Source organism: Lichenostomus cassidix, chromosome 2 (genome assembly GCF_008360975.1).
Source record: "Lichenostomus cassidix isolate B80296 chromosome 2, HeHo_3.0, whole genome shotgun sequence".
NCBI lineage: Eukaryota > Metazoa > Chordata > Aves > Passeriformes > Meliphagidae > Lichenostomus > Lichenostomus cassidix.
Genome location: NC_139482.1, coordinates 80,388,555 through 80,443,461, shown reverse-complemented (window position 1 = coordinate 80,443,461; position 54,907 = coordinate 80,388,555). Strand labels below are relative to the sequence as shown.

General features: G+C 38.4%; 2 protein-coding genes across 5 annotated transcripts; one reads left to right on the top strand and one right to left on the bottom strand.

Moving 5' to 3' along the window:
* Positions 1-33,800: 33,800 nt before the first annotated feature.
* On the bottom strand, positions 33,801-46,320 carry ATPSCKMT (ATP synthase c subunit lysine N-methyltransferase). 4 transcript variants are annotated; one of them, XM_085052156.1, is made up of 5 exons: positions 46,035-46,314; positions 45,346-45,617; positions 43,272-43,409; positions 42,486-42,536; positions 33,801-37,636 (listed from the first exon to the last, which is right to left on the bottom strand). In XM_085052156.1, the coding sequence occupies exons 2-5, from the start codon at positions 45,610-45,612 to the stop codon at positions 37,439-37,441; spliced, it is 654 nt and encodes a 217-aa protein (XP_084908282.1). In that variant the 5' UTR covers positions 45,613-45,617; positions 46,035-46,314; the 3' UTR covers positions 33,801-37,438. The 4 variants fall into 4 exon arrangements, with proteins under 4 accessions (XP_084908282.1, XP_084908281.1, XP_084908283.1 ...); XM_085052155.1 differs by having other exon boundaries at positions 46,067-46,312; XM_085052157.1 differs by lacking the exon at positions 46,035-46,314 and adding an exon at positions 45,700-45,996.
* A 69-nt stretch (positions 46,321-46,389) lies between these two features.
* CCT5 (chaperonin containing TCP1 subunit 5) lies at positions 46,390-54,380 on the top strand. Its single transcript, XM_085052154.1, has 11 exons — positions 46,390-46,547; positions 47,523-47,583; positions 47,677-47,841; positions 48,344-48,542; positions 49,298-49,490; positions 50,290-50,439; positions 50,762-50,881; positions 51,279-51,464; positions 52,465-52,602; positions 52,984-53,164; positions 54,096-54,380. Exons 1-11 carry the CDS (start codon positions 46,443-46,445, stop codon positions 54,221-54,223), a joined length of 1,626 nt encoding a protein of 541 aa, XP_084908280.1. The 5' UTR covers positions 46,390-46,442; the 3' UTR covers positions 54,224-54,380.
* The last annotated feature ends 527 nt before the right edge of the window (positions 54,381-54,907 follow it).

Below are 54,907 nucleotides of genomic sequence, written 5' to 3'. Positions count from 1 at the left end.
AGGCAGGTGCAACATTCTCCCGTCTACCCCACCAAAAGGACTTTCTCCAGTGATGTTGGGCAGAGGAGAACTAGTTTTAACCATGTGGCTATGCAATCATACAACTTCAGCAGGAAAATCATTGCACGTCCTCCCAAAGCAGAACATCCAGAACAACATGGTGTCCCTTAAAAAGAGTGCAGTACCCCTACCTAAAATCAATATGCCTGAGCAGGTTTGAGAAGAAATAAAGGAAAATTGTTTCCATGAGACTGCTATGAAGAATCCGCTTCCTGATAATATTTCTATAATCATAACAGAAAGGGACTTCATGCTGTATAATCCCACTACACCAGTGAAATTCAGTCAGCAGTACACAACTCGGTTTAACTGCCTCAAAAAAAAAAAAAATCCAACCCTGTTAAGCATTTTAACTTCTGGTCTTTAACACTCTGAAGAGCTTTCAGGGTGATGCCTTCAATAAGTCATCTCCTGAAGTTCTGATAATAAACTTTTTATTACTTTCCTGTAAGTAGATTATAACAAGTTATGCCTCTGAGTTAGGAACAACAAAAGTGCTTGATTTTTTTCATTTTCCTTCTAATAAAATTAAAGAGCAGCTATTCTATGCAAAAATGGGGGAAAAATGCAAGACAACTCAAACTGCAGTTGGCATAACAGAGGTTACTCAAGCATTTTGCTCATAATACTAAGAAAAAAAAAAAAGAAAAGCTGCATTTCACTCAGTGGAGATTGGTACTCCCTTTGTAAAAAGAAAGCCCTCTTATTTAAGGTGACATGAAACTATTTTGTTAAGTCTTAAAGAGCTGCCTTAGTGAAACATTACTTTCTCAAATGGATCAAACTAATGTGACTTAAAATAAGTGGGAGGAATAGTTTAATTAGCATTATTGAACATACTCTGCACCAGACTAGATTTTCTTCTCAGCATCAGGCAGAACTCATTAAAAAAGAGAACTCAACCTTTTGCTCATAATTACCTTTGGTAGCCCAGCACTTGAGACAATTTTCTAATTGCAGAAGAGGAACTACACAAAGCTACCATTCAAATGCAGATATTAATTTAGTTTTATTTTCTGCTCAGCCTTCCAAAACTAATTATTTAACACTGAGGTTAGGAAATTGAGGCGTGAACCTCAAGAGTGACGGGGAAGAAGGTCTCTTAAAAAAATTGCACTTGAACCTTGAGGGGGAAGGACAAGTCTAAAAAACAACTTGCAAGTTTGCATAAGAAAAACATGTCCCCCAAACAAAGCCTGCAAGGGGCATGCGGTTCAGCATTGTTTTTGTCTTCACACAGCTGTCTTATGAGATTGGAGAGTTCCATAGCAACCATCATTCACTTCTAAAAATAAAAGTACAGTTAGGATAAAAGTAAAGTTTTATATATGGAAAAAATAGAGATTTGACACAGAGTGACAGATTTTGAGCTGACCATGACCACCTAGAAAATACAACTCAGATTTGCTCTGTGGGAGCCAATAGAAGCCATGAAAGCAATCACTGAGATCACCTCTGATGAAGAGAACAACACACACAGAGAGAAGCATAAAAAGAGGGTTTCCTGCTCTGCATTTATTACCCAGAAGGCACACTCTGACCTCACAGTACACATACTGCAATGTGCACACAAGAAACTGTACAGAGCCAATGTTTTAAATTAAATCTTAATATAGACTTTGTGATTGTCAGGAAAATACTTCCACCAAACATCATTCATCATCAACTAAATGGCCGGGACAAAGTTAATATATCAATATTCCTGCTGGGCACCCATAATCTGGATGGTACCGAGAGGAAAGGACAGTAGGCTTACTAAAGTAACCATGTCAACCAAATATTTCCTATTGCACAAAGAAGTGTTTACATCAAGTTTAAGACTTGTTTTGACTGTGCTTAGAGCACAGCCAGAGATCAAACCAAGGAGTGTTAATAGGACAGAAAGGAGCTTGGCAGCACTACTGAGAGAATCCTCAACATCTTCCAAGATACACCTCTACGTCTGCAGGTTTGCTGAGAGTAATATCCATGTTGTCTTGCATACAGGAATGCTTTCCTTTAGCTAATCCAGCAAGTCTCTGTTCTACTGTCATTCCACTGTGTAGATCTTAATAAACCCCACTTACCGTTACCACAGCTGCATCATAGATGGGAAGCTGCTATTAAGAAAAATTATAAACACTTTCTAAAAGGCCACTTTCCCTCTGCTAAATTATTTTTGATAGCATCTTGACTTATAAATTTATTGACAATAAATTCTTGTTCCACTGCATAACTTTTAGAATTGTTTTCTTTATAGTAGAAAGAAACAAGTTAATACATAACCTTGCTCATTACCAGGTGCAGAAGAATCCTGCAAACAGTAACAAGGAGTACAAAGACTGATGGGAGAGTCGGCACTGTGGCTGGATGATTCCACTGGAAATCCTCAGATATGGTCTCATCAGAGCCCTGCACAGGAATCCTGTTGCTCCACAAAGCACTGCCAAAAAGCCACACAAATTGTATCTTGCACCTTAACTGCCACAAATCAGCACAAGACAACAGTAATGTCTAAAAATATGCTAGTTAAATTTTCTGTATGCCTTCAACAATCAAAATCTTTTTCATTTCACTCATTAATTCTAGTTTTTCTTTACCACATCTTTCATACAACCCCCAATCAATCCATTCATAAAATAAGAATAATTACACTGTCCCATGACAAAAACCTGGTAAAAATAACTACTAGACAAGAAATCTATAGCTTGCAAGTATTTTCATTTAGTTTAGCCTATCCTTCTTTTAGTTGCATCCCTGACTGGGCTGAAAGAGATCCTTGTTTAGACCAACATGACCAACGTCAGAAGACTTCTTTCTCCTCAGAAACAGACTTGGAATCGGTTAAGCCAGGCCTAAGCTTTTGATAGTCTTCTCAAAGAAGAGACTGATTTAAGAATTCACAGCACAGAAAAATACAAGACTAGATTGTACTACTGAGGAGACTATGATTTCTTCTTAAATATAATACGGAGAAAACGCAGTTTAAGGGAATTCTAACCGTATAAAAAGGTAATGTGTTATGACAAAAGTACAGGAATTGTATTTAGCAAAATGCACTTTTAATAGCTGCAATTAAATTATTATGAAGTATCTTAAGGTGACATTTGAATATAAATGGAAAGAAAGAAGATTAAAATCTAAATCACAAAAATTACTCTTTTTTATGGTGTTTCACCAGAATTACATCTAGGAAAATAGTGAATTACATAATATTAGCATAATTCAAGTGAAGATTTTCTCTACAAATGTAACCACAAAAGAACCTTATGGTAGACACTAAATAATTTTCTCTATTTTAAATACAAGTTTATCTGTAGCACCCAAGTGATTAAAATTAAAATGATTCAGAATTGTTAAAGGAAGACGTCTAAGCAGGATTAATACAAGGCACACACATATTTAATACAAGGCACACAGAAGTCAAAATCCATCATCAATGAGTTAGGTCAATGTTGTGCTTAAAAGCAGCATACACATAAAAAATATTCCCTATGAACAGAAATGTTTTTATGTGGGTATCACTGTTAGGGGAAAAATATAGGGGTTTTCTGTAAATGTGTCTCTCCTTTGCCCCTACAAATGAGTAAAGACACAAAGAAAAACATGTTTGGAAAAAAACACCCCAGCTGCATATAAAAATAATTATGTTATGAATCTTCTCGCATGTAAAGACCCAAAGGATTTCTTAGCTCTGAGAAAGTTCAGAAAAAATCCTTCAGTCTATTAACCTCTTGCAGAGTAAAGAACACTAAATGTCTGAGAAGCAATCAACACAATTTATTTGGGCAGCACTTTCTGCAGTCCTAAAGAACATTTCTACTCAATCCACAGAAGTATCTGTTAAATAATGGAATCTCCAAACCTTGTTATTCCTCCTTTTATTTATTTATTTTTTAAATAATTTCATTTCTCCCAGTAGTTTTCCCCCACTACCTGATGTAGAGACATTTGTTCACTTCATGGGCATTGTAAAGTATGGATGACAAACTTCTCTGAGGGTTTTGAACCCTGACTTTAACCCCTCAGTTTTGACTAAACCTCAATCTGAATGCTTCTCCAAGGACTCTTCACTGTGCTCTCTCAGGTCACAGAAGGCTGTGTTGGTTTTACCTAGCCCAGAACATCAGCAAGGTATCTTTAGCATCTAAGAGAAATTTAAACCCTTCAAAAGCTGTTGTTGTAGGCCTAAAGAAGTGGCAAAAGGGTTGGGAGAAAACACACCCCTGTGTTCATGTGTAGGTTTTGCTTAGTCCAGTTTTTGCTAGTGGGTGGAGGGGGCACAAAAATAGCTCCTGTGTGTCCTGAGTGAAAGTTCTGGAAGTTTTACATCAAGTCCAGCAGAGACAATCTCTGATGGCTCTGAAGGTGATGGACATGCTGCCGGCCAAGTTTGGGCCAGTTGGAGTTGCTGGTTACGCCTCTGTGAAAACATATTTAAGAAGAAATCAAAACAAAGTAGTCACACGTTTCCTTTTAGCTAGAGGAGGAGGAGGAGGTGAGAATATGTGAGGGGAAAACAACATGGAGACACCAAGGTCAGTGGAGAAGGTGGGGGAGGAGGTGCTCCAGGCGCCAGAGCTGAAAACCCTCTGCTAGCTGTGGTGAAGGCCATGGGGGGAGCAGGAGGTTCCCCCTGCAGCCCATGGAGTCCATAAGGATGCAGAAATTGACCCACAGCCCACACCAGAGGAGCAGGTGGAAGCCTGGAAGAAGCTGTGATCCAGTGGGAGTCTCATCAAAAGAGTTAAAACTGCAAAGGCCTTTCAAGGGAGAGCGAGGCCTTGCTCCTGGGATGGAAGCAGCCTGGCCTCGGCTCGGGAGAGTCTGCACAGCACCTTATGGACAAAATAACTCATGTTGCAGCAGAATTTGGGCGGGATGTTGCTCGTGAGATTGGGCCCATGCCAAAGAAGTTCCCAGAGGACTGTCTCTTGTGGGAGGGACCCCGTGGCTAAGTAGAGAACCCCTCTCCCTGATGGACTGACCAGAGAACAAACCCCTCACCCTGCCCCCTGTCTGTGTTGCTGGTTTGGAAAGAGGGAAGGGGGGTGAGCAGAGAAACAGTGTCTTAAGAGGGAGGGGGACGAGTGAAGAAACGGTGTCTGAAGAGCTTATTTTTACTTCTCATTTATCCTCCGACTCTGTTAGGTTAATAAATTACTTTGCAATTTTAAGTTTTCAGTCTGTTTGTCCCTTTCTCAGTGCATCCTCCCACATTTTCCTTATCTCAACTCATGAGTCCGGGGTGTGTATGTGTGTGTGTGTGTTAGTTTTTTCCTCTTTTCTGCACAGCTGCAGCAGGAGAGAGAGCAGAGAGAGCAGATGTAGGTGCTTTGCATTTGGCCAGGGTCAAACCACAACACAGGCCTTAGAAGAGCCTCCAGTTCCCTGTCTTCACTAAATGTTGAAGAAAAAGAAATTGTTACTCGCCAGCTATGTGGGGTCCCAAGACTGCTCAGCTCTTTATACTTTTTGTCTGTGCTCCAGATAAGAGCACAGGACAGGGGAGGAAGGAAGACAGATGAGTTCAGCATGCCTCAGTTGCACACTTCATTTGATGCTATTGCCTCCAAAAGTTAGCAAGCAAGGCAGCAGAAGGCACTTTAATTAAAAAAATTTAAACTAGACTGGACCCAAGAATTGAGAGACAAACTGAAAGTCTTAGTTCTGATTAGCATCCCATACACTTTAAAAAATTCAAACCACTGACAAGCTACCCACCTCAACCAGATATTCAGGAAGCAAGTGTCAAATTTAGGTCTACTCATGAGAAGCAAGCAGGCTCATGGCAGGACACAAAAACATAGCCAGAAGCAATACTTCATGAAGCACGTTCCACACAGATCTGCTTTCATCCACAGAGCAGTGCTGTTCAGTGGCCCCACTGCCTCTGGCAGAAAAGGATGATAAAAAAATAGCATAACGTTCAAAAAAACAGCAGGAGAAAACCCCAAACCACTTAACAGAGCAAAACTAAGATACCTGGAGAGAAATGCTGTAGAAGCAGTGCCCTGAAAATTGGTTAAGAAAATTTCTTCCACTGTGTGTTGAACGGTAGTTATCTGCCATCTTCAACAAGGTGCATAGTATGGCTGCTGCAGATACCACTTTTCAACAGCAAGGTATGACTAAGCCAGTTGTGGCATTAAAAAAAAAAGGTAAGGGGGAAGGAGGGTGGAGTTCCATCATATCAAATCTGTCCCATTGATTTTGTGAAGACAGTACGTACATTAAATTTCCATATGGCACCTAAAATTTGGGGAAGGAATAACTGAGGAAAGAGAAATTTTAAAAGGACAAAGAACAAAAGAGTTAAATTTTTGTACAAAAACTGAGCTTGCTAATGCCTGTGTAGAAAAAAAAAATCTTTTGTCAATGATAGCAACAATGCAGTCCAATAAATCAATGAAAAGGGCAACTGGTGGAGAGTTTACAGAATTTAAAATAAAAAGAAAACCCACATGGGGAATGACTCAACTTTCCTTGCAAAATGTTCACCATTTAATACCATGTTATGTATAAAATATGCCATTAAAACTTTTCTAAACTATCTTTGATTCAATATTTGTATCATGTAGCTCTGCATTTGTGTATATCTTTATGAACTTTATTTTGGAATTTCTGAGATACTTGTTTCTAGTGTTTTAATTAAACTTCAGTCAAGTAACAGAACTAATCTCACTTTTCTAAAACACAGTGCACATCTATATGCTATATACATCATTCCTTTCAGTTAGTCAATCAGAACATTGGGCTTCTGAAATGTGAAGTAAACATACATTTGAGATAAAAGGAGAATTGCTAGATTTACATTTTAGTCACAATGCTGCACCTCTGTACTGTGATCTTTTGCTAATATATACTATTATTCTGCCCGTTTTCAACAGTATGTGCTTCATTTCACTTTTAAATTTACTGGTGTTTACTTTTGTAATTCAGAAATAAAGAATATAGAATTGCACAGGAGCACTCTGAATAAATTCAAGATAATTTCTTGGTAGAAACACAGAGAGAAATACAATTGTTGGCTTCTAAGGATGGTAAGCACCTCCCTATTTTTGGTGGGCTGACCTTGACTGGATGATGGTTATTCACCAAAAGCTGCTCTGTCACTCCTCTCCTCAGCTGGGGATGGGAGAGAAAATACAACAAAAGGCTTGTAGGTTGAGATAAAGGCAGGGAGAGATCATGCACCAGATACAACCACACACAAAACAGATTCAGCTTGGGAAAACTGATTTAATTTATCGCCGATCAAATCAGAGTAAGATAATATGAATAAACCCCAAATCTTAAAAACACCTTTCTACCACCCACTCTTCCCTTCTTCCCACTCTCAATGGCACTGACTGCAGTGTGTTAAACTAGAATGGAATTCTTAATCAGTTGTTATAAAAATTAGTTCTCAGCAACATTCTGAGTAAAGTATGACATTGTTTCCCCACCCCTAAAACACAACTGCTTCTGATGCTCAAGTGATCTTGGTGTTCAGGATGCTCTGTCGTTGCACTCCTTTAGATTTAATCACTGTATGCACGTACACTAATTGTTCTGAGACTAAAAGCCCTGCAGCTAAATGCTGAACCATTCCAATACTCCTTGATAAATGAAAGACAGACACACTACAACAGATGTATTACAATTGGGTGGCCAGTAAAATTCATTCCTTTGCTGAAACCACAATCGGAAAGATCGCATTTTCTATGAGAATGGCTCCTGTGTCATTATACAAGTAGTATAAGTACTTCTGGAAAATAAGAGTTTTTCAGGAAGGAATGACACCACAATATATTAATGAGAAGAATGAAAATAGCAAAAGGATTTCACATTATGTTATGAACATTGTAATCTTAATCTTTAATCTGTCCTGCTAACAGACAAGTGTGCAAATGGGGGACAGAGGGATGAGTGTTTAGCTTTGATTAAAGAAACAGAACAAACTGAACTTTAAAACTGTTTGTGAAACAGCATTAATTTTAAAAATAGATATATGACTATTTAAGACACAAAATTCAATTTATCATGCTATCTGAAGAATCAACAGTGTAGCAGCTGTTGCACAGTAGTTATTTCAAAAAGCTGTAAATTAAAACGGCAAGAAATAATCTCTGCCACAAATATAGAGGACTTGCAAGGAGCTATTTCAAGTAGAACAAGAAATTACATTTTGTTAACAGGAAAGGGATCTCATATAACAGTTACTGAAAATTAAAACAAACTGTGGCCAAGGGTATTTAATTTGTCTATTAAAATAAACAAAATGGATTAATAACTATTCTATTTAGCTTTTGAAACTGCAATTTTAATATTGCTATGATCTCTTTCATAACCTAAAAGGAATGCAAACTTAATAGTGCTCCTCTGATCAAGTTATCTTCAATTACACATGCATGATAGACCTATTCACAGTTAATACAGAGGAATAGAATAAATTTTGCCTAAATTACAAATTGAAAGCTACTGTTTCTGCATGTTATGGATCTTCATTTTAAAATAGCCCTCTTGATATTAAAAGTGAGAAGAGTAGCCAGCTAAACAAGAGCAGATAAAAGAAATTTAGGAAGGAAATAAAGAAGGCAGGAGGAAGGTAGAAGGAGGCAATCTATTAAAATACTACACTAAATCAGTATGCAAGTAATTTTCCCTGTGGGAAGATCCAAGAAAGAACAACTGGGACTGGAATTAAAAGTGATCATGTAGTGCTCTGTGATAAATCTTCTATTAGCTTTGTAAGCTTTAGAGCAATATTAAGGGCTGCAGAATAGTGGAAAGGTAAGAATCCTCTAACCCAAAAACAAAACCGAAAGATCTTGCAGAGGAAAGTGCTGGTGAAAATATAATTGCAAAAGGTGGCATATTTTTACACTTTCAGCAACACTCTTTTGCTGAAATAAGTTCTTGTCATACATTTGAATTTTACACAGAAACGAAGAAATTTTCACTGTGGCACAATGAAAGGCTCTGGTGTTTCCAACAAGAGAGCTCAAGAAATTTATGGAGTTCCTGCATATGAGGAACACCTAGACTTGCAGAGAAAATTGACACCAATATTTCTGTTGCTTTGAATTATTTATTAATGAACAGAAAAAATAATAATTAAAAAAACCCGGGCCATTTGTAACTATCAGTTTTATATGAGTACATACTTGCTTACCCTCTTGCACAAGAATCTCCTTGTACAAAAAAGCAAATAAACAGAGCCTGGAAATGGATGAAGGATCAAGCCTTTCCACACCTTATGAGAGGGCAGCCCTCAGGACTGGGACAGGTGGCAGCTCAGCAGAAGCAGCTGGTCCAGGACAGGTAGCCAAGCCAGGCTGACATCCTGCAGAGGACACTTCAGAGCAGACCTGTGGCAGACTCTTCTGCAGCCACCCCAGATATTCAGGCTGCCAGGTGCTGCTTCCCTCAGACATCCAGAGCAGGAATCTAGTCTTTTTGGTCTCTGTTCTCAAAGAGATCTGGGATGAAGACTCCAAGCAGCAGTACTAAGGTGCTGTTTGAGGCTATTCCCTGAGAATAAGGTCTCGCAGGAAGGCTTCTGGCAGCACCTCTGCTGCATACCCTTGTAGAAGGGCACATCAGGCATTGTAAACCCTTGTTCCAAACCTGATGCCTGGGCAGCTGAAAATTTCTTGGTTGCATCAGGATTGACAGCAATTAAGTCCAATGAATCTGGTGTAGAAGGTGTAAAACAAAACACTGCAATCAGACACGTTCTTTCATTTTTCCTCCTAGGATAGCTGGAAGGAGGAGGATAGCTCAGCTGGCTGGAGCTACCCACAGAGCATCCCACATGAGCCATTTTAAACAGATGGGCTATTCTGGTTATTGTTACTTCATATAGATAGTAAAGGTCCCAGGGAGGTCAAGATTATGCTCTCAAAGACTTGGTAAAGGAGAGTTCAGGCATTATTTTAAAGGTTATTTACGTAGGTGGTACATGTGGTATTAAGTACATTGAAAATGCAGAATGAAAGAGAGCTGTTTTTTTCCAGACAGATATATTGCAAACTCAAAGCATACCATGGCACTTATATAGAGTTGGCTGACAGGATATTTTCCCTAATGTGCACTTCAATAAATTCATGTACACATCAGAAAAGACTGACAGTGTTTTCTTTAGAGGAGCACTTTAGTAAACTGCACTTAAACAGAAACACAATATACCAATTACTGGGGAAATTCTTGCTGAAATGTTTTAGCATTCATTTCGAAAAGCCTGGCAATAAGAAGAAACAATGAACTCATACCAATTTCTAACATTTGAATTACACTGCAGAATTTCTTGGGTATCAGAGCATTGCAGTATAACTGCATAAAGTCAGACACTGCAAAGCCAGCGACTACAACGCACTATTCTCTTTGCATCATCTTATTTATTGCATTTCAGTGTTGAAATTCAAACAAATGGGAACGCTAATCCATGAGGTGGCAATGCTAATCTATCTCTTCATCTGAGTTTTGAACAGTGTGTACATCTTTAATGATTGCAAGCTCTCAACTTTACTGTTACTCAGAAAGCATGTATGAGACTGTACATTAATTGTGATCTGGAACTGTCCCTGTACACCAAATAAGTGTCTGTTTTATAATTCACTCTGAATTAACTAACAGAGAAAGTAAAGTGTATTATGCAGCAAAATCTCTGATTTTTTAGAAGTTTACACTCATTTACCAGCATTATGTCAGATTGATAATTAAGCCTGGAATAACAGCGCAGCATTACTGGGCTGCCAGCCCAAGTACTGTTCAGTAGATAGGCAACTAATCTTCTGTATGTGGCTCCCAACTGTGCTTCGTCAGGCAGAATTCTGGAAGAAAACTCAGGACACTTGGGTTCACCTTCTGACCTCTGGCAGTGCACTTCATGTTAACGTAGAAAAATACTAAAAATTATCTACTTTTGAGAGATAAGGTTAGAAGAAGACAGGCTAAACAGCAAGTAGGCTGCAACACTTTATTTGCTGAAACACTCCTTTTCACCTCAATATAAAATATTACCAAACTTCAGACTATTTCCATGCTGCATTTCTTCAATTCCATGCTTCAATTTCTTACACCTTCTCCTCTTCCCACTCTTGCATTCAGCTCTAACGAGGTATCATCCAATTTTTCTGCACCTCTCCCTGCTTCCAGAGGAAGCCTGACTTCTTCCACATACAAGTTGTAAAGATTTGTCTCCTGGGAGTCACCTACTGCAGTAGGCTTCTGTCTGTAGGGTAACGACACCCTTGGTTACAGGACTTAGGAATGTTTGCACCAAATGAGTCCCAGGACCGCAGGAGACAGAGGGATGGTTGTATGGCTAAGGCAGTTCAGTGCCTTCCTCAAGGACCTGACTGATTTGGTCTTCACCTCCTCAGTCCTGGAGCTCTCAGTCTGCAGCAAACTGAACTTCTTACAGCTGATCACTGACCATTCTGTGCATCCATTTGCTGAGATCCAGATTTACAGAATGCTGATCATGCAAAAAGGTACATCCAAAAACACTAGGAAGTACATTTTCATAAGAAAGAAAAATTAAATAATTAAAAATACTCTGGGCATTTAAAAGAACATGCAGAATTAGAAAATGTGACAATTTTAGGTTTAAGTCTCTTTTTACCTTTCTTCATGCTCTACAAAATGGTGACAGATTATTTCCTTTCTCAGCATATTCTTTTCACTACATCTCTATGATACTTATGAAACTCATTCTGCAGTAGGAAACCTAGTTTTAGAAATTGTCTCTTCAGCAGAATATTTAAATTATTCATTAAATAAAGCACCAGATGAGGTATAGAGGGTTTGCTACATATATTAAATATATATATATTTATTATTATTATTATTATTATGGCCATCCAAATGTAACTATCAGTGCAGAAAGTGCACTTCTGTTTGCTGAACATTTTAATATTTGTACTTCAACATTATCCTAATGCTGAACTGATTTCCATTTTTATATTTCCTAGTTTTTTAGTATTTACACTGCCCCTCTACTGTCCTAGAGCTCAGCAAGCGTTATATCACAGGAAAAAAGGATAACAAAGGGTGTAGAAAAGAGAAATACTTTTTTTAATATTAGAAACTACTAAGTTCAGTTTTAAGTTCAGCTGGAGCTTTCACAGTAACTCACATTTTATGTGTTCCTACTCATCCCATCTCAATTAAAACTTGTGCATTTGCCAATAAAAGTTTCGATATCAACAGTTCATATATCACATTTGATTGAGTTATCATTTCTAAATCATATGCCCATTCCAGCTACTAAGCACACAGCAGTGTTGGAAGGACTGATTAAAGACCATAGTTTCTGTTGCCAGTGACAACTATGATAAAAGCACTTAAAAGAAGGAAGAATTGGATCTAATGCCATGAAAATAATGTGCTGAAATATAGCAAAGTCTTTAAATCTCAAGATGAAAGTATTACCCAACATGACAGATGCACTTGCTCTGATGAAAATGAAATTATTAAAATGAAAGCCTGGCTTGCTAAACACAAGTCCTGTGAGTTAAGAAAAGACAACCAGCAGTGTACCTGTTTAAAATTAAAAATGTTAAATATTATAGTAGCCAAGTACTAAAAAGAATATTCCATTTGTTTATAGTCTTCTAAAGAAATGTTATCTTCATGTTCAGAGTTGGCACAAAAAGTAATTACAGAAACCCATGGCAGGGAGCAAGGAATTAATATGCAAAGGGAAAAAAAACCATGTGCTGCAGGGATAAGCATTCCTGCAATTATACTGATAAAGTAGTCCAAACCTGCTTGCTTGCTTGCTTCAGAAAACTCAGTGCTCAGCTGTGAACTACTCTTCCTTCTTGCTTGCAAAATTAAAATGTTTGAAATCTAGCTCTTTTTTTTTTTTTTTTAAGTTGGTCATGCCTTAAGCAGCTGCACAGCACATCTTTAACATATTAACCTTTCATCTACTTTGGCAAAAGCTCAAACTGTAATGACTGAACAGTTAAGCAAAGAGGAGAAATCAAAGAATTACATCTGACTCTCTAAGAAAGTTTCCAAGACAAAATGAAGTCCTACACGATTAGGAGCATTCCGCAACCTGTTCAGGAAAAATTCTCAAGGTATTTGTAAATTAATGTCCTGAATTAACAATACTTTATTTTGTTTTTCTTTCTTTCACTGGAGAGGAATCTGGAGGGAATAAAATACATTCGCCCAAGTCAGTGCACATCTCAGGCATATTTTTATTATTCAAATAGACACTTTCTGACCTACACCCTTAGTCTCCAATACTTAGCAAAGTTGCTCATGGCCTCACTAAAGTTTCTGCCTGCATAAGTAAGCATGTGGAAACAGCACACTAGGAAAGTTATGTGTCAATAATAGCTATGGAAGATAGCTGAAAACCATCCAGTTAAAAATTCCTGATTTTAAATGAAGCGCATGGCATCTTGGTAATCAGGTCACAATCACAGACTGTTTAAAGAAAGGTGTGCCCATATGCAAGTTTTTCTGTGTGGTTGGCTGGCTGTCTTGCCTTTTCCCACAACAACAAAAAACCCCCTATCTTAGATCCCACAATTGGTTAAGAAAATGCATATTTAAATAGTTGCTCTTAGTTACTGTCTATGTTAATGTATGGACAAAAATATGGTTCTGACTGAGGAACAAACTCAGAAAAGCAAGTGCTCATTTATCAAGTTTTTGGGATTTATTTCTGGTGAGAGGATTTATTGTTTGTCAAATAACATATGGCAGCGTTAGATTATTTAGTCATTGGTCCAAATATACTTTTCTAACATTGCTCTTTTTTCATCTGCCAATAAGGCATTAGTTATCCACCTCCATGCTCAGGATTTAAAACTATGTTTACTTTACTGGTGAAAGTTTTTGGCATAACATCAGTGTGAAAGTACTCAAACATTTATATGCTGAAGTCCTGAAGGCAAATGCAGACTATGACTTATGCTGTGGGTGCAATCACCATGTCCTTGATTCCATGTCAAGCTGAAACCCTAGTACAATTATCTGGCCCTTCTTTCCTTTCCCCTCCAAATTATAAATGAAGAAAACCAAGTACCTGGATCCAAAGAAGTTGGAAAGTGAGAGCAGCACCCCAAAACCCCACTGCTTTTCAGTCCAGACAGACAATGTTTAATAATGTATTTAGACAAGTAACTGAGCTATTTGAGCAATGTGGGAAAATAATCTCTTGGCAAGGATGAACTGCATCTACAGCCAGTAGACTTTGCTAGCAAAGTCAGTATAGACTAGATCTACATATCTCTTTCTTTACTAGTCCTGTCTTTATTCTGCAGTCTCCATCCAGCAGATTCTTATACTTTATTCAGATGTAAAATCACCTCTTCAAAGTTAGATTGAGCAGCCTGATAGAAAAGATGCATGCTTAGCTTGGATCTCCTTTTTGCAAAGGAAGTGTCTGGGACTACCTGCAGCCTCAGAGGAGTTTGGTCAGCTTTTAAAAACTTAATGCAAAACCAGAAGAGAGGAAGGAGGAGGGAAAATGCTTTTTTTCCCATGTGGTTTGACTAATACATCACAACCCAAACTTCCATCTTGGCAATTCACAAATTAACCAAACTTTAGCATATTTGATCAAAGCAGAAATTGGGAATCATAGGAAAAGATAAATAGCAGTTAGAAATTGTAACTAGAACTGGGACCCCAAGAGAAACTGAGATGTCCAAAGAAAATTCCTACAGAGTGAATTGTTCCTTCCCTAAATATCCAATTCAGCAAGCAAATAAAAATTTGACATAACACTTTAAATCTTTTCCCTGTGAGAAGTTTCTTCGAGACTTTGATGTTGGCTTTGGAGAGAAAGAGGTTTTTCCTATCTCATTTTCCTTCTTCAGATTATATGAGATTTGTCTGTTTCCCAGTCAACAAAAGGATCTTTCTTGTAACATGAAACCCACTGGTAGCATGCAACAAGCAAATGAATCACATTCATATGAGTGTGGTTTGATTCAGGCTTTTGAACTCAGATAATAAGACCTTAATCCTAAAGCAACAAAAACCCAAGGGTTTTACTATTTGGAGAGTGGAGGTTTCAGCCGAGGATAAATGAATCAATGCCATTTCCAGGTTCTCTGCAGAAAAAATGAATCATCAGCTCTTTAAGTCAGTCAAGCCTTTAAAAGACCATATGGGACCTCCTAGAATAGAAAACAAACAAACAAAAAAACCAAAGCAAACAAACAAAAAAAAACCCAACAAACCAAACAACAAAAACAACAAAAAAAAAACACACAAAAAACCCACAAAAAAACAAACAAACAAACAAAAAAAACCAAAAAAAAAAACCCCGCCCCTCTTGTTAATTCTAGAAGTTCATGAACTACAGATAGATGAACAAATCCCTTGTAACCTATTCACTGGCAACAGTGTCTCTGGATATTTAAAAACATGGAAAAGCTGCATTTATATAAATAATACTCTAAATTATTTTTATTATTATATCCTACATATTTTGAAGAAATTCATTTCATCAAAGTAAATCTGATGTTTTGTCCTGCAGAATTAATGTTCCAGGAAAGGTCAAAATGTGCAGTTGTCTTAAAATAAAGTTAAATTCATTTTCCCAAGTCTTCAAGGAAACATGTATGTATCATAAAATATATGCTTATTGTTCTGTTTTAAAAACAAATAAATCTCAAATTTATTTGACATGTTATCCAAATAAAAGATTAGACTTTTGCAAACAGGCAAAAAAAGAGATTTCCCACAATATGAGTGTGTAAAATTTCAAAATAGTTTTCCTCATTACTATCATTTGCATTTTAGCATTTTCCAAATATCTTTCCTTGGATCTCTATGTTTTTACTGATAAATGTGGATATGGAAATGCATGGGTAATGACATAACAACAAGAAGACCATCAGTAGAAGTCAGACATGTAATAGGACTTGGATTTCAGTGCCTTACATGTCTAGCTCCTGCTGAAAACAATGTCAGGCATGGAAATATAAGAACATGTGACAGGGTTCTTAATATAGAACCTAGACCAATATAAGCCATATACAATATCATAGCCTTTTAAAATACCTGATTAAATGAATATTCTTAGTCAACTTCAACACAGAAAGACAAAGAATTAAACTTTACCTTATGTAAATTTTCTACTCATATCTCAAGAGAAAGAATTAATTATGCATTTGAAAAATACTTTGATATAGAACTGCTGCCTTTTACGTACATGAAAGGAAAAGGGGAAATTTTGAAAGAAAAAGGAATGAAGGAAATTTTTAGTGCATCTCCTATTATACAAGCAACCAATGATCAAGCACAAATAAACTGCTTGGCTCCAGCGTGTCCAACCCTACCATTACAGTGGAGTGGGGGACTGGAGAAATCATTCCTATTCCCTGCCCACAAACCATGTGCTAAGTCCTGTTTAGCTTTCTCAGGGACCCATAGACTTTGTTTTACAGTGCACAGACTCGGGAAAATTGGTCATATCTGCCTTAATGCACAGGTTAGTATTCCACCTTCAGCATGGAATTGTATTTATCTCCCCATAGCTGGAAGATAAGGTTAATGTTGCAATAAAACATATCCAGATGCAAGCTGGGGTTTTTTTGTTTGTTTGTTTTTCTCTACTAGAAAAAAAATTGAAGCAGTTCATTAGGTAAAATTAGGGGGGCTTACATACACCTTGGTCTTCCCTTTCTACCACATTCTCCACTTTTCTTATCAGCACGTTAATAAGTGCCCTGGATTGCTCATCAGAGTCATGGTCTCTCCAGATAGCTCAGAAGAAGCTTCACATAACTCAAAAGCAAAGGAAGCATTTTACTGAATAAACAGTGTCCAAGAACTCCACTTTACGGGAAATATTGGGCCATGTAAAGGTTCACATCTAACATCATCAGGCTTTCTGTTCCCTTAATTCGTAAGTAGTACATCTTCCTAATATTTATATTCAAGACAATAATTAGAGTGGAATATTATTTCAGCCATGAGAATATTTATCTGTGCATCAGATTTTTTTAAAATTCAACACAGTTGAATAGTAATCAACAATAATAATGTATATTGGCCACTATGAAGGTATGCAACAGCTTTCTGAAAGTAAATCAGCAGACATATAGACTCACCCTCAGTGACAATCAGTAGCAGTCTGGCCATGTGTTTGCTATAAGTGGTGCTCTAAAGGATGCTGAACTTAATGGTTGCACACAAAACCTTGCAAATGTAGCACAGAACATTTAAAGCAAAATGATAACTACTTCAGCTTGAAAAGATATTGGGGAATGAGGGCAATGCAAGGTTTACATAGCCATGATCTGCTCAGCACAGAATTTAATGTTAACTTTGTATTCCACTGTTAATTTTACAGCACCAGCAGTGCTATTCAGTGCTGTTAAATTTATGGCTGATAATTCAGCACAAACAACTAACACATCCATTTGTTATGTTAGCCAATAGAAGAACAGGCAAGTGGGTGCACTTAAAACTTTACAGAATAGGAAACTGAGTTCAGAGTACCCTGATGTCATAAAACACCTTTATGTTCTTTTCCAAGAGAAAAGGAAAAGTATGTCAAGAGCCTTAACTGACCTTGTGAATGCAAGATCCCATACTGGGAATTAAGAAGCCTACATTTTTTTCCCCCACACTTACTAAAATGTAATTATGGGCTTTAAACACAAATATCCATGACAAGTTGAAAGCTGAACTTTTTAGACAAATAGGCAAAAAGCCCATAATACAAAGCTATATAAATGCCACTAATATTGGTTCTAGTTGCATTGCTTATGTTTAACGATTAACTAAAGGTTTGAATTGTAATTTAGCTTTAATTGACACAAGCTTTAGACTGGAAAAATACTACTGAAATAAAGAAGGTTGGGGTTTGTTTTTTGTGGTTTTTTTACTTGTTTTTTTTAAATAAAGCTTTGCTTATGCTGTCGTATTTATTGCAGAAAGCACTTTACCCATTTCAGGGCTGTTGGTGAATTTCAATGGCTGGGACAACAGAGGTTTCTAAGGAATTTAAGGTGGAATACTCTAAGTTATGATCCCATGCATCACACTTTCCTCACAGGGACGTTATCAAAAGTTCAGTATTTGCCCATGGGGTTTAACTGTGATTTGGAAAATGTTCATGGGATTTTTTAGAAATTACATTTTCTTCAGTCTTCACCACTTTCAGACTCTTTTATACAACAACTTTATTTTTATGAAGTTAACTACAGTAGTGAACTACAAGCCAATCTATTCTACTACTACTACAAGCTAAATTAATCAGCAAATGCCAGAAAGCTCACTCATCACAGTTACTGGCTTGTATTCTGATACCTGCATGATAGTTTGATATTTATTCTTCTGATCCATCAGCTGGCACAACATGCTGCACAACACAAAGGCTACATTCTGCATCTGGACTGTTGTGGCAAACATAATTAAGTATATGTCTTGTTTGGCTTAACCCTCAACACACTAAATTCAATCTAATATAGAGACATACAACAGAAAGATGGTTCAAAGAACCATCTTATTGGAGCAGGCAGAGCAATTATTCAGCACACAATCAGCTTGATAAATTTATATGACCTGTCAGAGCTGTCCCTTCAGAAATGGAAGAATTATGGGAAATCTGGAAGGTAGCGTAACGTTCGTATCATTTTTTTTTTAATGCAAAAATATTCTGGGTTTCTATGCATTAATGTAATTGGAAATCTATGCAGGCTTCCTTTCTTTTATGCCAAAAATATATTATTTCATAAGAGTGATTAGCCATTACCAAAAGACATTGTTTTCATAAAATACAATGTGATGATATAATGACCCAATCTTCCTGTGCTCAAATCATAAACCTTTTAATCTTTCTAAACAATTTCTTTTTTTAATTCCCTGAGCATAAAAAATTGAGATATGTCTTCTCTACCTCTTCCCATAAATCCATATTCATGCAATTATTTAGAGAGAAGAAAGATGAACCAATTTGGGGGAAATTTTAAAAGAAACATGACACTAGTCTAAAACTACATGAGATGAATCTCAGAGCAAACACAACCTTTTGTGGAATTTAGACATTTCTCAGTTATAAAAGATATTCTCTTCACCTAACATTATCACCAATACCAGCAATGCTAAAATGTTATGCTCCTCAGAAATCAGTTTGTGGTGCATGACAATGGCAACTATTGATTTGGCTTGCAATTGTGGGTGTCACAAACATGATTTTTGAAATGCAGAGAAACTTAGGAGACAAATTTCCACCAGTGTCATAATTTTCCTTGAAGCAAACAACGATGATGAAGAAATGAGCTCTACAAACACCTGAGGGAAGGATTTAATGGTTTCCACAGACACATAGTAGGTGTAAGAGAAAGCAGAAGACTGGAAAGTATTTAAGAAAGATTTTTAGATAAAAATGTAAATGTTTTAGAGAAACCAAGGCATCTTGGAAGACCAAGTTTCAGAATCTAAGCAAAGAACACAGAAACAAGTTGGAACAGAAATATTCTGTAAAAAGCCAGGAGTAAAAAGGGTTGTAAGAAAGGCAAAGTACAAAGAGACAAGTTGCTTTACTTTCCAGCTGAATGCTGGTTGCAAGCAAAATAAGAATAGGGGAAACAAAGAAGCTAAATCAGGAAAATTAGTTTGCTTTACAACTATAAATTTACGCATTCTCACCAGCTCAAGAATACGGAGGTTTCTGCAATCTCATTCCTGTCCCACAAACAGTGATCAGAAAAATCCAGCAAGAAAGCTGTGGGCTGGGCTGCAGCTGCTCTCAACACTAAGCAGCAAGGCAAATTAAGCCTCAGGCAATAGCACTGCACTGACAGAAAACTAAATGGAAAGTGTTGTATTAATTACCATGAAATAGATATGCTTTGGGAGTCAATGATGCCAGCAAGATCCTGTCATTCTCTGGTCCTAAGCAGTGAACTGTGGTTCAAAGAGCTGAGTGCATCTGCTCTGTCTCATGCTAACCACCACTAGTAAATCTTCCTGCAGACCTTTAAAAAGAAAACTCAGTTAGAACATTCTAGGTTCAAAAGGAAAATCTCATTTAACATTTCAACAGCACAACTTTCAGCTGCCAAGAATTTCAAGAACCTTTCCCACCCCATGGCAATCTTCGGAAAAAAAACAATAGCTGAGCTGGGCTAAAGCTCCTGCTAAAATCGGAACCATTTCTCATAATAGAACACTACATATAATGGAGTAATGTAATGACCAAAAAAAAAAAAAAATATATATACATGTATATATATAAATGCATTTGGCAATCTTTGGTATTGGCTCACTCAAATTCATTGCTGGACATAGCACACAGTCTTACCAGTGACTTCAAGACCTGGCAAATGGCCACTGCTCTCAAACTCTGCCTGGCCTGGTTGTAGCTGTTCCATTGTCTCAAGATGCACAGCAATACCACAAGACACTTGGTCACTGACTAGAGGAGCTAGAGGCTCCTTAATTAAAGGCAAACCCAATTAAGGAGGAAAAGCAACTGTCCTGGTTCCACAAAGCAGTGAAGAAACATGTAAGACTAGGAGGGCAGAAACTTTGTAGTTAAATTCCTATTACCTGCAATTTAATAAAACATCAGTGAAATAGTGTTAGAAAATCCATTTTAAGAAAAAAAATCAAAGTAATTGAACAGAAACTGTACATGCATGAACAACATAAAGATGTCTATCATTAGATTTTGCTGGTAATAGATCAGAATTTATCTTCTGTACATTTAAGGAAATAATCTTATATTGAGACAATGGGTTTTGCTTTCCCAAATGACTTTTTTCACAAGACCATTCAGTTCTACACCCAAACCAAGCTTGCCAAAGTTTTCCTCTTTTCAAATCTGTGTGCCATAGGCCTCATGCTCCCCACATACTTCATGGTAACTCAACAGTATTAAAGAGTGGGCAGCAGAAACTTCAGAGCAGATTTTTAAATGACCAAAGCAAGAGGCTTCAATGGAGGAGACTGACAGAACCCACACCAAAGCCAATGGTTCCGAGAGAAATACCTGTCATTCACGTTGGATATGCGCTATCCAGATTTTTTTACAGCAGTTAGAAGGTACCGTGGAGGGTTTAACAGCTACTGTAACATCTTGTTTGATGCTTATGGCTCCTGAAGAGGATGCTTAACCTTCAATAAGCCTTGTGTTCTCCACTGTTTTCTGCAAGTACCATTAGAGTTCACAAAGTCCAAAGAACTGCCAACTGTCCTGACAGAGGTCCAAGCAGAAAAAATTCATGAGTGCATAAGAAAAACATTGGACTTCCATAGAACTATTTCAAAGTTTTTTAAAAATGAAAGACAAAAACATATGCAAGTAGTTAAGTATTTGCTGTTCTGCTTTTTGCAGTTATTTGCCCACAGCTGAAATTTCAGTCTTTAAAAAATAATCAGCTTAAGAACTTCAGTATAATTTTATCCATACTTGCATAATGAAATTCAAGACACATGAATAGTAATTATATTTTTTAATTAATAACTAATTACTCTCTTTTCAGACTACAAATTGCCAGACATAGCACTATCTCAGTAATCATCTGAATATTTTTAATGGTTTATTTGAAGTGCTTTCACCTGTCTGTAGTAACACAATCTTCTATCTTCAACTTTTAAAATAAACTAAACTAATGAAATAAAATAAACACAAACTCAATATTCATACACATTATTGGCAGTTTACTGAGTTCAGATGATGATCTCTATTCCCTTTTCCAATAACTTCACGGAGTTATTTCTTTATTTACTTATATAAATTTTTCCACTCAAAGACAAAATATGCTTCAAATGTTCTGACCATTGCATGAAAGTATAGAACATTTACACAGAGACAGCTGTCTTCTGACATCCATTTTGCTAAAAACAGATGACATCTCTCACTGGATAAGCTCATATCCCCAAAATACTACTAAAAATTTTAATTTCTGGTTATAACAAAGATTATCCTCAAGTGTACTAAGAAAACAACAGCTGCTGTTATAAAACTTCCATTATTTAGAAGATATTGTGATAAGCTTCCATCATGCAAGGGAAAAAGCCTTAAAGTTCTTCTTTTTCTCCTTATAACAATGTCATCCTTATTTTTTTATGGTTATTGTCCATTCACTTTTTTTAGAACTGAACACACTTTTTGAAAAAGTACAAAAAGTACCTTGACAAAAATTTAAAGACATCTCATGTGGAAGCTGATATTTAAACATCACCTTTTTTTAAGTTGCATCCATTGATTTTTCTGCAGAAAGAAATCAACTACTGTCTCCAATTGTTGTACTTACAGGAAAACTTTATATTAGGCAGCAAAATCACCTTGCTGAAATTGCTCTTCAGAAAAACAATCCTTTCTTTCCCTGTACCAGCATCACAACAGAGACTTTTCTTATGTATCAGATTTGAATGTAATAAATTGTTTGATGTCAATGTGGTTTCACAGTTTCATGGAAAATAAACTACTAAAAATGCAACTGAGTAGGCAGTGGTTGAAATCAACTTTTTGCAAGTACATGTATACATAACCTCAGATCATTTCTGTTACGGCAAAGGTCTCCTCAACACTTCATTTTGGAAAAAGCTATTTACCAGAAGACTAAAACATGAGGTGATAGACTCCATGAATACTTCTATTTTAGAAATACATTCACACTTACTGACTTTCCATTTGAAGAAAAACAATCCAAAAAGTGTAACTGCTTGAAAACCTTGCAACTACAAACTTTTATCAATAATTACAGGAAAAACGTGACTCTGTAAACAAATCCTCATTGCTTTTTCATGATGTGCAAATGCTCAACAAGAAAGCCTTTGTCAGTGTGAGTGAATTAAGTGAAGATAGTTATGCTACAAATGGATTTATATAGGAACACTTCATAAGAAAAAAGCAAGTACTATGGCACACAGGAACTGAGCAGCAAAATTTATTTTCAAATTATAATCTTCTTGGTATCATTCCAGTTTTGTTTTCTTATCATTTAGATTGATGCGACTAGCACACTTATTGCACTCTGAAATCCTGTTTGCTTCACAGAGTCACTTCATTGCTACAATAACTGCAATTTGAAATCTTAAAATACTTCTCATTCTTTCAATTTTTACCTCAAACTCTCTTCTCTTTAGCATCAGGGTTTATTAATTTTCAAATGACATCCACCTTCATGAAACAACGTCATGGTTTTGAGTGTCACTCAATCACAGATTTTGCATATAGTTTGTGGAAAGGAATTGATGACTGACTGTTGAAAGTTTTAAAGTAAATTACATGAAATATGAAATACCTCATTCACCTCCTTGGTATGAATGTAAGTTGCAAACTTGTGTAAATAACAAACAGGCACCCTAGTTCCATCCACTGATCAAGCATACTCAAATAAAATTTGTCACTCTCTTGCCTTAAAAAGTATAATTAGATACTTGATAATATCACAAATAATTTTGAAGATGAACTAACAAAGACTTTTCAATTAATTACCACAAATTACAATGTTTTCAGCTGTAATGCTTTAGTAGTTAAAGTTTTGTCAGATTTTAGTCTTTGTCATCCCAAAGCACATTAAAAAAATAAAGTATTTCAAATGGGAAAGAAAAAACTCCACATATTTAAAATATAGTGGACTAAAATAAGTATAAGAACATAGTATTGCAAGTTTTCATTGTGCTACAACAGAATGCATTACTGAGCTATGCACTGCAAGAGACTATAAAATAAAACACATCATAAAGGACTGCATATTAAGAAGCTTTTAATAACGCTCCATATTTAAGTCTTTATAGCAATTATTTTACACATACCATAAGATCAGGAGATTGAGATAACTTTTCCAGTTTAAACATACCACATAATTGGTAGTCAGAGCTGCATGGATTTAGGGCATGATCCAAAGTGACACTTTACTGGACAGCAACACGTTTATCTATCTCATTTTTCACTTAAATACAAAAAAAACATACTTACTATGACAGAAAACAAACTCTTAGTGTTGCCTGAAGTGTTTACAGGCAGAAAATGAATAGGTTTGGTTAGAGCATGGTACCAATAATGGTTGTGGGTTTGATCCTTGTATGGACCATTCAGATGGGAGCTGAACTTGATAATCCTTGTGGGTCCCTTCCAGCTCTGGATATTTTGTGATTCTGTGAATCTCCTCAGACAGCCTGAACAAGCAGCTTGTGCAGCTCTGTAAATAGCCTCGGGAAGAGGTTTGTCCTCATCACCAACACCATCATTAAAACCTGGAGGCTGGATGAGGCAAGGAGAACCATGCCCAATGTTGGCAGTGCCATTTTCCTGCATTCCTCACCCACCATATGAGTGAAGTTTTGAGGAATGAGTGCAGTGCAGGTAGCTCTGCATTCTGGGTTCCTCCTCAGATTAAACTATTTGAAGGATCTGGATGTCTGAGATCTGCTGAGAGAAAGCTGGGGTCAAGCTGACAAGGAAACCTGGCATGACTGTGAGTGTGGAGTGTGTAGCTGAGCAGAGGCCTCGGTCCCAGTCAGATGGTGTGAGAGTTACTGACAGCATGACTCCTGCATGATCAGACAGGGAAGTTTCCTTAATGTGATGGAGGACGGTGAGCAGACAGCAGTTCCTCAGCTGGGAAATGCTGGAGCAAAGGCTCTCTAGGATGGAGAAGTTTCCATATCCCTTCTATACCACGATAATGCACAGACAGCCCAGAGTTGCTGAAAATATGGGGAACACAGGGGACTCGAGGGGTGAGAGAAATTTTCTCCTCTGGTGGCAGAGAAATTGCTTCATCGTTGGTTAGGGTCTTTCTGCCAAAGCTGTCCTTCAGTACCGGTTACTGAGATGTGGGATTCCCAGTTTGTTACAGTTTCATTGAATCCTGACAGAGTAATTTGAGGACTTCACTGTAGATCAGTAGGATTGAGCATAGCTGCATGTGATCATGAAGAAGTTGTCTGCAACCTTGGTATTGAGATCAGCTTCAATTTCAATAGGCCAAAGGACAAGGAACTGTTCAATCAGCTAAAAGCCAGCAAATATGAAAGAGTAGTAGGTCCAGACCAATGACACTTCAGAGGGATTTATCACTAGGAAAGGCTAATTAATACCTTGACTCTCTCCACCTAGATTTATTTCAGGAGATAGAAAGCTAATTCTACTTTGTAAGTCACAAAAACACTGCCAAGTGTCTTGCCAATAGCAAGAAAAAGGCTCTGAACACAGTGTGACATTGCTAGCCAATTCTGCATCATGCACTTGAGAGAAGGATGAGCTTTCTCATCATCTCTTGTAGTATTTGTAACCACATCTCATGTTGAGATTTGGCCTGCTGACACACACACAGTTTGTTTCAGAAAATACCAGGAGGCAGCAATTAAAAGAACTTGATCCTTCCAGAAGAGGCAGATGCCCATGTGAAAACTCCTTTGTGAGCAAATGGGTTCTCCTCAATTGTTGGATATACCCTGAATTGAAGCTTTCAGCTGCTCTAGCATTCTTTTTTGATACAAACTGTAGAACTTTTTTTTTTTCAAATAGTTTTTATCAGCATAATCAATTACTGTTAAAGAAGTCTTCAAAAAAGACACTCCCTAATGCATATAGACATAATAGATTGTGTAACAAATCTGTAATAAGGAAAACAACTTAATTAAAGAGATAGAGAATAAATGTGTATCATTTTTCAGTAAACATTTTGAAAGCAGCCACCATGGAAGCTTCTTGCTCTTCAGGGAAGATTTAACGTTTCTCAGTTCTGCTGGCCTTTTTGCATTGGCCATTCTACTCTTGGCCCTGGCTGGAAAAGTGTATTGATTTTTACTCAATTTTAGGGCTCTTGCTGTACCAATGTGGCATGACAGAAGTACAGTCTGAACACTTGAATGTTACAATGGCTGGATAACACTACCTAATTGCCAGTAACTACTGCTCTCCCCAGCACCTTTACCTATTCCATGCAATTCTAGTGACACTAATTACATTTACTAACATATTGAACAAAAGTAGCATTCTGCATAAGGTGATGCAGAGGAAAGTCCTTCAGTCTCGGGGCTAGGGAAGAGTTGTCAATAATCCTTCAATTAGGGGGGAAAAAACCCCAACCAAATAATTCATGTTACTGTGTAGAAAACAAAGAGTCTTAAGCAGCCTTTTCTGTATATCCATTCTGAATTGCATTTTTATTTGACAAGACTGATCTGATTTTGTGATTTAGTGGTCAGATGCAGAAACCAGCAATGCTGTTCACTGCATTGTTTCTGCACTAACAGACTTTGACTATGTTTACTTAATTAATAGATAAAGCATTTGATTGCCATGGTGGAGGTAGTGTATTTTTCATGCATTGCTCACTATGCATGTTCCTGCATACGGTAAAGAATGTATTTTGCTTTGAGTTTGTTCATATTTAGAAATTGTGTCAAACTGTTGTCTTATTTTAGAAAAATTCTAGCAAGATTCCATGCATGATTTCAGCAGCTTTTTTTTCCAAGTGCTGGTTTTGAGCTGGTTAAGATGATCACTTCTGAACCAGAAGATCAAGATAATAACTGTACTATAAAATTATGCTTATGTCAGGTAAAAATGAGTTTGGGATTGTCACGACTGAAAGTTATAGCAGCAAGAGCTGTCGATGAGTCACACCAACAGAAAACCTTTTCATTCTATTTTACATGACACTTTGACAAAGGATAAAATTATTAAAGCCTAAGAAAAATAGGTCTCTCAGATCATCTCACTTGTACCCATGAACAAACATAGAAATAAAAATGAGTAGTAATATGTAGGCATACTAACACAGGCCATGACAGACTTAATGACTTCATATAAATCAAGTTTCATTTGTGTATAGTAAAGTGTCCTCAGGGAATTAAGATACACCTCATGCACAAAGGCTAAAAAAAAATATAAGTCGAGTAAACCAGTAAGACACAAAAGTCCCAACACCTATGCTGGATTGGAGATAATTTATGTTTAATGCTTTCATTAACAACAGATTTAAGTCTGGAACTTTTCTGTCACAAAATATTGAAATCATCAAAACAGAGATCAACTCTCACAAAAAACCAGACCAGGATGCAGTACAAAATACAAAGTTATACAGTTCAAGAAAAATAATAAGTTTAGCTATGAAGTAGTGTGTCCAAACAATCACAGAAGGATCCAAATACAATTAATGCAGTAACTAGGAGACATCAAATCTAGTAAGAACTAATAAAAAGATAAGAACAAAGAAACAAAACCAAAATCACGAATCTGACAGACACAACCACCGTAGGTGCTATGTCTTATAGCTGTAAGCAGTAAGCAAGCACAGTGAGCATATTCCCTTTCCATCTCCAGCTCCATCAGTTGTGAAAGCGCACAGGTACTGCCACCCTCAGGAGCAGCAATTAAAAAATACATTCTTCCAGCTGCAGACACAGGCATGCAGTTGCAGGCTTCATTTCAATCACAGCATTGCCACCAATTACTTTTGTGGTCCTGAACAAATTACCTCTTTGCTACAATTTTTGCAGCTGTAAAGGGTGAAGATAATACAAGCCAATCCTAAAAAAGTGTTTCTAGATTTATTATTCTGTAGCAGTTTAAAAATGAATACTGCTGCATAAGCATTGCATTTTACTTCAAGGCTGAATGCAAATAACTAACATTCCAACTGCTATCTTCTATATCTACTTTTATTTCTTTTTAATACACGCAAACAAATTCCCTAAAGTTAATAGGCTCAACACATACTTACCAAGGGAAACCTAGAAACTTCCTTCCCCGACCTAAAAATATCCATTCAGTAGCATTTAGCTTAGTCTATTCCCAGAGTATTAATATCAGAAGATTATTCATATATTTTCATTGAATCATTACATGATGATATTTTCTCTAACATATAGAAAGAATTATACTATTGTAAGGACCAAAACTTGGTCTTCAACATTCCTGAAAAAGCAAATAGATAGTCCTGCTACTTCAAGCCTCCATATGAGACCCAGTATCAATTCCCTCGGAATAATCTTAAGCCATAGGTAATTACATGCAGTCTTGGTGAAAAAGCAAGATGTGCCTAATTGTGGTTCTGACAAATAGTATCCACAGCTGCAGCAGGAGAAGAGAAAGCCTTCCCATCTTGCTTGGTACAGGATCTTTGTGCTGCTGAGAGACTTTCCAAAGAGGAAAGGAAGCTCCTCCGTTCAAGAGCCTTGCTCTTAAGTCTGTGCTGGTGAGGAAGGATTCCAAGGTCTTTCCTTCCAGTGAAGGGAAGTTTATGAATAGACGATACCAAAATCAAACAGCAGTGTAAAATTAAAGAACAACATTCTACTACTATTAGTCAGAGAAAATAGTGGAGAGAATTTATCCTTTGCTTAGCAGAGTCCCTAAACTGGGAATGAGTGAAAATTCAGCAGCGCTAAAGCAGTCTTTATAAAAGCCTATGAAGAACATTGATGCTGTGTTCCATCATGCTAAGACAGCCAGCTTCAGAAGTCTTCAGCACCCTCAGCCTGCTCGTTTCAGTGTCTTCAAAGACTTTGAGGATTTCTTAGGCAGACCCTAGACTGAGAAAACTGAAGGTAAAACTGAAGGTAAAACTGAGCCCACTTCCATCAAAACATAAACTGAGTAGGTCTCAGTAGGCCCATGGCCTAGACAAAGCTGGAGAATGCTGTTGTCATTTCCACCAGTAGCTGAACAGTGAATAAATACATCCTGATGGATGGGGTTGGGGTGGAGGGATATTTATTGGGGGAGGGGGGAGGGGGGAAGTGGGATGGGCTGTAGTGCTCAGGGAGGACCTAACAACAATAAATGCAAAGCAAAGTTCAATACTTTTATTTTATTATCTGCTGCAGAGTTTCAGTTCCAGTATCATGGATTCAGCACTGCTTGGAGCATTCCAATGAGTAAGCAGCAGCATTCATAACACTGGAACTTACAAGTTCAGACAGTGAATTACCTGCATATCCAACACCAGGAGGAAACACTATCCCACCACAGCAATAAAGGTGCTCAAGAACAATAAAACATTTCCTGTGTTCCTGTGTATTTTGCACAGAAATGGAAATAGACTTGTATTGCCAACATAGATTCTTCAGGCATACAACAGAATAGAAAGATGAATGATAAGCAACATCTTGTTTTATGCCTGCGGAAATGAAAATTTTACCAGTCAGACTAAAACAACACTAGAAAAAGGATCACTATTGATCACATATCCTGAAAGGGATCAAAGACATGCTTCAACATCTAATTTGTCCTTACATATGCAAGGGTCACCCAAGTGGAAAAATGTCCCCACTCCAACCATCTGACGTTCACAATCTCCCAAAGTATAGACAAGCATGAGAAAAACATCTATTGACAAAACTTCATGACAGATCTGGCATCCAGGTTTCCTGTGCACGGAAAGTGCTTAGACTACTTAATTTTCCTGCAGTAGACAAATAACCCTGAGAAGAGTGTTATTTGATCAGTGTTCTTATTAGAATAAGCAAACAACCTAATTCAGAGTGTATTTCCAGAAGACTCACAAGAAGCAGCAACTTTTTCTAAGTAACTTAAACCATTTGTTGAGTCATTCTGGATCTGACCTATGTTACATTTAATGCCGTCTGGTAAATAAGAGCCACCTGAAGCTGACAACTTTTTTCATATCAGAAGCTGTTTCCTAATATTTAATTTCTAAGGGTGATAAAGATAGTTTCCATTTTAATTCTGCAAAGTTGTCACTCTAAAGGGCTGTTCTTTTTTGTGGGGTTTTTTTTCATTTGTGGGGTGAAGGAAAGGGTAAAAAATATTATCTGAATTATCTATTTACTTATGGAATAAACACTTCAAGATGCTCACTAGTTGTATAAGCTCAGCCAATAACACTGTCCTACCAACATACTCTCTCAAAACAACAAATGTACTTAACAATTTAGATGAAACCAGAAGGCAGCCTCTGAAGACAGCATTAAAAAAATAATTTCTTTTAAAGAACCACACACCATGCTGTTTTGCTACTAGTCTTTCATTTCCTGACTTTGCTTGACACATCAGACTGCCCACTGAAATTGAAAGTACCTCAATGGCATAAGACTCTGCCATCACTGTCTCTAAGTAACATTGGTGTTTTCCCATGATGACCACTACCTTTCCCATTCCTGCCCAAACTCTTTTCAGAGTTGCTTCAATGTGAGACCTGTGCTTGCAAATAAACTTAATTGGTATTGATCCCACCCACAGAGCTTATTTACGTATTGATATAAAGGTATTCAGAGTATAAGTATGGTTTCTGTGTAGTGAACAGAAGGAAGCAGCAATAAAATATACATGAACACAGATGATGAGGGTTCCTGTACACAATTTAGAGAATGGCACATTTGGACATATAAATTACTTTGATTTGTGTCCACTCAAAAAAACTTGGGAAAAAAAAAAGGAAAGAAAGAAAAATAAGTATACTTTCAAAAAGAGCTACACAGTCTTAAGGGGAAATAAAAAAATTTAAAAAAATAAAAAACTAAAACAAAAAAAAGACAGCATTAAACCTTAAGGGCTAGAGGGACAGAGAAGGCTCACATTTTGCCTCTATCACTCACCACTCATTTTTGTCTCACAGAGCTTGCACTGTTCCTCCTTCTAGTAACTCCTTTTGTGTCTGCTCCTCACACTTCCATTTTCAATCAAAAAATCAAGAATCAAGAGAGCACATACAAGAGAGACACACATTTCTGGCTCTCTGAACCAAAGCTTTGGCATGGACAGCTGCAGGCATTACAGGATTAAGGAGTTTCACAGGCTCTATTGGCTTTTTAGACAGGCTTCATGGGCAGTTCATCAGGTGTTTTGAAGATGTAATTTTAATGTTTAAGCAGATTCTTAAAAAAGAAAAAAAAAACCATCATTAGATCCTTATAGCAGATTTATCATAGATTACCTGAAAAGCCATAATTATTAGAATGCAATGGGAATGTGCAAAACCATGAGAGTGCTCTCACATAGCAGAATAGGAAGTTATTGGAAGAGACAGAGAAGCCTGTACAGCTTTGTGAGCTTTGAACCACTTCAGAGATTCAAAGCTCAACAATCAGGCAAGCAACAACAGAAAGAAGAAAAAAAAAATGTTCTTCACTTTGATAAGCTCATTTCTATTTAGCTAATATCTTACATAAATCCATATTTTTAGTTCAGGCATTCTCAGATGATCATTTCAGACACATTAAAATTTTCCAATGGAAGAACACAACCACAGATAGCAAATATAAACCTACTGATAGTAGATCTACTTTTTAAATTACTTTTTGTGGATTCTTCAGAAGGTAGCCACAAACCTCAGGTTGAAAGCCAGTAATTTACTGCTTCTGACCTTGCAAAGACCTCTTTATGCCACAAGTTTTACATGGTCTTCAAAAACCTCCTTTACTTTTAAAAACCACAACATACACAGTAAGCTGAAAAATATCCCTGTGCATTTACTGGTAAGCAGATTTCACATAATTTTACTAATGCCAGCAGTTCACAGGAGTATATCACAGTGGTTGTTCCAGGTCTACACACCAAGTTGCAGAAAAAAAACACCCATCTGACATTTCAACCAAAGTCTCAAATACCAACATTATACTAAGAAAAAGAAATCAGCAAAAATCCCACCTGAACAAACAACCCAAATCCAAAGAACTACCGAAGGGATAAAAGGCCTGCATTCATTTGCCATGTGATGAAATATAATAAAAATGTGAAATTAGGTACTTTAAACTACTAAATAGCCAGGATTGTTGTAGACCAAGTCTATTTTTCAGTCTAAATACCATTGGTGTGGATGTGTTTTTCTTTCATATAGTGGAAACAAAAGTCATGCTATGTCAGCACACAGACTGCTAAATAAATCAAGGTTAGTTAAATATATGTTAAAATGTTAGAGAGAAAAAGAACATTCCTTAACATATTTAGTCTTCCTGCAAAGTAGCTGGGGAAAAAAAAAGGGAAACTGATTTATAGGAAAAAAAATGTAAAGGAAACTTGGAGACTGATTAATTTATAAAGTCAGTCAAATTGTAAAGACAATATGAAAAATCAAAGCAAACTCAAGAGGGAGAATTCAGAAAAAGAATGGGGGAAAATGGTAGTTATCCACGTATAAGTCTCCCTCTGTAAAACATACAAGGATGAAAAGAAGTATTATCATGCAAAGAAAAAAGATGAATACTTTCAGTAATCTCATTCAAGGGTGATTTTTAAGTTAAACACATATGCCACACTGCCATGTCAAGAATTCAAGAAATCTTCTAGAAGAAACATATATTATTTCTGAAAAGCAAGTCAGGGCTACATTTTAAAACTACAGAACTCAATCTTGACAAATGTAAAAGAAAAATAATTCACTCTCAGCAGAATTTACTGGCATTAAATCTGATGTTAGGCTACCTTCGTCAACCACAGAATCATTGAACATCCCAAACTGGAAGAAACCCACAAGGATCATTGAAGTCCAACCCCTGGTCCTACACATGACAATCCAAAATTCAACTATGAATTTGAAAGACTCATGTTCTTTTTTGAATAAATGCTTCGGTATTTGTAAACTACGGAAAAGGAAACTGTAGAAGCATGAGGCAATCTCTCAGTAATTAGTGTTCATCCATGGGCAATAGTATCAAGCATGAACCCATTTCCAAGAGAGTGCTCATCACAGCACATTTGTGGCATGGATTCCCCTATGCAGTGAAAAGTACACACAGAGGATGCACGTCTGTCAAACTGCTTCTGAAACAGACCAAACTGCCATACTTGGGCTGTAAGATCCCCTTTCTCCTTTCCTCCATTAGCTCCAAATATAAATGATAACCAAAACGCTGCCTTTGTTTACTTCTCCTACAGATATTTAAAATGGTAATGCAGTGGTCAAACTTTTTGAAGAACGCACACATGAGAAAAGCAAAGCTCTAGTCAATGTGAAGTTATGCAGAATTCAGGAGATCTCTGCTGCCCTCTGAGCTGTTCTTCACAAAAGGTGGAAGACTTCCCCAAAGCCTGGACTTCGGAACTCTTTTTCCACAGACCATATTCACTGAACTGGCTTGTGTGGTGCTTAATTTGAAACTGGATTCTGTACCTTCTTACCTGGCTACAATTCGTGAATCACAAATAAACAGCAGCTCAGAGGCAGAGGATTAACTTCCTTGGAGCAGCACTAGATTAAATAGCATCATATAACCAGACCAGAGGATAAGACAAAAACTTCAATATGCCCAGTAATACAGAAATGCCTAAAACCCACAAAGTATGTGTACATTTCCCAAACAAATGTGGACAAGTTTGGTTGACATTGCTGTGTGGCTGTAGTGACTGTGCAGTTTACCGAGCAAGCTGCCTATCACATGGCTGTCTTGATGCCATACCTGCCTCCTTCTCTCTACAAAGACAAACTCTGCAAAACGGAAATGGAAAGCTACAAAATTAGAATTGCAGCACTAAGATGCTGCATTGGCATAATTCATATTGCATCACAAAACCTGTACAGATATAATGTGCCTCAACACCAAAAAAAAGCGGAGGAAAAGAACAAAAAAACATTTTTAAGTCTGACCCTTAACTTTACAATTTACAAACAAATCAAATTCTACAGTATTTCAGGTAAGCATTGATCATTCAGTAATATAACACCTTTTTTGCTAAAATCTGGCAGGGCAAGGAAAGAATAACACAAGTAACTCCCAAAAGGCATGTGATTCTACTAGAAAACACAAACAATGATAAACTATTGGTTCTTTTGTGTATCTGAATTACTTTGGTATTGAACAGCACGCGTAGCTTAAATATTTCCTCCGTTTGGCTTCAGACCTACACTATAATTTAATTAAGGTAATTCTCTTTCTTGGTTTTCAGAAGAAGCAAGTTTTTATTCTGAAGTATCATATCAACAAAATCATAATACATTACCTTAGCAATTGGAAGTGTAGCAACATAATAACCCACACAGTGATAACTGAAGTCACAGTTAAATATTTAATCTTGAAAACTATCAAATGAACATAGCAAGTGATAGAAAAGGACAATATGTTAAGAAAATGATTTCTTAGTCCTCCTGTGTAAATTAGAACACTTTGCTTTCCATTTCACACTTTAGCCACAGAAACAGGAAATACAGCACATCTCCTTAAGTCATAAGGGATCCCAATCCATCAGACCACTACCTAATTCAATGGAGGCCCCCAAAAGTAAATAGGCAGAGCACAAAACAGCCCTCTGCTTTCCTTTAAAACATTCATAGATACCTCCTTGCCTTGAAGACAGCTCTTAGTACTCCTAAAGCTCAGACCATCACATCATTAATTCTATTATATTCTCTTCAACAAGTGTTTCTGGAGCAATAGGTGCTAACTAGGAAGTGCACATCCCAAAACCCTTACCACAGGCAAAAAAAGAAATTCAGTTTTACCTTTTAACAGGCAAAGGTTAATGCAATAGAAAAATATATAGTCAAACACAGGAGAAACATAAATAACTTCTTCATTCCCTACAAACTAAATTTAGTGAAAGCAAGCTGTAGAAATTTGGATCAAGGCACTGCACTGCAGATGAGTCACACACAATTCAATGGATCAAAATCTTTTGTCTCCTCTTTTCCTTTATGATCATTCATGGAAAAACTTTGCTTAATTATCTAATTTCCCCTTCGTTAGTCTCTTTTCATTAGAAATAATTTCAGATTTGCTTTGTCTGAGGTTCCAGTTTTATGGCCTGGGGATATTAAATTCAGGCATTTTAGATAAGCCACTCTATCCCTGTCCTGTCACTGTGTAATTATCATAACACTTAAATCATTATAGAAAGAATTTAGTGTAGTTTTACAAATGCTTTGTGCATTCTTGCAGTGAAAGGCTGTAAGACTGCTTACCAGACACTGGTGTGCTTCAGTACAAGCAGTGTCCACGTTCACAGTTGTGCCTTGCCATGCAAGGGTGAAATCAACTCTCCTTTGCACACTCCAGACACATTTGCCCTTTTCTCCTGCTTAGTATATAATTTCAGGACAAAACTATGCTCCATTTCAAATGAGCAGTGCAGATTTGTATTTTAACTTCTCCTGCTTGTGCCCTCACATTAAAAAAAAAAGCCTGGGTACAGGCATCATCATAGACTACACATCCCAAATAACACCCAACTTCTCTTCAAATCAGATTCTATAGACCACCCAAAATTGCTTTCCCAACACCTGATAAAATGTCAGACTTTGCATTTACCTGAAATTGTAGAGTCTCAGCACTTCTCTTGGACCGAGCTAATAGTTTGAGTTGTGGTAATGACTGCCTTGAAGGCAGGTGATAATTGCCCAGCTGGTTTTAGCTTCATTCTGTGAGTAACATATATGCAAGTATCTGACAAAGTCCCCTAATTACTGCTTAACAAACAGGCTGTACAATAACTGGGGACAGGGGAGCCTGACTATGAACTTTGACTGATTGATAATGCGTGAAAACAGTAAAACTTTACCTGGGAACCAGAAAAAGAACAAGTAAGCAGACCATTATACAACAGAAAGGTGGTGTCACCATGGCAGGAAAGGAAAATATCAGTGCAATCATAGTACCCCACTGCAAACCTCTGTCAGCAAAAGGACAGGGAGAACTGGTTTCACTTACAAGGAAAAGCCACACAGCAATACCATGAGTTTCTGAGATGTTATCAGATGGTATGGAAAAATAGAAGGGAAAACAAGTCTGATTGAAAACCTTTCTTCTCATCTCACTAGAAATTATAGGAAGTTTAATCAGAATTAGCCAAGCTAGACAGAAAAACTAGCTCTGGAATCAGACACAGCGTTCAAGTATTCAAGTAAGCAACTCTTATCTGTATTGTTACCCAAAGTTTGAGCCCACAGATATGGTGACACTTCACTGAAAAGTGACTTTTGAAACCCTTCCTAAATCAGAAAGGTTAGGAAAAATCATGCATCTGCAACAGCTTATACCAATAAGAGCTCAGTAAGAGTATCCTTCTACAGTTTTTTGTTGAGGTAACAAGTTGTCCTGGTTGCAGGGAGGGGTCAGAGCTTAGTGCTGCGGCTGTAGCCAGATTGGTATTCTATGCCTCCCAAACCCTTGGTAAACACCTCTTTTGTCAGTCAAGTACCATCTCTTTTTGTATCCTTTTGCTGTTAATATTGCTGTTGACTCTGCATGTCTTATTCTTGCTTTGTGCTTTCAGTAAATTGTCACCTCAACCTATAATTTCTGCTTTTGCCCCTCCCTTACTGAAAGAGGTGAAGGAGAAGGGAAGTGGCTCACTTGGGAGTTTATTTCCCAGCTGACGTTAAAACAGCACCCAAGTTAAATAAAAATACGTTAGTATAATCAGAGGCTGCACTTGCATTAATGAAAAAACAACTTGTATTTGCCTGTTTTGTCATACTTAACTTTTAAAAGTACACATTCAAGGCTGCAGTGTGAAACATCAGGCTGCAGTGTGAAACATCATCATACTCCATCTGGATCAGTTTTGTGTATGCAGTTTTATGCTACTTGGCATACATAATTCAGACATTTGGGAAACAGCCCATTTACGGAGCCACTTGCACACCACTTCCAATACCAATAACAAATGCCCTGCAGGGTCAAAAAGAATGTAATATATAAGTTCACCAATTTCAGCATTTTAACTTATATATATATTCCCCTTAACTGTAGGCAATGGTGTTCTAAACCATTTTCCGTATTAAAATTTTCCGCTTCTGTAAAAGCTTTTTCTTAATTTTGACTAACTACATGTCCTGGTTTCAGCTGGGAGTTAATTTTCTCCCTAGTAGCTGGTAGAGTGCTGTGTTTTTTATTTAGAATAAGACTAATGCTGATAACACACTGATGTTTTAGTTGATGCTGAGCCAAGGACTTTTCAGTTTCCCATGCTCTGCCAACAAGGACGTGCAAAAGGCCAGGATGAAACACAGCCAGGACAGCTGACCCAAACTGGCCAAAGGGATATTCTTTCTACACCATGAAACACCATGCCCAGTATATAAACTGGGGAGAGATGGCAAGGTGGGACCAATTGCTACTCTGGGATGGGATGGGATGGGCACCCATCAGTGAGTGGTGAGCAAGGGTACCGTGCATCACTCATCTTTATTGGGTTTTACTCCTCTCTTTTTTCCTGTCATTATTATTATTAAATTTGTTTCAGTTATTAAACTATTCGTATCTCAATCCATGATCATGGGTATGACCTTTTTTCCACGCTTCCTCCCCGTCCTACTGGGAGAGTGTGGGGGCTGGGGTGAGTGAACATCAGTGTGGTACTTCACTGACAGATGGGGTTAAACCAGGACACTGTATTAAGCCATTGAACTACACTTTTCAGTAACCTTTGTGTGCTTTCACACAACCACTGCACTTCAGTTCCTTTAGTGAATATATATCTTCAAAGGCACAGCTCCATCCACGTTAATTTTATCTTCAACAGGTCCAGTCAAAGCTAAAACTTTCAGTAAAAAAACAAATTAGATGCTTAGGGTTCTGTCTCTGGTGTGGTTTCCAAGCTTTTTGTTTCACATGCTCTAGAATGTTTCAAATCATAGGCCCACACAGTGTCTATTCCCTCTCCAGTAGTATGATCTGGAATCCAGCAAGGGAAAGGAAAGCGGCAGGCAATAATTCTGGCATTACATTCAAGTTCTTCTTCCAGCTTCTTCTCCAACTGCGGCATCTGTTGAGTTACAAGAAAAACGTCTCAGAAGTAGTAAAAAATCAGAAGCATTCTCTTTAAAATCTAATCCAAGTGTTTAAGAGAAATCCATGATTTGAGTAATGTTTTTTGAAAAATCTTAGGGAAGTATTCATTATATATATTTTGGCTTTGATGCCTTGACAAAGAATATCTAAACCCTGAAAATGGTTATTGTGCCCTAATTGGTGAGATCAAGGAAATCATAACTCTAATTTCTAAAAATCAAATCAAAACTCATAAATTATCCCTTAAAAAAAATTTTTAAAATTGAAAAAAAACCAAAACAACCTAAAAACAAACAAAAACAAAAAGAAAAAAACAAAAAAAAAACCTGAAAAGACCTTCCATGTTCCAATTCACAATTCTCTTCATCCCACAAAGAAGGGATTCTTCTCTGTGAAGAATGAAAGTTCAGCCCCCTGAATTTATGCTATGTATGACACCCCAAGGTTCATGAGCTATTGGGTGACACTCAAAGGTCACCACCACTCAAAATTTACAGTCTAACCCTAAGACAGACCCTGGGACACTCAAAACATCACACAGACAACAACCCAGAGCAAAAATTCTGCTGTCACTCTGTGGTAAAATACTGTTATGTTAAATAATATTGAAATTGAGCTTAGTCGAATCCACCCACCATTAACATGTGCATGTGAATCCCCTCAGCAGAATTCCATGAAACAGAATGTTGAATCATAGAATGGTCTGGATTGTAAGAGTTCTTTAAAGGTAATCTAATTCAACACCCCTGCCATGGGCTGGGAAATCTTCAACTAGGTCAGTTTTCTTAGAGCCCCATCCAGTCCCCATCTACTGCTTCTCTGGGCAACCTGTTCCAGTGTTCCACCATCCTATTCACAAAATTTTTCTTACTTACATCTAATATGAACCTGCCCTCTCCTAGTTGAAAGTATTACCCCTTGCCCTACAGGCCCTCCTAAAAAGTCTGTCCCCATCTTGTTTGCAAGCCCCCTTTAAGTACTAAAATGCCACAATTAAAGTCAGAGTCAAGTCTGCTTCAGGCTGAATAACCCAAATTCTCTCAGTCTGTCTTCACAGGAAAGGAACGCCTCTGAACCCACTCCAGCATATCCACAGCTGTCTTGTGCTGGGGCCCAGAGCTGATGCAGCACTGCAGGTGGGATCTCACCAGAGCAGAGGTACAGAATCCCCTCCCTTACCCTGCTGCCCACACTGCTTTGGATGCAGCCCAGGACACATTTGGCTCTCTGGGCTGGGAGTGCACATGGCTGGGTCATGTCCAGCCTCTCATGCATCAGTGCCAACTCCTTCTCAGCAGGGCTGCTCTGGATCTGTTCATCCCCAGCCTGGGTTGGTACCAGGGGCTGCCCAGACCCAGGTGCAGCACCTTGCACTTGGTCTTGTTGAACCTCATGAGATTCCCATGGACTCACTTCTTGTCCAGGTCCCTCTGGATGGCATCCTGTCCTTCAGCCACAGCAACTGAAACCACTCAGCTTGGTGTCATCTGCAAATTTTTCTGAGAGTGCACTCAATCCCACTGTTTATGTCATCGACGAAGATATTAAGCAGGACTGCTCCTAATACAGACCCCTGAAGGACACCAGTTGTAAATGATCTCCACCTGAACATTGAGACATTGACCATTACCCTCTGAATGCAGCCATCCAGACAATCCCTTATCCACTGAACAGTCTACCCACCAAATCCATCTCTACTCAATTTAGAGAGCAGGATGCTGGCAGGAGCTGTGTCACATACCACTGTGCAACTCTCCTTGGTTGAAGACCTACAGTCCAGCTTTCCTCCATTCACAAAAACTGAGACACTATGAAATTCAGTGGAAATAGCACAACTTTTCTAGAGCAGAGCAATGCCCTGACCAGTCAGATGCTCTTTGTCTAAAAAGTGCTTTGCAAATTCTGCCATGGATTAAATGAGAAATAAATTAACACATGTAGACTTCAAAGAAATTTCTTTCCCATCCCAAAGAGTGATTATGTTCTAGAAAAAAAAAAAAAACCAGAAACCTAACAGATTACAGAGATTACAGATTTAACCACTTTTGTCCTCTGGAAAAGTTTGATGGTATGCTTAAGCAGATCAGCAGTACGCATCCATTTGGGGTTCCTTTTATTCTTACATATTATATCTATCTGAATGAGTAATTTTACCAGCAAACTCTACAGGCAACTTCTATTACACATTAAACACTATTTATTTTGATATCATTATGTAATATTTAGATATTTAAAAAAAATTTAAAGGGCAGTAATTATTTCGAAATTTCACTGAATTTAAGACACAAAGACGCAAAATACATAAAATTTCACAAAAAAGAAATTAGAAACAAAACCCAAAAGAACATTACTAGAAAACAAGACTGACTGAAGAGAATATTTCCAAACGTTGAAAAGAGCTTTCCCTATCACACACATGCAGGGTATGCCTTTGATGTAATATCCTATTATAGCAACATTTAAGCTAACAATGGAATATTTTAGGAAAATTATAGTCATAGATCTAATATATCAAAGAGTTACCTCCAAATATTTTTAAGGCTCTGGTTTCATCCATACTGCAAATGCTTTTAAACATTTTTGCTGCCGCACCTTAAACAAACTAGAAAAATAAGCCCACTTTGTTATCTAAAACTGAGTTGAAGCACCAGAAGAATTTTTAATTTGTTCCAGAAATTATAAATAGACATGACTAATTTTTTAGGGGTAATTATGAAAATTAGTGACACGGCATGTCCATATTAGCTCAAATTAGAAAACATCATTAATAGTTCAACCAAGTTCAGCCAAAAAGAATAACATCCTTGAACCAGTCAAACTAGTTTTTAAGCCAAATACATCAGTTACATTAGGTGTTACAATCATACTGTATTTCATGTGAAGCCAGGATTTAGGGGTGTCAACGCAGATACATAGTTTAGTAAACCTTTTGTACAGTATATAATCAGTTAAAATACACAGGAGCTGCAACCATGAACACCTGGCAAGAATCCTATCATCCCACCTGGAAAAAGTAAGTCTTTCTGCAACGACTCAGAAACAAACACACTCTCCCCCTAGATCCTTGCAAGAATAAGAGAGGTCTTAGTCTTCCCTGAGGATCTATATATTCAGGTTTTTAAAGCTAATTTTGGATATGAAATAAAAGCATGGTGTGACAGCATCAAATCAGAGCAGCATTATTAAAAAAGCTAAAGAGATCTATTGTTCCTCAGTAAAAAAAGAAGAAATGCATTAAGGTTTCTAGAAAATTAATTTAGTCATTCAGGAGGCTGAGCACTAACAACTTCCGAAGTAAATTTAAAGGGGATCATAAGCAAACAAATGCTCAGGAAACACAGAGGTTCGTGTGTTTGCATCTGTTGCATTTATGACAGTACTTCTGCTGAAAGAATTTAACCCAGTTTTTACTGGATCTATACAAGTTATTCCGAGCCCTATAGCTACTCTTTCTATCACAGCTGTTACTAACGTATTCCACTTTATTACACTTAGAAGTTAATTCGGTATTTCTGCTGGGTTTTCTCAGGGTATTTGTTTATTCCTAGTTTACTGAGACATCTTTCCTCACCAGTGCTTTTCCCCTCGGTGCAACAGCCCAATTCCTGCCGGCAAATCCAAACGTTTACAGTGCCCCCTGCCGGAACTCAGGCAAGGGAGCACCTAACACCCAGAGCTGGCAGCATGAGGAACATCACGGTGCTCACTACTGTCCCACCCACATTCACTTCACTTTCCAACACGGGTTACAACTGGAATCTGAAGTAGAGATTTACTTCCAATGCCGTTGAAAAGAAAAACAAACAAGGAAACAAAAAAAAGCACTGAATAGGAAGGTTTGTTACGATTCCCCTTAACTGCTGCAGAAATGTTTTCAGCCTATGCTGCGTGGTATGGCACCATATAAAGCTCTTCACTCATTTCATCTCGCATCTGCCTTAGAAAAGGAACAAGCAATACAGAAGCAAAGACTGACAAGTGGGTTTGTTCAGCCTGGAAAAGAAAAGGCTTCAGGGTGACCTAACTGCAGCCTTCCAGTACCTGAAGAGAGCCTACAAGATGGAGAGGGACTTTTTACAAGCACATGTAGTGACAGGACAAGGGGGAAGGGCTTCAAACTGAAAGACAGTAGGCTGAGATTGGATATTAGGAAGAAATTCTTCACTGTGAGGCTGGTGAGGCATTGGAACAGGTTGCCCAGAGAAGCTGTGGTTGCCCCAGCCCTAGAATTTGTTCAAACCAGGTTGGATGGACCTCTAAGCAACCTGGTCTAGTCAAGTGTCCTTGCTCATGGCAGGGGGGTTGGAACTAGAGAAGGCTGCATGGAGACCTCATAGCAACCTTTCAGTATGTGAAGGGAGCCTGCAGGGGAGCTGGAGAGTGACTCTTTGTCAGGAACAGTAGTGACAGGACAAGGCGTACAAAGGATACAAATTGAAAGGGGAAATTTAGGTTAGACATTAAGAAGAAATTCTTTACTGTGAGGGTCGTGAGACACTGGAATAGGTTGCCCAGTGATGTTCTGGATGCCCCAACCCTGGCAGCATTCAAAGCCAGGCTGGATGAGGCTTTGAGCAACCTGGTCTAGTGGAAGGTATGTCATGCACTGGGGAGCTGGGATTTAATGATGTTTAAGGTCCCTTCAAACCCCTTAATATTATAGGATTCTATGATTATTACTGACTACCTTTGACCATCTGCAGGTTGATTCATTTTACAGAAGAATGTATTAATACTTAATGCCTTCATATTAAAACCATTAAACATTATAATAAATAAAATAAAGTAACATAATAAAAATAAAGAATAAATAGTAAACTTACCATTTGAGGTACCCCAAAAACAACAACATTTGTATAATGGGAAAAAGAAACCTAAAATAAAATTTGAGAATTAATCTTATTGAAAACAGCATTTATAGTTGGAGAAATTTTCACTGTTCTTTTCTCCTAATCCCTCTAGCTGCACTTCTTTCAACAGGGATTTAGACCAAAAATATGTAAGGAGATCCCTTACCAACTTTTCATCACAAAAATTTCAAAATAAAGAAAACTTTATATTGCTGAACAGCAAAAAACTTTTACTGTCTGGCCAAAAATATGGCACCAATTCTAGTAGCACAGAAAGCATTTATTTAGAAAATACATTATTTTACTAATAATTAAGGTGTTATTTTCACAGCTCTTGTATACGATAAAATCATGTATGCTTTAAGTTTGTCCCTTCTTTTGTTAACTGTTAGCTAGCTATAAAAACTTTCCAGGCATTCTAATGACTGGGTTCTTCTAGTCAGTGCCATGAAGTTCTCCTGTGCTCCTCTCTGAACTCAAAAACCCCCACACCCACAAAAAAAGCCCCCACATAATTGATCAGGCCCAGGCCTGCTCAAGCAGCCTCGACTGATAAAGGAAGCACTTCAACAAAGCACAAAAGCAGCTGAACAGCATACTGAGCCCACAGAAACCAGACTCCTAGCACAAGTACTTTGCTCAAATCCCAATATAGCAACTTGTGGTCAGTCAGAATTTCAGCTCCTTCAGGAAAGTATTTCCAAACTAATAAAATCTTTCAGTCATCACAGATTCATTCTTACATAATTCACTACCTACCTTCCATAAGTCTGAAATATAAAATTTGGTGTTCTGATGTACTCCATCTCTCCAGGCACGATATCTGGAGTACCAGACTAGCCAGGGATTTAATTCATAACCGACAGCTTGGAATCCCTTTTTTGCAGCTGCTATCACCTACAAAGAAGAAAATAAATCTTCACTTAGAAACATAAAAGTCTATACACCAAAACAGGAGCACATAGTTATATTTAAAATATAAATCAAAGGAAAGCGCTTTTGTAAGTCACCCAGGTTTTAATGTCCAACAGGTTAGTTGTATAGTGAACAAAAACTCAAAACTACATTTTACTATTATGACCAATCCAACTGAAATATAGTCAGGCAAACAAAATGAAAACAAACATCTATTGGGCAAAGCTGTGAGCTCGCAGTATATCTATGACTTACATAAAAGTTTAATTTAACACATTCATGACACTGTCTTGGAATTAAAGAGTACAAAAACTGACCACGGGGAGACCAGTGAAACACACGAGAAAAATGCTCAAAATTAGACCACTTATTTGAAAAGTAGTGAGGGGCAGGCATTTGAGCAGCCCCTGAATCAGAGCCAACAGAAAGAGTCTGAAAGTAATCTGTTGATCTACATATTAAAAAAAATCCAAAAATGCACCAATTTCTACAATAAAGGTTTAAGACATAATTAAAAAAGTTATTGCCAACTTCTAATCAGGAAATCACCTGACAAACTATCAATTACAGAACAAGCATGGTGAAATCAGGAAGTACACACTTCTTACCAGAATTTCTCAAACAGCATTACCTGGACAGTGTATTTCACCCTGTTACAATAATTTGTCTTCAATCACACACAGAGCATTTGCAAATTCACTAAAAGAATCTGGCATTTTTACCACACTTGGAAATGTGGTAAACATCTTCATATTTATCCAGTGATTACACCTGAATAAGTGCTAAATATTTAAAAGTGTCTGAACAGACTTTTTTCAGGACAGATGCGTTAAGGAAGCACCAAGCATTCAATTTTAATTACCTGGCTTTCCAAATAGTCTTCAGACTCCATTTAGGCACCTATATAATCAGAATTAAGTATGCAGTACCTTTTCAAATTAGATACCTCTGATTAGAGTCAGCAGCCAGAATGATGAACAGAAAGAGCATCAGAAACTGCACTTACCTCGTGCCTACGTTTTTGGTCTTTTTCCTACCCAGGCACAATTCAAGCAACTCTCACAGATTTGGATTTCCAAATCTTTTTTTTTTTTTTTTTTTTTTTTTTTTTGTGCATGTGTGGACAAATGGTTGACTTATTCACATAAAACGTGGACAAAGGTAGCATTCAAGAACCTGCTTCTTTCCATTTAAAACTCTTAGTGCACCACCCTGCTGGTAAATCTGTCTAGAAGCAGATGGCTATGAAAAGGCACACAAATAAACAAAAAAAGAAAAAAAAAAAGCCCACCCCATTCTCCCCATATTTCACAAACTGGGGCTCAAACAATATCCTGGAAACACAACATCACTTTGCCTTTCATTATTCTCACGATTTCTCTTAATGTTTATTCTACTTTCATCACATAGATTTGGATGTGGGGAAGCCAGCACTCCACAAAAGTGTGAAGACTACAGTTCTAACCATACTAAGATTTTTCTTTTTGTAATCCATTGCTCATTCTCTTTTGCACTTCTATCACCTTTATACATTAAGCATTGAGCAGTGCTCTTTAACCTCACAGCCTCACTTGCTACAGCTACACAACTTTGTGGAATCACAGCTCTTTGTCAATCACAGCACCAAGACTTTGATCACATCTTTTCAAGTGAATTCACTGCAATTCCCTCCAGTCACCACGATGACATCTTATACACTACCTGGGTCAAGCTGCAAGTAAGGCTGGAGCAAAAAAACTATTTATTACTCATTAAAACTGAATATAAACCTCCCTCAGCTTTGATCCTTTTCGTAAAACTCAGACCAAACCAATGGATGCCAAAGATAAGACATTCGTAAGTGTGAAAAAATGCAACACCAGCACTCTGGCACTTTTTTAAGAGGTGATCTAAAAGGAAGGCAACATCCGTAACTTACAACGCGGCCATCCCCGCTACCAATGTCAACTAGGGAGCCACTTCTGTTTTCCAACATTTTCAGCACATTCTGGATCTGAGCTGCAGTCGCAGGAACGAAGGGCAGGCACACCTTCCTCAGGGCCGGGGTCACGAAGGGGGTGGCCACAGCATAGAGGGCCACCAAGGTCCCTCCCACGCCGGCCGTGACCAGCAGTCCCCAGCGGCTCCTCCGAGAGCTGCCCTCGCCCTCCTCCTGCGGGACCTCATTCGCCACCGCCTGGGACATCGCGCCTGGGGATCGACAGAGTGGTGAGACAAATCAGTATACTGGGGCAGAGACAGGACGTAATAAAGGAGGAAAAACCCCTTATACCCCTTCAGCCGATTCCCAGATCCCGGGGAAATGCTACAGCTGCTGAAAAGCTGGGGCACGACGGGGCAGGAAGGCGGCTTCCACTCAAACCCGTGTCCCTGCACAGCCGGGCGGGCAGCAGCGCCCCGGCACAGCTCAAGGGCGGCGCAGGCAGGAACCTCCCCGGCACGGACCCCGGGAGCGCCGGCTGGGGACACGGCCAGGAGTCACTGCTCTGCCTTTGCGGAGGAGCTTCTCCCTGGGACACAGCGACATCACGCACCACGCACCCACACTCGCCAGTGAGCAGCCCAGAGCTACGCCCGGCCTGCAACATTTATAGAGAAGAGCAGTACCACTTCACTATGAAGGGGCGGGGGACCGAAACCTTTCTGAAGGCGCTCCGGAGACAAGCGCCGCGCACACTATCTCCGCCGTGTGTCTGTCTGCACTCCTGCGCCCTCACAGCACCCGGCGCAGCCCGCTGCCGCCACGCTCGGCGCCCGTATTCCGCCCCTTGAGCACATCCTCCTTCCTTCCCTCCCCGCCCGTGAGGCGGGGGATGGTGCCGCGAGCGCCGCGCTCCTGCCCCGGGCCGCGCCGGACGCTTCCAGAAGGCTGCGCTGGGGGCGCCACAGAGCTCCCGCCCGCCAAACCAGTCGCGGCCATGTCGGCTGCGCAGGCGCGGGGCGGCGCGGCGGGCGCGGCAGCTTCCGGGTGGAGCGCGCGAGCGAGCGGCGGCGGTGGGAGCAGCAGTCGCAGCCATGTCGGCCATGGGGACTCTGGCGTTCGATGAGTATGGGCGGCCCTTCCTCATCCTCAAGGACCAGGAGCGCAAGACGCGCCTCATGGGGCTGGAGGCGCTCAAGGTGAGCGAGCGGGGCGGCCGCCGGGGCCGCCCGCGGGCCTGCGCTGTGCGGGCCGCGCCGCGCCATGCTGTGCTGTGCTGTGCCGTGCTGTGCCATGCTGCCGCGGGGGGCGGGAGGATGGAGCCCCGGGGGCGAGGCGCTGCCGCGCTCGTCGCCAGCCCCGCCCGCGGCGCAGGGCGGACAGAGCCTGCTCTAGGCCCGTAAGCGTGGCAGAGATGGAGGAAAGGAGAAGGCATCGCCCCCGGGGCTGGGAATCTGCGGCGCGGCGTCCGTGGGGTGTCCGTGCCGCGGGTCCGCCCCGGAGCTGCGGGGCTTTGGGGCCTTCACCCCCGGGGGTGCAGCCCCATGGCTGCTTCCCTGCTCCCCGCTGCCCCCTCCCGTAGAACGCCTCCCTCCCCCCCAAGCTCGGCCGCCGAAGGAAGGCCCTGTGTGAGTGCGGGTGATACAAATCCCGACGGAAGAGTGGGGCACATTGCCTGGGGAAGCTGTGGATCCCCATCCCTGTCAGTGTTCAAGGGAAGGTTGAATGGGGCACTGAGCAGCCTAGGCTAGGGAAAGGTGTCCTTGCCCCTCGCAGGGGTTGGGAGCTGGATGATCTGCAAAGTCCCTTCCAACCCAAACCATTCTGTGATTATTTTGTGATGGGTAAAATTGCACTGCCTTCTCTTTTTAGCATTGCCTGTTTCTGTTGTTCCCCTGCTTTGAGCGGTAGGGCTGTCATTTGGGTGCTCTGCTTCTGCATGATTTATTACAGCCAGCACAAGTAATACATGAAAAGGCATAGAAAATGTTTCTGTCGTTAAAACTAATACACACATACCCATTCTTTTTCAGTCAGAGATAGTTGTTGTCAATTGAATTACAGCATTTGCACTACTCACGCTGTTTTTCTTAGCTTAATATTGTGATTTCAGAATGCATGATAATAATTATAACCGAATTTAACTTCTTTCTTTATCCTTCTTTGTTTCACAGTCTCACATAATGGCAGCAAAAGCTGTAGCAAGTACTCTGAGAACATCCCTGGGGCCCAATGGTAATAATGAAAAACTTTTACTGGTTCTTTCCTAGTAATTGTTGGGAGGGATTTTCTGAATTTTCCTTCATCCTTTGAACATATGTTTTTTAGGCTTGGATAAAATGATGGTGGACAAGGATGGTGAGGTGACTGTGACAAATGATGGTGCTACCATCCTGAATATGATGGATGTGGATCACCAGATAGCCAAACTTATGGTGGAGCTGGCTAAATCTCAAGATGATGAGATTGGAGATGGAACTACTGGAGTCGTTGGTAAGAAAGTATTTTAAATTTAACTGTGCTTTTCCAAGATAAAAATCAAGCTGCTTTAGCTATTTTAAAAAACTTTGTGAGAAGTAACAGTAACTTGTCTGTAGCACTTCTTCAGAGTATTTATTGTTGCAGTATTCCTGTCAGTTCTTGTATTAGAAATCTTTCAATAAGAAAGAAGCTTTTGGGTTCTTTTTAAACATAGTTACATTTTATAGTTACATCGCTATACTTTCAAAGTCTTTCTGCATAATTTTCTTGTGTAATCTTTTTGTCCTGCCTTGGTGCCTGTGTTTCATTTTGGTCTTGACATAATGTGGTTTTCTTTCTAAGCATAGCAACTAGGGGTCTTTCTTTTTTAGGGTTATTTTGTTATTTTGAAAGTGTTGAACTCTTAAAATATTGCAGAAGAAATCAGAAAGTGTGCTTTTTAATCTGTTGATAATGTATTTAAAATTATGCTCCAATGAAGAGTAAAACTTACTTTATTTTTTTTTTAATACAGTTCTGGCTGGAGCATTATTGGAGCAGGCTGAGCAGTTGCTAGACCGAGGCATTCACCCCATCAGAATAGCAGATGGTTATGAGCAGGCAGCCCGCATTGCTATTGAGCATCTAGACAAAATTAGTGACAGCTTCCCAGTTGATCCACAGAACATTGAGCCTCTGATCCAGACAGCAAAGACAACTCTGGGCTCTAAAGTGTAAGTCACAAAAACTGAATATTTAATCTTCCATTGAAAACCGTTTGAGGGAAAAGGAGAAATCCTGGTGTTTTGGTGGGTTATTAAATTGTTTGTGTTATTGGAGTGCTGGTGAAGTCTCTTCTGTGTTTTGTTTTGGCTAATTTCTCAGTAGACTCATGTCTTGGGATAAGAAATTGTGAATCCTTTGTCTCCAAAGGGTCAATTCCATGAAATTAAACAGCTGCAGCATCAATTTCATTCTAACCTGTTAGTTCCAGGGTTTTGCATCATAGCAGGTTTCAAGAGTGATGTGAATCTGTTAAAAACAAATTACATGTCATCTTTTGTTGGGTTTTTTCCTGCTAAAAAAATTTCAACTTAGGATGATTCCATAAGTTCGTTCTCCTTTATGGGTCCTATATGTAGCTCATAAATTCAGACATTGGAAGGACTTCCTTTTCAGACCTGCCTTAAGAGTGGTTTCTGTTTCTGGAATGTTCTTTAGTAGTTAGTTTTCCTGACTTGTTCCAAAGCTCTATTGAGACTATGTTCACAAAGGCTCCTCACTCCAACCAGGTTGTGTGTTCTCTGCCATAGCCAGCACCTTTTATTTCTGTGAACAAACAAGCAGGACTCACTCTTTTAATGCAGTATGCAAAAGTTGACATTATAGTGATGCTTCTTGCTGTTCAAGATTCAATAGATAGAATCACCTTTTTTCTTCCAAATTGTGGAAATGGAGCACAACTTGATTGTATTCTTTTCAAACCTAGAGTGAACCGCTGTCACAGGCAAATGGCAGAGATTGCCGTGAATGCTGTACTGACAGTAGCAGACATGGAACGTAAAGATGTTGATTTTGAGCTGATCAAAGTGCAAGGCAAAGTGGGTGGTAGATTGGAAGATACACAGTTGGTTAAAGGAGTGATTGTGGATAAAGATTTCAGTCATCCACAGATGCCAAAAGTAAGTGATGCCCTTGTGTGCGTTTTTTGTGTGTAATGACTTAAATAAGAATTTCTAGCCTACCTCAAATGTCACCCTAGTATTTATTAAGTATTTGCACAGTCTTGTGGTTTGCCTTGGCTTTTCACCCATATATCAACAGAGGAAGGGGCAGCAAGCATGAAATTTTTCATATTAGAAGAGTTCAAGTTAGAATTTGCAACAATATTGAGAAATTGTGGTGGAAGGGAGGAATACTTAATATTCTTAGTGCAATGCAGTGTCTGGATTCTTAACCTTTATGAATTGCCATATTGTCCTTTTTGGAGCAGCCCAGAAGCTGTCCTTGTTTTATGTTTGGTGTAGGTAAAGTCTTCAAGTCTTTGGGCAGTGTACTTCAAAAAAACATACTGTTCTAAAGTATTTTTCTAGCTGGTGACACTGTTTATCCTGTAAAAGGGAAGACTAGTGGAAAATATCATTAATGTAGTAGTTGAAAGGTTGTTACAAAGGTGAGTAGTATTCTCAGTCCTCACAGTAGATAGGGATGGTTTCATTGAATTTTTTTTTAAGCATTAAACTGTAAAAAGGCATCACTGGTAAAGATTGTTAAGGGCTTAAACAGTGTCTTGGAGCTATGGAATTTGTTGTAAGTGGTTTACAGAGACAACAGAATTATTCTAAGTTGTAGTTAGTTTAACTGAATAAGTCAAATGATCACACTTCCTCCTATGCCTGTGTTTACAAAGATATGTCTGTATGCTTTGCGAATACAAGAAAGAGATGTTAATGAGGTCAAATTTTTTTTTTAATTGCCTAGGAGCTAAAAGATGCTAAAATTGCAATCCTTACTTGTCCATTTGAACCACCTAAGCCCAAAACCAAACATAAGCTTGATGTCACATCTGTGGATGATTACAAGGCACTGCAGAAATACGAAAAAGAGAAGTTTGAAGAGATGGTGAAGCAGGTAGCCTTTAAGATTATTCCTGTTTTCTTCGTCTTTCATAGCCTTTTTAAAGCAGTACAGTGCATTGATTTATTCCTGTAAACGGGCTGCTAATCCTGGTAGGAAGCAATATACAAGCAGTTGTAATGCTGTTAATCAAAGTTAATTTTATGTAAGAAAGAGATACCAGCCTGGTTTAAAATATATTTTGATCTCTGTGTATGCCAGAGGTTCCTCTTGAGAATTGTCTTTTGAGAAAATTAGGAGAGTTAAAACCATGAATAGTGTTTTCCTTTCCTTCATTAGTTCTGATCAGAAGGTGGATGATTTATGTTGCTTTCAGATAAAAGACACTGGTGCAAACCTTGCCATTTGCCAGTGGGGTTTTGATGATGAGGCAAATCACTTGCTGCTCCAGAACGAGCTACCTGCTGTTCGTTGGGTTGGTGGACCTGAAATAGAAGTAAGTAAAACTGAGCTTTGTACCAGTTGTTAAAACATTTGTGAAGGAATAGGCTGTACTAGCTAAAAGTTCAGGCTATCTGGGTAGAACTTCATAATTGTGTATATGGGTGGGTATTGGAGAAAAAACATTGGGGATTTGTGAGAAGAACCTACCATTAAGGAAATTATGGTTTATAATTGGAGTATATGTAGATTACTTAATAAAAGTTTTAGATGTTTAGGAATGTTTCTGCTTTAGACATGCTTTTTGCAGAAACAACACATTGGCTAAAGTATTTTGAAGTGATGAGAAGATAACCTTTTGGGGTAGGCATTTGAGAGATTCTTTTCCACTAGTTCTGTGTTATGGAAAACATGGTGGAAAAATCGTGTTCAAATACCTTGTTTCACTTCAGTTAATCGCCATTGCGACGGGAGGGCGCATCGTGCCTCGCTTCTGTGAGCTCACAGCAGAGAAACTGGGCTTTGCTGGTGTCGTCCGAGAGATCTCCTTTGGAACAACCAAGGACAGAATGCTTCTCATTGAACAGTGTCAGAACTCCAGAGCTGTGACCATTTTCATTAGGGGAGGAAATAAAATGGTGAGATGTTTGGTTTGGTACATAGTTGCAGAATGTGCAGTTTCTTTGTAAAGCATATTAATACACTCTTCTTGATTTTGTCTACGTTTTCCTTGCAGTGCAGACAAATAGAAGGCAGGTTGTAGGCAGTCATGACTGTGTGTCAGAAGTAACTTGTTAGAGTTACATTCTATGTTTTTCAATGCAAACTTCCATTTTCTCTCTGTTAGACCATATAGTTTATAAATACAGAAATAATTTTACCTGTGGATGGTCTTATTTTTTTTCCTCATGTGAGGGTCATTTTTATGAGTAAAGTCATATGAGCATCTTTGAAAGGTTTGAAAGATTAATTGTATCACATCTGATTTAGTCCAGTTAGAAAAAAAAACTAGAATAAAAACCCCAAACTACTGCAAACCCTATATTCCCATACCATATATCCCCCCACTCCCCCACAATGAGACCACTTTAAATGCCTATGTACTTACGTTGGGGTTTGGTTGCACTGTTAGTGTTAAATTATATTTACTATAGGTCAACTCCTACTTTAAATTAAAAACCTTAGGGAAAAAAGAGCATACGCTAGCCTGAAAATTTCTTTTAAGAAAGCAGAAATACTACTTTAAAGGTTAGCATTTCTGTTAAATCTCCTACATCTATTGAAGCCGGGAGTTGACAGAAACTGCAGTCTAAAAATAATGTTGGCATTTAAAGTTCAGTGTTTTGTTTCTTGTAAATATGCAAGATTGAAAACCTTATAATGTAACTTTTTATTATTTCAAATTATAGATTTAACAAATAATAGTACATTTTTGTGAATATTTTTATTTCTTCTTTGCCACAGGATGTCTAACATTCTCTATTTTTAAATAGTATACCATAGCAGTAGTAGAGCTGCATTAGAGCCATGAAAAGATTTTACAGTTTATTTGCAGTTTCCATGTCTGTATTAGGAACTACATCTTCTCAGCCTTCAGATGTGTGTATTGTAAAACACATGGCTATTCTATAATTGCAGATTATTGAAGAAGCAAAGCGCTCCCTTCACGATGCCTTGTGTGTAATCCGGAATCTCGTTCGTGACAATCGCATTGTGTATGGTGGTGGCGCAGCTGAAATATCTTGTGCCTTGGCAGTCAGTGAGGCAGCAGATAAGGTAAGAAAGGAGCAGTTAAAACTTCCTGTAATGTATGAAGGATTTAAGCCTGCCCTAAGAGATTCCAGAAGAACTTTAAAGATCTTCCAGCAAGTTCCATAACATGCGCTTTCTGACTTTCCCTGATAACCAGCATTAAAAGTTTTCCTTCCCTTCTCTGTAAAAAGTCATTACCAGTATTTTTTTCCCTTTTATGCTAGGAGCAGTTTAATTTTTTTTTTTTATTTTCAAGTAGTTATCATCCAGAGGTATTTGCATAGCTATTATATTCCAAATAAAATCTGCATAGTGTGTCTAATATATTTTATATCTAGTATGAAAATCTGCTTTTACTAACATTGGAGCTTAATAGCTTATGAATTTAAATGTCTTTTCCTCTAGTGCCCATCTTTGGAACAGTATGCTGTGAGAGCTTTTGCAGATGCCCTGGAGGTAATCCCCATGGCTCTCTCGGAGAACAGTGGTATGAATCCAATACAGACGATGACTGAAGTGCGGGCGAGGCAAGTGAAAGAAAATAATCCTGCCCTGGGCATTGACTGCTTGCAGAAGGGAACAAATGGTAAGAACTGCAACATGGGGAAGGAGGAGCATAAAAGCTTTTCTTTCTCAAAAGCTCAGAACTCTCACTGTGTTCTTTTTAAACCTGTGCACCACTTGAGTTGTTCAAACTATTTTGCGTGTTGCTATAATAAATGGGAATGTGGGTGGAGAATACATGTATGCCTGCCAGGAAGAAAATGTATAATTGTCTGAAAACCTGTATTTGGTGGCAAGATTAGTTGAAGATGTTGACTGATACTGTAGTACAGGAAAAATAGCTGCTCTTACAATGAGATGAGCAGCTCATTTAAATACTGCAGTTTTAGTGATCCAGGTCACACTGCAGTCCTAAAAACAGCTGTTTTGACAAACAGCTTGTGAAGAAGTAAACAAAAGACTCAAAGTATTTTTAGACAGTGTTGTTTACGCCAATATGTCTGCCTATGTAAATCTGGAGCAAACATGAAGACCAAGAAGCCAGTGTATAAAACCTTATTTTCATCTAGATGTATGCTTTTCACCTTCTTAATTTGTTGTTTTTTTTCAGAAAATAATGTGGTAAACTGTAATTTGTAAATTCATAACCCTTCTTTGATTAGGTTTGATGGCATTTGAACTTTCACTTCTTTAGTGTTTGTTCAGCCCTTAGGGTGCTTTTAATATATATGTATGGAAATTTTGCTTTTCACCATTCTGCATTACTCTTTGAAAAGCACAGCCTAGTTGGGAAAAGAGTTGTATATTAGTGTCCTAGGATCTCTGCTAAGAACCCAGATGTAAAACTCCTGTTTGTAGAAATTGTTTGTAAACCACAGTGGCCAAGAGAAGGAATTTCAAACCGTTCTTTTAAATTACATGGAAATTACTGTTGCTAATTACTAACACTTACAGGTTGAGTATTACATCTAGATTTGAGAAGGATGTCTAATTTTTCTCCTCCCTTTTGGCAGATATGAAGCAGCAGCATGTTATAGAAACCTTGATTGGCAAGAAACAGCAAATTTCTCTGGCGACTCAGGTTGTTAGAATGATCCTGAAGATTGATGATATCCGTAGGCCTGGAGAATCTGAAGAGTGAAGGTTGAAAAGCAGGAAACATTAAGGGGCCACAGCAGTAGCGAAGACGGTAGTATTCTGATGCTTCATCTTCAGCTATTTATTCTGGACACTTTTTGTTTCACATACTGTAATGGCTAGTTGTTGGAAATAAAACAATTTAGCACTGGTGATTTCAAGACTTGTTTCAGAAGTATTGTTGCATCTTTTCTTAAACTGGTGTGAATATTTGTAGAAAACACTTCCTCAGTGTATAGGAAAAAGCATAAATAATGCAGCAATAAAATCTAATGGGTCCTTTTCCATTGTTCCTTATGGGGGAAGCCCACAAATTATCATTGTGAGAGGTCTGTCACTCTTCAGTGAAGCAAGCAGAAATTATTTTTGTTCATTAACTAAATTTAATTTAATATTAACTAATCATTTTAGCTTCTGGAAATTCTCATATGTTAACTATATTAAGTATGAAGTTTCAATCTGAAGATTTAAAGGAACTGTATTTTGTGCTTCCAGTTGCTTCCATTTCTTCTCTTTGTTAATGCCCTGTTCTTGATTTATGAGGGCTAAGGAGGTTTTTTATTCAGGGGTGCACACATTCAGCCAAGTTCCAAAAACTTTGTCTACAGTACCACCGTTGAGTGCAGTTTCTTAAAAGGTCCCCAGTATGATCTTAGAATGGTAGAGTAAAATTGATTATTAAGGTGCC

Excerpts from the sequence above, each read along its gene's own strand:
- ATPSCKMT (XM_085052156.1), bottom strand. The coding sequence starts at position 45,612 with ATGTCCCAGGCGGTGGCGAATGAGGTCCCGCAGGAGGAGGGCGAGGGC. Across the intron at positions 43,410-45,345 it reads GTAGCGGGGATGGCCGCGTT|GTGATAGCAGCTGCAAAAAA; the intron begins GTAAGTTACGGA and ends TCTTCTTTGTAG. Across the intron at positions 42,537-43,271 it reads ATATTTCAGACTTATGGAAG|GTTTCTTTTTCCCATTATAC; the intron begins GTAGGTAGTGAA and ends ATTTTATTTTAG.
- CCT5 (XM_085052154.1), top strand. The coding sequence starts at position 46,443 with ATGTCGGCCATGGGGACTCTGGCGTTCGATGAGTATGGGCGGCCCTTC. Across the intron at positions 49,491-50,289 it reads GTCATCCACAGATGCCAAAA|GAGCTAAAAGATGCTAAAAT; the intron begins GTAAGTGATGCC and ends TTAATTGCCTAG. Across the intron at positions 50,882-51,278 it reads TTGGTGGACCTGAAATAGAA|TTAATCGCCATTGCGACGGG; the intron begins GTAAGTAAAACT and ends GTTTCACTTCAG.